This window comes from Crotalus tigris, unplaced genomic scaffold, assembly GCF_016545835.1.
Source record: "Crotalus tigris isolate CLP2741 ecotype Arizona unplaced genomic scaffold, ASM1654583v1 scf7180000018755.946041584:351173, whole genome shotgun sequence".
NCBI lineage: Eukaryota > Metazoa > Chordata > Lepidosauria > Squamata > Viperidae > Crotalus > Crotalus tigris.
In genome coordinates, this window is record NW_024097184.1 from 159027 (window position 1) to 229716 (window position 70690).

Sequence of the window (70690 nt, forward strand, 5' to 3'; positions counted from 1 at the left end):
GGTTGTTCCACTGATTAATTGTTCTCACTGTCAGGAAGTTTCTCCTTAGTTCTAGGTTGCTTCTCTCCTTGATTAGTTTCCACCCGTTGCTTCTGGTCCTGCCTTCAGGTGCTTTGGAGAATAGCTTGACTCCCTCTTCTTTGGGGCAGCCCCTGAGATAGTGGAAGACTGCTATCCTGTCCCCCCTCGTCCTTCTCTTCGTTAAACTAGACCTACCCAATTCCAGCCACCGTTCCTTATATGTTTCAGCCTCCAGTCCCCTAATCATCTTTGTTGCTCTTCTCTGCACCCTTTCTAGAGTCTCAACATCTTTTTTACATCGTGGTGACCACAACTGGATGCAGTATTCCAAGTCCTTACCAAGGCCTTGTAAAGTGGTATTAATACTTCACGTGATCTTGATTCTATCCCTCTGTTAATGCAGCCTAGCACTGTGTTGGCCTTTTTGGCAGCTGCAGCACACGGCTGGCTCATATTTAGGTGATTGTCTGCTAGGACTCCAAGGTCCCTCTCACAGTTACATGATTTGTGACTCCTTCATGCGCTCTGAGCTGGGTGGTTTTCTTGCAGATGTTTCATGACCCAACTAGATAACATCATCAGTGCTAGAAGAGAGTGGGGCACGCTGGCTGAGGAATTCTGGGAGTTGGAAGTCCACAAGTCATAAAAGGGCCATGTTCGAAGACCCCTGGTTCAGGACTACATACCTATATTACATTCTTTATGAGGGGGAAAAAAGCAGAAATCTTACCCTTATTCTACATTTAGTGATAATTACCCTCTCTTCCAGCCGCGGAGCCACAAAGCAGCCCACAAAAATCTGAACTAGGCTTCTATCTACTCTTTTTTTCCAGAACGTTCCTTCAAGATTTCCTCAAAATACTCATACCTGTCTTATATATTCTATAGAACAGGGGTCTTCAAACTTGGCCCTTTTATGACTGGTGGACTTCAACTCCTAGAATTCCTCAGCCAGGCGTGCCTGGCTGAGGAATTCTGGGAATTGAAGTCCATAAATCATAAAAGGGCCAAGGTTGAAGACCCCTGATTTATAGGTTAGAACTGGGGGGGGGGGAGAGGAATAGAATGACATGTATTAAATAGAGATTGCTTGAAATTTCCAACCTTGCATAAACTCTGTGAACTATTAAATGCCTTGACAGGGAAACCTAAGTCCATTTGAATATGCTTATTATAGCATAACAGCTTTAATAAGGCAGCAATGCATTTAAAAGTGCTGGAATTCTTTTTTTGTAATAGCCTAGAACAGCAATTAAAAGTTACTACTATTGTTGTTCTTATCATTCAAAATGGCTTATTAAAATAAGTGGGCGGTGTAAATTAGCCCTGATTGTACAGAAACCATCTGGAGTCTTTCTTTAGATCAGTGTTTTGTTTTGTTTTTTACCTCAGCCATTTTTAAGATGGGTGGACTTCAACTCCCAGAATTCCCCCCACCAGCCTTGCTATTCAGCCGTGATTCAGCCAATTTCTGCCTATCATGAGTCCTGGGTTCAATATGACCCCCTTTTGTGACCGGGGTTTGCTAATTTCACCTGCTGCAGGGATTCCCTTAAGAAATGTGATGAGCAAAGTTGTAAAATGGGACCAAACTCACTTAACAAGTGTCTCACTTAGTGACCTAAATTCTGGACTCAAACTGTGGCCATAAGCCAAGGGCTCACGTTTTTCTAGTAAAGCAAATAAGTTTTGATCTGTTAACTTAGCTGTCTCAAGAAATTCCCCTCCTGCTTCTATCCTTGTTTGAACAGAATAAAAAAACTCGATGGAATTCCTGAGCGAGAAGTCATAAACTTTCAAAGCATCATGGTTAATAAGTGACTGGGATTTAAAACCTGCTTCTTTTGACCTTCATTAAGCCTGTTTGCTCCAAGCTATTCCGGCTTGACTTGCAGGGTGTGGGACCTCGTGCTGAGCAAGCTCTGAGCAACCTTGGTAGTAGAAGTCAGGAGTAAGAAAAATACCTGCAGCTTACTTAGATCCAGCATAATGGAAGGATGGAGCTTCCTTCTGGAGAAGCAGTCTATCCTTGCATTATTGATGTGAGGGAGAAGAATAGAATAGAATAGAATAGAATAGAATAGAATAGAATAGAATAGAATAGAATAGAAGAAGAGAAGAGAAGAGAAGAGAAGAGAAGAGAAGAGAAGAGAAGAGAAGAGAAGAGAAGAGAAGAGAAAATATGGAATGGAAGAAAGAGAAGAGAAGAGAAGAGAAGAGAAGAGAAAATATGAAATAGAATAGAACAGAACAGAATAGAATAGAAATAACAGATGATAGAATAGAATAGAATAGAATAGAATAGAATAGAATAGAATAGAATAGAATAGAATAGAAGCTGGAAGGGACCTTGGAGGTCTTCTAGTCCAGCCCCCTGCTCGAGCAGGAGAATCTACCAGGTGGATGTCCAGTCTCTTCTTAAAAATGTAGCGTCCTTGAGTTATGATCACAGTTAGGCCCAAAATTTACATTGCTAAGTGAAACCTGCATTCAGTGCATTTGCGCCCCATTTTTACAACCTTGCTTGTCATGGTTGTTAAGTGAATCACTGCAGTTCTTAACTTAGTAACATGGTTGCTAAATGACTTTGCTTGTCGGAAGATTGCAAAAGGGGATCGCAGGACCCCCCAGGAGTCAGTTTCCAGGCATTTGAATTTGGATCACATGACCCTGGGGACGCTGCAACGGTCATAAGTGTGAAAAACGATCATAAGTCACTTTTTTCGGTGCCGTTGTTAACTCCGGTTAATGAACCATTGAAAGTCAAGGACTCCCTTGTATCTTTTATAATAAAGGAGTGGGGAAATGTCTATTAATTTTTATTCTCTGATAAATCAATGTCACTAGCCAAACAGCACCTCCGAGATATAATAATAATAATAATAATAATAATAATTCAGAATTCAAACAGACAAGCACCTGCAACATAACACCCCAGACTTAACAATTGTCAATAAGAAAGACAAAAAAGTCTGGATAGTGGGCGTGGCAGTGCCTGGAGACAGCAGAATAGAAGAGAAAGAACTGGAGAAGATAACAAAATACAAAGACCTACAAATAGAAATAGAAAGACTGTGGCAAAGGCAAGCAAGGGTGGTACTAATAGTAATAGGCTCCTTGGGTGCAATCCCAAAACAACTGGAGCACCACTTGAACACCATTGGCATCGCTATTAGTCAATTGCAAAAGGTGGCCTTACTAGGAACTGCTTCCGTCCTGCGATGATATCTGTAATACCATCAAACATCCACATCTGCCTATCCCAGGTCCTGGGTAAAGACTCGATAGGTAGACAAAATGCCAAATCCAGTCTGAACATCTGGCTAACTGTGCGATGATCCATAATAATAATAATAATAATAATAATAATAATAATAGTTGGAAGGGACCTTGGAGATCATCTAGTCCAACCCCTTGCTCAGGCAGGAAACCCTATACCATTTCAGACAAATGGCTGTCCAGTCTATTCTTAAAGACTTCCAGTGTTGGAGCATCCACCACTTCTGGAGGCAGGTAGTTCCACTGGTTAATTGTTCTAACTGTTAGGAAGTTTTGACCAAGGGAGTCCTCGACATATGACATAACTAGGACTAGGGTTTCTGTTGCTAAACAAGGTGGGCTTTAAGTGAGTCACGCCCACTTTTACCACCTTTTCCCCACGGTTGCTAAGTGAATCACTGCAGTCAGTAAGTGAACCATGCAGTCGTTAAGCGGAGCTGGCTCTCCCTCCCCCATTGACCGTGATTATTGGAAGCCAGTCAGGAAGGTTGTTAAATGGGAGTTAGATGACCCCAGGATGCTACAACTGTTGTAAATGCAGGTAGTCCTGTAGTTGACTTACAACAGTTCATTCATTCTCTCCCTCTCTCTCTCTCTCTCTCTTTCTCTCTCTCTTTTTCTCCCCCCTCTCTCTTTCTCTCCCTCCCCTCTCTCCCTCTCTCCAATCTTCTGCTCACCTGGCAAGCTGGCTTCAAGCTGTTCTCCAACAAGCTCAGGAGTAGGCAAGCCTGGCTCTTTTTGACTCATGGACTTCAACTCCCAGAATTCCTGAGCTAGCATAGCTGGGCTAGCTAGCTCTCTCCTGCCCTTCCTGCTTCCTGCAGAGATGCAGCAAAGGGAGGAGCCCTGCCCAGTAAGTTTTTCAGCTCTTGGAGAACACCATGAGTCCACTCTCTTTTTTTTACACACACACACACACACACATACAGAGAGAGAGAGAGAGAGAGAGAGAGAGAGAGAGAGAGAGAGAGAGAGAGAGAGAGAGAGAGAGAAGGGAAGCGCCTCTCTCTGTCTCTGCAAATGGCAGAAGAGGCTGGGAGCCGCAGGGGAAGGCTCAAAGAGCCACATGCAGCTCCAGAGCTGCAGGTTGCCGACCTGTGCCCTAGACCATTTCAGACAAATGACTATCCAGTCTCTTCTTAAAAATGTCCAGTGCTGGAGCATTCACGCTTCTGGAGGCAGGTAGTTCCACTGGTTAATTGCCCTCACTGTCAAGAAGGACTTCGGACTTGACCTGTCCGAAGGTCGCATAAGGGGATCCTGTGATCCCAGGGGGATGCTGCGACCATCATAAACATGAGTCTCTTGCCCATCCTCTGAATTTTGATCACGTGACTCTGGCGATGCTCCAGCGGTTGTGAAGCGTGGGAAAAAAACACGGTCCTACGTCCCTTTTTTCGGCGACTTAGAACAGCCACTACAGAAACTTGTTATAAGTTTTTAAGACTGCAGCGTCAGAGCCTCACAGGGATGTGAGAATTCCAGTGCTGTACGCATACACACACCCACGCTGGTGGTTCTCGGCTAATCCTAAATTACAGGGTGCACCAAACAGGCCACTCTGCCAAGCCAGATGACTCCATCAAGGCAACACTTTCGCTACACACCAGCCCAGCTTGGCTTCGCAAGGAGGAGGGAGCCGAATTAAATTAAAAAGAGAAAAAGAGAAGAAAAAAGGGGGAAAAAACCCCCGACATCTCCGATTCTTTCCCACCGCTTTTGCAAAGTTTAAAAAAAATGACGACTGGCTTGTTCGAAAAATAACAAAACCAAAAGAGAGGGAAGGAGGCAACACACACACACACACACACACACACCCCTCCTATTTCTCCGAGCCAGCCTTTCCCATGAAGTCAAACGGCAGGCACACCTCATCAAAAAATTCTTCAAACTTTTAAACATGGCTCCAGTCATGTTCTCTCTCTCACCCCCCCCCCCACTTTCCCTCCACTTCGGAGGACTTGGCTCCTGTGTTTCAACTTTCTGTTTCAAAAACAAACAAACAAAAAGAAACGCAACCCCCCCCCCCCACAACTTGCTGGCTTCCTGGCAAAGTCGTTTGGCAGATGGTTTGGTTGAAGATTTTGGGATGTCATCAGTTACATAAGGATGAATATTAGAGATGAGGGGACGGGAGGGAAGGGAGAGGAGAGGGGAGAAAAGAAGAGAAGAGATAAAATAAGGAAGGAGGAGAGGAGAGGGAGGAGAGGAGAGATAAAATAAGGAGGGAGAAGAGGAAGGAGAGGAAGGAGGGGAGGGGAGAGAAGAGAAGAGATAAAATAAGGAAGGAGGAGAGGAGAGGAGAGAAGAGATAAAATAAAGAAGGAGAAGAGAAGAGAAAAGAAATGGAGTAGAGTAGAATAGAATAGAAGAGAAGAGAAGAGAAATGGAATAGAATAGAATAGAATAGAATAGAATAGAATAGAATAGAATAGAATAGAATAGAATAGAATAGAATAGAATAGAATATGGAATATGGAATAGAATAGAGAAGAGAAGAGAAGAGAAGAGAAGAGAAGAGAAGAGAAGAGAAGAGAAGAGAAAAAATAAGGGAGGAGAGGAGACGGAATGGACAGGAGAGGAGAAGAAAAGAAAAAAGGACAGAAGAGAGAAAAAAGAGAGAAAAGAAAAAAGGAAAGACAGAAAAAAGACAAAAAAGGAGGAAGAACAGAAGAGCGAAGGATGGAAAAGAGAGAAGACAAGGGGAAAGAGGGGAGAGAGAAAAGAGAAAAAGAAAGGAAAAAAGAAAAGGATGCCCCTTATTGTCACAGCACGGAAAAATCCAGTTAAAAAGAAGGGTGCCGCTTCTTCTGAACCCCCTTTTTTTCTCCAGCCACCCCAGTACTCAAACAATCTGCAAATGTGTTGGCTTCCAAAATGAATGACAGCCTCTCCCGAGCCCCATCCCCAGCCAGTGCCCCTAGCCCCCCCCCCTACCCAAACTTTCAGCTTTGCAAATATTCTTCAAGGTCCTCCTCCCTACCCCCCCTTCCCCCCCCCATTCCCCCCCCACCATTCCCAACAGGATTGCCAAAGATCATCCTTGGGGAATTCCCCCCAGCCCCCCCCCCACGCCCGACATTCCCCTTGCCACGCTCCTAACCAGGAGCAAAAAAAAAAAAAAAAACCTCTGCTGCAAAGGAAGCTGGGGCTCCCTACCAGTTGAATTTCTGCCTGCCTGCCTTGCTGTCAAAAGTCCCATCGCAGGGAACCTAACAAGCTTTACTCAAGTAAAAACTTGAGTAGAGTCATTCCGCGGGGAAAAAAAAAACGGGCAGTCGTTCTGTGGGAAAGTTGCCTACTCTTTAAAAGTTTGAGGTCCAGCAGAAATAGGTTGGGGGGGGGGCTGATCCCAGAAACAGGTGTTGGACCCCAAATCAGAGGGACTCTTTACCTGGTTTGCAAAGAAGCCGAGATCACGGAGGAGGAACCAGGCAGCTGCACCTTCCTTCTTTCCCTGCAATAACCGTTTTGCTCCTGTGCAGGCGGGTATTAAACTTACCAGCTGACCTGAGGCTCAGGTAACCCTGTTGCACAACTTCCTGTTTACCTGGGCAATTCTCTTTCCTGTGCATTTTTTTTTCCCCACACCCCACAGACTCGGGGGTGCAAAGTTGGGTCTCTGAGTTGCCTGCACCCCAGCTCTGCAGCTCTGCCTAAAGAGAGAGGTTGCTTTGCTTGGATTCAGCCTTGGTGCAAATACACACACACACACACACACACACACAAAACATCTGTGATCACACTCACCTGAAACCAGCACAAATCCAGGTGGGTCAGGCAAGTCACAGCGAAGAGATTTGTGGTCTGTCCAGATTCTTGGTGTGACATTCCTACTGGCTAGGTGGTAGTATATATATACTGCTCAAAAAAATAAAGGGAACACAAACATATAAGATCCTATACGTTAATATTAATAATAATAATAATAATAGTAAAGTTGGAAGGGACCTTGGAGGTCATCTAGTCCAACCCCCTGCTCGGGCAGGAAACCCTACACCATTTCGGACAAATGGCTGTCCAGTCTCTTCTTAAAAACTTCCAGTGTTGGAGCATTTACTGCTTCTGGAGGCAAGCTGTTCCACTGATTAATTGTTCTCACTGTCAGGAAGTTTATCCTTAGTTCTAGGTTGCTTCTCTCCTTGATTAGTTTCCACCCGTTGCTTCTTGTCCTGCCTTCAGGTGCTTTGGAGAATAGCTTTATTCCCTCTTCTTTATGGCAGCCCCTGAGATATTGGAACACTGCTATCATGTCCCCCCTTGTCCTTCTCTTCGTTAAACTAGACATACCCAATTCTAGCAACCGTTCCTTATATGTTTTAGCCTCCAGTCCCCTAATCATCTTTGTTGCTCTTCTCTGTACTCTTTCTAGAGTCTCAACATCTTTTTTACATCGTGGTGACCAAAAACATGTTTGTGTTCCCTTTATTTTTTTGAGCAGTATATATATGTATGTGTGTGTTTTAAGAAAAGTGTTGTGGTTGCTGGGAGTCAAAGAGCAAATAAAATTATGCATCCAGTTATTTATTGCTTTAAACAATGCGGTAGGCCAGTGGTTCTCAACCTGTGGGTCGGGACCCCATTTGGGGTTGAACGACCATTTCACGGGAGTCGCCAAACAACGCATTCCGCCATTTTTTTCCCCTTTTCCTTAGCTGTGCTATTCCCTTTTATTCTATTGGCTTTTGAAAGCCAATAGAATAGACTCTCTTGAATAGAGTCTAATTCTATTGGCCTTCAAAAACCAATAGGAATTGTCCAGGCTGTCTCTGCCCTGCTGAGCCCGCCAAAAGTCCCAGTCTGCAAACGGTGCTGCACCAGTTGAGTAGTCCTCGACTTACGACCGGTTGGGGGTCGCGCCATTAAAAAGGCTGAGAACCACTGTGGCAGGCCAAGGATTTTTTTAAAAAAAGAAAAGATTTTTCATTGCTTGTAAGAGGAGAGTAAACAAAACAAAGCACCGAAGATAATGATGATAAAAATACACCGTCAAAGGGGGGAAAAGGCTTTTTTTTTTTTAAGTGAAAAAATGTGTGCTTTTATTTATTTATGATTTATTAAGAGAATGCATCAGGGCGGTCCCTGGACTTACAAGCATTTCTTTAGTTCCAAGTTGCAACGGCATTAAAAAGGTGACTTACGACCGACAGGTCCTACAACGGATGCAGGATCCCTGCGCTCAGGTGATCAAAATTTGGGTGCTTGGCATTTACAACTATTTCAGCCTCCTGGGATCATGTGGTCACTGTTTGTGATCCGCCAAACCAGCAGTAGGCAACCTTGGCTCTTTTATGACTGGTGGACTTCAACTCCCAGAATTCCTGAGCCAGCATGGGGGAACTATGGCCCCTTCATGACTGCTGGACTTCAACTCCCAGAATTCCTGAGCCAGCATGGGGGAACTATGGCCCCTTCATGACTGCTGGACTTCAACTCCCAGAATTCCTGAGCCAGCATGGGGGAACTATGATCCCCTCATGATTGGTGGACTTCAACTCCCAGAATTCCTGAGCCAGCATGGGGGAACTATGGCCCCCTCATGACTCGTGGACTTCAACTCCCAGAATTCCTGAGCCAGCCTGGCTCAGCTTGGAAACCTCTCCCTTTCCCCTCAGCGTGGCTGCCTCAGGAATTCTGGGAGTTGAAGTCCACCAGTCACAAAAGGGCCTGGTTTGAAGACCCCTGGTATATATGAACCCCCCTTTCTGATTTTGGGGTATCTTTAACTTCTGCAGGCCCTGGATTATTGCCACAGTATGGGGATCATGCACAGAGACGTCAAACCTCACAATGTCATGACTGACCACGAGCATCGAAAGGTGAGGAATGGTGGACGATGAGGGTTCACGCTGTTTTCCCTCTCTGTCCTTCAATGGGCTGCTGAGGCTTGCCCCCTTATCTGTGGCCTAGGTCAGGGGTATGCCACCTTGGCTCTTTTGTGACTCGTGGACTTCAACTCCCAGAATTCCTGAGCCAGCATGGGAGAACTATGGCCCCCTTATGACTTGTGGACTTCAACTCCCAAAATTCCTGAGCCAGCATGGGAGAACTATGGCCCCCTTATAACTTGTGGACTTCAACTCCCAAAATTCCTGAGCCAGCATGGGAGAACTATGGCCCCCTTATAACTTGTGGACTTCAACTCCCAGAATTCCTGAGCCAGCATGAGGGAACTATGCCCCCCTCATGACTCGTGGACTTCAACTCCCAGAATTCCTGAGCTAGCATGGGAGAACTATGGCCCCCTTATGACTTGTGGACTTCAACTCCCAGAATTCCTGAGCTAGCATGAGGGAACTATGCCCCCCTCATGACTCGTGGACTTCAACTCCCAGAATTCCTGAGCTAGCATGAGGGAACTATGGCCCCCTCATGACTGGTGGACTTCAACTCCCAGAATTCCTGAGCCGGCATGGCTCAGCTTGGAAACCTCTCCGTTTCCCCTCAGCATGGCTGGCTCAGGAATTCTGGGAGTTGAAGTCCACGAGTCATAAAAGAGCCAAGGTTGCCTCCCCCTGGCCTAGCCAGCTTCCAGCCAGCAAAGTCAATGGGGGAAGCCCATTAGATCAACGATTGCACGCTTTGTTTAACAACGGCCGTGATTTGCTGAACGACTGTGGCAAAAAAGGTTGTAAAATGGGGTGTGACTCATTTAACAACTGCCTTGCTTAACAACAGAAAATTCTGATCTCAGTTATGGACTTAAGTCGAGGACCCGCGTATCTGATGCAAACCCACCCAATGAGGGCAAGGCAGTTAGAACCCCCTTCATAGAGATTGGCAGGCAAGGATGATGGGAACTATAATGCAGGACATCCCGGAGGCCCCTGGCCTTGAGAAGCTGAGGCTGTGTGTGAAGAATAACAGAGATGGAAGGGACCTTGGAGGTTTTCTAGTCCACCCCCCTGCTCCAGCAGGCAATCCTATACCCTTTCAAACAAATACCTGTTCAATCTCTTCTTTAAAACCTCCACTGTTTGAACATCCAACTTGCCTTCGGAAGCGGTGAATGCTCCAACGCTGGAAGTTTTTAAGAAGAGATTGGACAACCATTTGTCTGAAATAGTATAGGGCTTCCTGCCTGGGCAGGGGGTTGGACTAGATGACATCCAAGGTCCCTTCCAACTCTGTTATTCTGTAATTTTGTTATTCTAACCCACAAGTTCTGGAGGCAAGCCATTCCACTATTTGATTGTTCTTACTGTCAGGAAATGTCTCTTTAATTCTACGTTCATTCTCTCCTGGATTAATTTCCATCCGTTACTTCTTGTCCTGCCTTCTGGTGCTTTGGAGAAGAGGTGGCCCCCCCCTCTTCTTTTGTGCCCCCCCCTCAAATATTGGACCACTGCTTTCATGTCACCCCTAGTCCTTCTGTTCACTAGACTAGACTAGACAGACCCAATTCCAGCAACCATTCCTTATATGTTTTAGCTTCCAGTCCCCTGATCATCTTTGCGGCTGTTCTCTGCCCTCTTTCTAGAGTCTCAACATCTTTTTTTAATATCATGGTGATCAAAAATGGATGCAGGATTCCAAGTGTGGCCTTATCAAGGTGTGATTTTAACACTTCTCGTGATCTTGATTCTGTCGCTCTCTTCTTAATCCTTCTCTGTGAAACTGGACATTCCCAGTTTCTGCAGCCCTTCGCCGTACGTTTTTACCTCCAGCCTCCCCCCCCCCCAACCCTCTTTGTTGCTCTTCTCTGCACTCTTTCCAAAATCTCAACATTTTCATTATTTACCCTTCCTGGTGGACTCAAACCAGGATCCAAAGTGTGAGGTTTTGGTCTGGTTTCCCCCCCCCCCTTTGGACGCATCAAAACAACCAGAATGACCTAATTCAATTCTTGCTTGTTTGGATGGAAACTACCTAAAAATTCCTGCTGGATAAAAAATCTCTTTCTTTGGATGAAGGACCCTCAAGTTTTCCCTTCCTTTTGGACTCCCCCTCCCCTCCCCACCCCCACCCCAGTTGCCTCTGGACTCCGTCCTGCCTGCTGGATTCTTTGCACAAAGGCCTGATTTATACCAGTTTGCTAACCAGGGTCCTTGGCAGGGGGTGCCAAGGCAGATCTGGGGCCAGGCCAGGGACACAGAACAAGGAGTTGCTTGCATCCGTTGAAACTCTGCGTGGATTATTGCACCCGGCAGAGAAAGGGGGGGTGTTTTTCTGCAACCGGAGACCCCCCCCCACCCCAAACACTCCCGCCCACGCCCACTAAGGCCAGGTGGATTTTCCTGTTGAAAAGCACCATTCACAGCTCAGCCAAATGCCAGACGAGAAAGGCTGAATCTCAGCAGCTAAACTGAGGCTTAAAATGGCCAGTTTCCCTTCACCCCTCGCCAGCAGCTGTTCTTGGGGACGGGGTTAGGCTTAGGGGATCAAGATATAGACTCTTTTCCTCCTTCTCCTCAATCCATCTTTCCTCCTCCTCTTCCTCCCCCTCCTCCTGTTGCTGCTGTCTTCCTCTCCTGCTCCTCCAGCTCCTGCTCCTGCTCCTTGTCCTCCTCCTTCCTCTTCTTCTCCTTCCATTCCTTCTTTTTCTTTTCCTCCTCCTCCGCCTTCCTCTTCTCCTCTTCCTACTTCTCCCTCTCCTCCTCCTCCTCCTGTCTCCATCTTCTTCTCCTGCTCCTCCAGCTCCTGCTATTTGTCCTCCTCTTTCCTCTTCTTCTCCTTCGGCTCCTTCTTCTTCCTCTTTCTCCTTCTTCTCCTCTCTCCATCTTTCCTCCTCCTCTTCCTCCCCCCCTTCACCTGTTGCTGCTGTCTTCCTCTTCTGCTCCTCCAGCTCCTGGTCCTTGTCCTCCTCCTTCCTCTTCTTCCATTCCTTCTTCTTTCTCTTCTCCGTCTTCTCCTTCTTCTCCTGTCTCCATCTTTCCTCCTCCTCCTTCCTCTTCTTCCTCTCCTCCTCCTCCTGTCTCCATCTTCTTCTCCTGCTCCTCCAGCTCCGGCTCCTTGTCCTCCTCCTTCCTCTTCTTCTCCTTCCGCTCCTTCTCCCTCTTTTCCTCTTTCTCCTTTTTCTCTCTCTCCATCTTTCCTCTTCCTTCTCCCCCCCCTCCTCCTCCTCCTCCTGTTGCTGCTGTCTTCCTCTTCTTCTCCTGCTCCTCCAGCTCCTGCTCCTTGTCCTCCTCCTTCCTCTTCTTTTCCTTCCATTCCTTCTTCTTTCTCTTTTCCTCCTTCTCCTTCTCCTCCTGTCTCCATCTTTCCTCCTCCTCCTCCCCCCTCCCCCTGCCACAGATGAAAGCCAGGCTTATCACAGAGTTTGCAGAAACTCCTTCACTGCTGGGCCCCTGTTTTGTTTGCGTGACTTTCCAAGGTTGGAGGGAAGAAGCAAAAAAAAAAACACGCTTTCATCTCTATTCCAAGGCTGGCTGCCCAAAGGAGACCTTCATCCCCCCCACTCCTTATTGCTGCTGCCTCTTTATCCACCTTATCAGGGTGATAAGACCCAGCCCCTAATGACAGGTGAGCCAGTTTCTATAAACTGGGGCGGAAGATTAGACCTTCCCCACCATTGTTTGGGTTTTTTTTAAAAAAAAAAAACCCGGAGTGGTTTCATTTAATTCTTTTTTTCTTTTTTGGTTTTATTTATAACTTTATAAACCAGTTTAGGGGCGGTTTCTCTAAGTGCCTCTAAAAAGAGCCACTGCAGCAGTGCAATCATTATAGCAACGCCTCCAGAAGCGGTGAATGCTCCAACACTGGAAGTTTTTAAGAAGAGACTGGACAGCCACTTGTCGGAAATGGTATAAGGTTACCTGCCTGAGCAGGGGGTTGGACTAGATGACCTCCAAGGTCCCTTCCAACATTATTATTATTATTAACACCCTGCCTCCAGAAGCGGTGAATGCTCCAACACTGGAGGTTTTTAAGAAGAGACTGGACAACCATTTGTTGGAAATAGTATAAGGTTACCTGCCTGAGCAGGGGGTTGGACTAGATGACCTCCAAGGTCCCTTCCAACATTATTATTATTATTAACACCCTGCCTCCAGAAGCGGTGAATGCTCCAACACCGGAAGTTTTTAAGAATAGACTGGACAGCCATTTCCCCGAAACGGTGTAGAGTTTCCTGCCTGAGCAGGGGGTTGGACTAGATCACCTCCAAGGTCCCTTCCAACATTATTATTATTATTAACAACCTGCCTCCAGAAGCGGTGAATGCTCCAACACTGGAAGTTTTTAAGAAGAGACTGGACAGCCATTTGTCCGAAACAGTGTAGGGCTTCCTGCCTGAGCAGGGGGTTGGACTAGATGACCTCCAAGGTCCCTTCCAACATTATTATTATTATTAACAACCTTCCTCCAGAAGCGGTGAATGCTCCAACACTGGACAGCTTCGCTTAGTGACCGTTCCAAGTGATGACGGCACTGCGGAAAAAAAAGTGATTGGCAACGGTCCTTGCACTTCGACCGTTGCTGCATCCCCCACGCGGTCAGGGGATCCAAATTCAAATGCTTGGCAACGAACTCGTACTTATGACGGTTGCCACATCAACCATCACGGGATCCCCATTTGCGACCGTCTGACGAGCCGAGTCAATGGAGGGGGGGGGAAGATGGATTCATTTAACAACCGTGTCCCTCCCTTCACAACGGCGGCGAGAAAGTTTTCAAAATGGGACAACCTGTGCTTAGCCACTGCCTTGCTGAACAACAGAAATGTGGGCCTCGGTTTGTCGTCGTAAGTCGAGCACTGCCTGCAGAATATGGCTGGCATGGAGAGTTCTGGAACTTTCAGGCCTCGAATAGAAGGCCTGAGAAGAGAGATTTAAAGGGAGGGTGTTGCTTTATTCACTCTGGCTGAAATGAAACCTCAGGTAGTTCCCTGACTTACGACGGTTTCATTTAGTGTCCGTTCAAAGTTATAAAAAGGGATGTGCTGACAACCATCGTAGCATCTCTGTGGTCACCCGATCCAAATTCAGGCGCTTGGCGCATGCGCATGGCAGCTGCCGCTCCTTGGGCCACGCGATCCCCACTGCCATCTTCTCAGCTGCCTTCTGACAAGTCCATAGGAAAAGCTGGATTCGCTTAAGGACCTTGTGACTCGCTTAATGATTGCAGTAATTCACCTCACAACCATGTCAAAAAAATAAGGTGGTAAAACTGGGCACGACTCAATTCCACTGTGACGCAGAGGAAGAGAAAAATCATCCGTGCTGGAAAGGACAGGGGTTTGCAGACTGGAAGAGGAGGAGGAGGAGGAGGAGGAGGAGGAGGAGGAGGAGGAGGAGGAGGAGAGAGGAGAGGAGAGGGAGAGGGAGGAGGAGGAGGAGGAGGAGAGAAGAGAGAAGAGAAGTAGGAGGAGGAAGAGGAGGAGGAGGAGGAGGAGGAGGAGGAGGAGGAGGAGGAGGAGGAAGAGAAGGAGGAGGAGAAGGAGAGAAGGAGAGAGAAGAGAAGTGAAGAAGAGAAGAGAAGTAGGAGGAGGAGGAGAAGGAGAAGGAGAAGGCGAGAAGAGAAGAGATGTAGTAGGAGGAAGAGAAGAGGGAGGAGGAGGACAAGGAGACAAAGGAGGAGAAGGAGAAGAGGAAGAAGAGGAAGGAGGAGGAAGAGAAGAGGGAGGAGGAGAGAAGAGAAATGAAGAGAAGAGAAGTAGGAGGAAGAGAAGAGGGAGGAGGAGGAGAAGAGGAAGGAAGAGGAGAAGAAGAGGAGGAGGAGGAGAAGGAGAGAAGAGAGGTGAAGAGAAGAGAAGTAGGAGGAAGAAGAGAAGAGGGGGAGGAGGAGAGGAAGGAGGAGAAGGAGAGAAAAGAAGAGAGAAGTGAAGTGAAGAAGAGAAGAGAAGTAGGAGGAGAGGAAGAAGAGGAGGAAGAGAAGAGGGAGGAGGAGAAGGAGAAGAGGAAGGAGGAGGAGAAGAAGAAGAGGAGGAGGAGAAGGAGAGAAGAGAGGTGAAGAGAAGAGAAGTAGGAGGAAGAAGAGAAGAGGGAGGAGAAGGAGAAGAGGAAGAAGATGAAGGAGGAGGAGGAGAAGAGGAAGAAGAGGAAGGAGGAGGAGAAGGAGAAGAGGAGAAGACCTCTAAGCTCCCTTCCAAAACAAAGAATTCTAAGTGGGTTGTCGAGATCCTTTTCCATTAAGGATAGAAATGCCATTGGTTGAACTTTCTCCACCCTCCTGGTTTCTGCGACCTCTTGATGTTCTTCAAGACTATCTCTGGTCGTAACAGAATAACAGAGTTGGAAGGGAACCTGGAGGTCTTCTAGTCTAACCCCTTGCTCAGGCACAAAACTCTATGCCTTTCCAGACAACTGGCTGTCCAGTCTCTTCTTAAAAACCTCCAGGGATGGAGCACCCACAACTTCTGAAGTTCCACTGGTTGATTGTCCTCACTGTCAGAAATGTCTCCTTAGTTCCAGGTTGCTTCTCCCCTTGATAAGTTTCCATCCGTTGCTTCTTCTCCTGCCTTCAGGCACTTTTGAGAATAGGTGGACCCCCCCTTCTTTGGGGCAACTCCTCAAATACTGGAATGCTCAAGAATTTCAAAACAGGTCACCTTTGCTCCGGGCAACCTGTTAAGGATATGATGGAAGATGGTATCTAACTTCCAGCAACTACTGCTGGAATTGGGTCTGTCTAGTTTAATGAAGAGAAGGATGAGAGAGGACAGGATAGCAGTCTTCCAGTATCTCAGGGGCTGCCCCAAAGAAGAGGGAGTCAAGCTATTTTCCAAAGCGCCTAAAGGCAGGACAAGAAGCAACGGATGGAAACTGATCAAGGAGAGAAGCAACCTGGAACTAAGGAGAAACTTCCTGACAGTTAGAACAATTAACCAGTGGAACAGCTTGCCACCAGAAGTGGTGAATGCTCCAACCCTGGAAGTTTTTAAGAAGAGACTGGACAGCCATTTGTCTGAAATGGTATAGGGTTTTCTGCCTGAGCAGGGGGTTGGACTAGATGACCTCCAAGATCCCTTTCAACTCTGTTATTCTGTATTCTGTATCAAAGAGAAAGGCAGATATAAGGTAATGATAGATATAAGACAGATAGATAGATAGATAGATAGATAGATAGATAGATAGATAGATGATAGGTAGGTAGGTAGGTAGATAGATAGATAGATAGATAGATGGATGATAGGTAGGTAGGTAGGTAGGTAGGTAGGTAGAGATAGATAGATAGATAGATAGATAGATAGATAGATAGATAGATAGATAGATAGATAGGTAGGTAGATAGATGGATTATAGGTAGGTAGGTAGGTAGGTAGATGATAAGTAGGTAGGTAGGTAGGTAGATAGATAGATAGATAGATAGATAGATAGATAGATAGATAGATAGATAGATAGATGGATGGATGATAGGTAGGTAGGTGGATAGATAGATAGATGATAGGTAGGTAAGTAGGTAGGTAGGTAGACAGATAGATAGATAGATAGATAGATAGATAGATAGATAGATAGATAGATAGATAGATAGATGATAGGTAGGTAAGTAGGTAGGTAGGTAGACAGACAGACAGACAGACAGATAGATGATAGGTAGGTAAGTAGGTAGGTAGACAGACAGACAGACAGACAGACAGACAGACAGACAGATAGATAGATAGATAGATAGATAGATAGATAGATAGATAGATGATAGGTAGGTAAGTAGGTAGGTAGGTAGACAGATAGATAGAGATAGATAGATAGATAGATAGATAGATAGATAGATAGATAGATAGATAGATAGATAGATGATAGGTAGGTAAGTAGGTAGGTAGGTAGACAGATAGATAGATAGATAGATAGATAGATAGATAGATAGATAGATAGATAGATGATAGGTAGGTAAGTAGGTAGGTAGGTAGACAGATAGATAGAGATAGATAGATAGAGATAGATAGATAGATAGATAGATAGATAGATAAATAGATAGATAGACGGATAGATAGATGATAGGTAGGTAAGTAGGTAGGTAGACCGATAGATAGATAGATGAGATATATAGGGTTATAGGGCAGGGTTTCCTGCCTGAGCAGGGGGTTGGGCTAGGTCTCTTCCAATATTATTATTATTATTATCATCATCATCATCAACAACATCATCATCATCATCCCCTGCTTATTGCCAATGAAGCAATTTGGGGTTTTTTTCAGAAAAAAAAGGTAGCCTGCCCATATAAACCTTGAAGCCTAAAGCACCTTTTGACGCGAATCAACACAGCAGTCACTTCATGCGCTGGAGATACCTGAGGCCAGGTGTGTTCCTTGCTTCCTGCTTGTCTGGGTATGCCTTTCTATTTGTTTGTTTTTGAGCTATGCCTGTAGACTTCCGGGAAGAAGGGAGGGACTTCTGAGCATGCGCAAAATGACAGGCCCATGTTAGATTCTCGGGCGTCTGCTGAATGAGTCACGTCAAGACAGGGAAATCCCTTAGACACCTGGACAAAAAAATAAAGGTTAGGACTTGTTTAGACTTGGAAGCAAAGCCTGGGGCTTTCAGAACTAGGCACAGAGTCAAAGACAGAAGCTACCTTTGAGGTTTTGTTCATTTGTATACAGATAGTCCTCGAATTACGACCTCCAACTCACTCCAAAATTGACGTCGTTCAGTGAGGCAGGGGTTAAGTGAGTTTTGTCCCCCCTTTAGGACTTTTCTGGCCACAGTTATTTGGTGAATCACTGCAGTTGTTAAGTTGTTAACACGGTTTGGCTTGTCAGGAGGCCGGAAAAGGGGATCACGTGAGCCCTGGGGGACCCTGCAACAGTCATAAGTACAAGCCAGTTGCCGAGCGTCTGAATTTGCATCACGTGACCACGAGGGATGCTGCAATGGTCGTAAGTGTTGAAAAACGGTCATAAGTTCCTTTTTTCACCGCTGCCATAACTTTGAATGGTACAGTCCTCGATTTACAGTGGTTCATTTAGTGACTGCTCCAAATTACGACGGTGGTGAAAAAAAGGGAATTAGGACCGTTTGTTCACACTTACGACCATTGGCAGCATCGCTCGTGGTCACGTGGTTAGAATTCAGACGCTCGGCAATTGACTCATATGTATGACGGTCGCAGTGTTCCCCCAGGGTCACGTGATCCCCTTTGCCGACTTCCTGACCGGCAAAGTCAATGGGGGAAGGCAGATTCGCTTAGCGACCGGGTGACTAACTTAAGCACTGCAGGGATTCACTTAACAACGGCGGCCAGAAAATGAAGCAAAACTCACTTAAGAAATGTCTTGCTTAGCAACATGAATTTGGGGCCCCTATTTTGTGGTCATAATACCTATCAGTGATGTCTTTTCCCACGTGTTTTTTTCCTGGTCTGGGCCTGGATACCACCCTTCTAGTGGTGGGATTCAAATACCTGAACAATTGGTTCTTTTATTGGATGCAGGCCTGGGCCTCCGAGGCCTAGAACGGACTTCCAGAAGTGGCATCCATGCACTTCCCCCGGGCTGCTCTAGGCCTGGGAGGCCTCCAGGCCTCCCAGGCCTAGAAGGGACTTCCAGAAGTGGCATCTACACACTTCCCTTGGGCTGCTCTAGGCTAGAGAGGCCTCCAGGCCTCCGAGGCCTAGAACGGACTTCCAGAAGTGGCATCCATGCACTTCCGGCGGGCTGTTCTAGTAAGGTGACCAACTTTTTTACAATGAGAAGGAAGACAGAAATAAATTGAAGAAAAAAATATCGTAAATAAAACATTTTATTCATGGCAACAATACAGAATACACTATAATATGATAAATGAATAATCAAAAACATTTGTAACAATATTTTATATTGTAATTATGCTTACATGCCTATTAATTATTATTTAAATTACAAAAGAAGGACTGTCCTCCCTAAAGGAGGATGATTGGTCACCTTAGTTCTAGGCCTGGGAGGCCTCCAGGCCTCCTAGGCCTAGGACGGATTTCCAGAAGTGGCATCCATGCACTTCCTGTGGGCTGTTCTAGGTCTGGGAGGTTTCCAGGCCTCTGAGGCCTAGAACGGATTTCCAGAAGTGGCATCCATGCACTTCCTGTGGGCTGTTCTAGGTCTGGGAGGTTTCCAAGCCTCTGAGGCCTAGAACGGATTTCCAGAAGTGGCATTCACGCACTTCCGGCAGGCTGTTCTAGGTCTGGGAGGTCTCCAGGCCTCCGAGGCCTAGAACGGACTTCCAGAAGTGGCATCCACGCACTTCCGGTGAGCTGTTTTAGGCTGGAGAGGCCTCCTCCAGGCCTCCGAGGCCTAGAATGGACTTCCGGAAACAGTGTGTATTCACCCCGTTCTCTGAACTCAGCAAAATTTAGCTGCCGGTTTCTGCTGAATCAGTACGAACCGGCTGAATCCCACCAACTACACCCTTCCCTTGGCCCCCGCCACACGTACCACTGTTGCTCAGAAAATTAATTTGCAACCTGCGATCGCTGCCGGCTGACAGCCGGTGCGGTCCGTGGCTGTGCCGTGTGGGAATACCATTTGCATCTGACTTCAAGGCCAAGGCAGCGGGTCAAGTTGAATGGTGAAAGGCCGATGGCCTCTGGGGTGAGAGGCTTTTGGCCCGCCAGGTTGGAAGAGGACAAAGGAAGCCCCGTCCTCAGGGGGCTGTCCTGTCCCCACCCCGCCGAGCGAGCGGCCCCTCGCTTCCAAAGCAGCTCCTTCCCAGCTTTCACTGCCAGCCATCTGGAGTGTGTGTGTGTGTGTGTGTGTGTGTGTGTGTGTGTGTGTGTGTGTGTGAAAATGGCTTGGGGAGGGGAGGAGGGAGAGAGAGAGAGAAGGGCACACGGAAATGAGCAAAGTCAGCCCAACTGTCCTCGTTTAGGGACAAAAGGAGGAAGCCTTGCCTCCAGGAATCGTGGGCGCTCCATCACTGAAGATTTTTAAGAAGAGTCCAGACAGCCATTTGTCTGAAATGGTAATGGGTCTCCTGCTTGACTAGGGGGCCAGACTAGAAGACCTCCAAGGTCTCTTCCAGATTCTATTCTATTCTATTCTATTCTATTCTATTCTATTCTATTCTATTCTATTCTATTCTATTCTATTCTACAATTTGTCTATTCTATTCTATTCTATTCTATTCTATTCTATTCTATTCTATTCTATTCTATTCTATTCTACAATTTGTCTATTCTATTCTATTCTATTCTATTCTATTCTATTCTATTCTATTCTACAATTTGTCTATTCTATTCTATTCTATTCTATATTTAATATTCTATTCTATTCTATATTTAATATACTATTCTATTCTATTCTATATTCTATTCTATATTTAATATTCTATTCTATTCTATATTTAATATACTATTCTATTCTATTCTATATTCTATTCTATATTTAATATTCTATTCTATTCTAGTCTAGTCTAGTCTAGTCTAGTCTAGTCTAGTCTAGTCTAGTCTAGTCTAGTCTAGTCTAGTCTAGTCTAGTCTACCATCCAAGGGGAAACCTCCATCTGTAGTCCGGACAGTCAATTGCAAAGTTTTGTTCTGCTAAACAACTCATTCCCACCACACTGTCACACTACTAGTTAAAGCTGCATTACTATTATTCTTCTCATCTTTCCTATGACCTATCTCCTTTTCTTCTCATGACTGTAATTTTGTTGCTTCCATCTTATGATTTAAATTAACTGTTTTGTTTAGTATCCTAGTATGACTTGTGTTGTTTGCTTATTTAGTATGCTGTGACTATCACTGAGGGTTGTATCTTATGATTTATGATGAATGTATTTTAATGAGGGTTGTGATCACTTGTTGCTGGTATGTACATGGAGAACTTATGCACCGGAGACAAGTTGCTTGTGTGTCCCAATCACGCTTGGCCAATAAAGAATTCTATTCTGTTCTGTTCTCTATCTCATCTCACTCTACTCTACTCTACTCTACTCTACCTTACCCTACCCTTCCCTACTCTACTCTACCTTACCCTACCCTACCTTACCCTACCCTACCTTATCCTACCCTACCCTACCTTACCCTACCCTACCCTACTCTACTGTACTCTACCCTACCCTACCCTACCCTACCCTACCCTACCCTACTCTACTCTATTCTTCATTGCAATATTCTTCTATCCTATCCTGTCCTGTCCTGTCCTGTCCTATCCTATCCTATCCTATCCTATCCTATCCTATCCTATCCTATCCTTCATTGCAATATCCTATCCTATCCTATCCTTCATTGCAATATTCTCTTATCCTATCCTATCCTATCCTATCCTATCCTATTCTTAATTTCAATATTCTCTTATCCTATCCTATCCTATTCTGTTCTATTCTCTTCTTCATTCCAATATTCTCCTATCCTATCCTATCCTATCCTATCCTATCCTTCATTGCAATATTCTCTAATCCTATCCTATCCTATCCTATCTTATCCTATCCTAAATACACACCTCGATTTTCCTACCCCCTTTTGTGAAGCTAGCTTGGAAGTCCACTCAGCTGCTCCTGCAGATCCCCTATTCAGCTGACGCAGATATTTGACCAGGCCGGGAGTGTGGGAATTGTGTACTTTTGTCTTAAGATAACAATCTGCTGCTCGTAATTCAGAATGAGAGTGACGAGGCTGCTTTCCTGCAGAGTGTGTGGTTGTGTCTTTTGGCAGATGATTCAGCAAGACATGTATGCAAATGGGGAATTCACCCAAATTGCACAATTGGAACCAGAAGCCCCCCCCCCACCTCCTAGACTCCAGCTTTAGAAAAATTATATATATATTTAGAGAGGACATAGCTGTGTGTGTTTGTGTAAAGGTAAAGATGTACAACAGGTCATTTAGCCCAGGGGTCTTCAAAGTGGGCCCTTTGATGACTGGTGGACCAACTCCCAGAATTCCTCAGCCAGGCACGCCTGGCTGAGGAATTCTGGGAGTTGAAGTCCACCAGTCATCAAAGGGCCAAGTTTGAAGTCCCCTGGTTTAGGACTACATACCTGCATTACATTCTTTATAAGGAGAAAAAAAGCAGAAATCTTACCCTTATTCTACATTTAGTGATAATTACCTCTCTTCCAGCCGCGGAGCCACAAAGCAGCCAACAAAAATCTGAACTAGGCCTCTATCTCCTCTTTTTTTCCAGAATATTCCTTCAAGATTTCCTCAAAATACTCATACCTGCCTTATATATTCTATAGCAGGGGACTTCAAACTGGGCCCTTTCATGACCAGTGGATTTCAACTCCCAGAATTCCTCAGCCAGCATGCCTGGCTGAGGAATTCTGGGAGTTGAAGTCCACCAGTCATCAAAGGGCCAAGTTTGAAGTCCCCTGGTTTAGGACTACATACCTGCATTACATTCTTTATAAGGAGAAAAAAAGCAGAAATCTTACCCTTATTCTACATTTAGTGATAATTACCTCTCTTCCAGCCGCGGAGCCACAAAGCAGCCAACAAAAATCTGAACTAGGCCTCTATCTCCTCTTTTTTTCCAGAATATTCCTTCAAGATTTCCTCAAAATACTCATACCTGCCTTATATATTCTATAGCAGGGGACTTCAAACTGGGCCCTTTCATGACCAGTGGATTTCAACTCCCAGAATTCCTCAGCCAGCATGCCTGGCTGAGGAATTCTGGGAGTTGAAGTCCACAAGTCGTAAAAGGGCCAAGTTTGAAGACCCCTGATTTAGTGATTGTCTGAAGTTACAACAGCATTGAAGAACGTGACTTTTATGACCCTTTTTCACACTTGCAACCAACCATTGCAATGTTCCTCGGGTCACATGATCCTAAGTCGACCGCTTCCTATTTATGACAGTTGCAGTGTCCTGGTGTCAGGGGTTTCCTTTTTGGTCCCAGGGCAAAAAAAGTATGTGTGTGTGTGTGTGTGTGTGTGTGTGTGTTTGTGTGTGTGTATGTATGTATGTATATATATATATGTGTGTGTGTGTGTATATATATGTATGCATGTATGTATGTAGGTAGGTAGGTAAGTCTTTGGTTATTCGGGTTTTCTCCCGCGTAAAATTGGAAGTGTCTTGGCGACGTTTCGACAAAGTCTCATTCGTCATCTTCAGGCTGGTGTTTTCGGCTTCGTGCTTCTAGGAATGCATGCGTGGCGCTCCCGGGCAGGGAAAGTCCTCGACTTATGACCGGTTGGGTAGTCCTCGACTTACGACCGGTTGGGTAGTCCTTGACTTACGACCGGTTGGGGGTCGCGGCATTAAAAAGGTTGAGAACCACTGGTGTAGGGTCTCCTGCTTGAGCAGGGGGGCTGGACTAGAAGACCTCCGAGGTCCCTTCCAAAACTGTCCAAGGATTACACAGAAACCTTCTCCTCCAGCCGACAGAGCTCAAACCAGTGAAATTTCTCCCCGTCTTGCTTTTTTATGGTCCAACTTTCACAACCGCATGCTTGATCATTGCGACTTCTAAATAAATAAACATTTCCATAACAGGGAAGTCAGGACGATCAAGGTTAACCTTGGACTTTCCTGCTCAGTACAGGAAACGTTCTGGAGAAAGAGACGACGGGGTGTATGAAATCCTCTGATCTCTTTACGACAGTCGATAACAGCTTTCCTTGTCTGGATATTTTCAAGGAGAGCTCGAAGCAGGTGCATTTTGATTCCTACCTTTTGCAGCTTTGGGTGAAGAGGAACCTCAAGAAGAAGAACAGAATAGCAGAGTGGGAAGGGGCCTCGGTGGTCTTCTAGTCCAATCATCTGGCTGTCCAGTCTCGTCTTAAAAGCCTCCACTGATGGAGCACCCACAACGTCTGGAGGGAAGCAGTTCCACTGGTTAATTGTTCTCACTGTCAGGAAATTTCTCCTTAGTTCCAGGTTGCTTCTCGCCTTGATTAGTTTCCATCCGTTGCTTCTTGTCCTGCCTTCAGGCGCTTTGGAGAATAGCTTGACTCCCTCTTCTTTGGGGCAGCCCCTGAGATACTGGAAGACTGCTATCATGTCCCCCCCTCGTCCTTCTCTTCGTTAAATGAGACATACCTAATTCCAGCAACCGTTCCTTATATGTTTTAGCCTCCAGTCCCCTGATCATCTTTGCTGCTCTTCTCTGCACTCTTTCTAGAGCAGTGGTTCTCCACCTGTGGGTCGGGACCCCATTTGGGGTCGAATGACCATTTCACGGGGGTCGCCAAACAACACAGTCCGCCATTTCCCCCCCCCCCTTTTCCTTAGCTGTGCTACTCCCTTTTATTCTATTGGCTTTTGAAAGCCAATAGAATAGACTCTCTTGAATAGAGTCTAATTCTATTGGCTTTCAACAGCCAATAGGAACTGTCCAGGCTGTCTCTGCCCTGCTGAGCTCGCCAAAAGTCCCACTCTGCAAACGGTGCTGCACCAGTTGAGTAGTCCTCGACTTACGACCGGTTGGGTAGTCCTCGACTTACGACCGGTTGGGGGTCGCAGCATTAAAAAGGTTGAGAACCACTGTTCTAGAGTCTCAACATCTTTCTTATATTGCAGAAACCAAAACTGGATGCAGGATTCCAAGTGTGGTCTTCCCAAGGCATTGTAAAGTGGTACTAACACTTAACTCGAATTTGATTCTATCCCACTGTTAATGCAACCTAGGACTGTGTTCGCTTTTTTGGCACACTGGAAAATGCTACCGTGTCACTTCCTAGTTCTTCTTTTCCCTGGAATAGATAAACCCAATTCCTGCAACCGTTCTTGATACGTTTTAGTCTCCAGCCCTCTAATCATCTTTGTTGCTCTTCTTTGCACCCTTTGTAGAATGGATAGGATAGGATAGGGTAGGGTAGGGTAGGGTAGGGTAGGGTAGGATAGGATAGGATAGGATAGAACAGATCAGAAATAATAGAACAGAACAGAATAGAAATAGAAATAGAGACTAACTAGACTAGACTAGACTAGACTAGACTAGACTAGACTAGAATAGAATAGAAAATATGAAAGGGAAGAGAAGAGAAGAGAAGAGAAGAGAAGAGAAGAGAAGAGAAGAGAAGAGAAGAGAAGAGAATAGGAATATAGAATAGAATAGAATAGAATAGAATAGAATAGAATAGAATAGAATAGAATAGAATAGAATAGAATAGAATAGAATAATGGTGGGATGGGATGGGATGAAATAGGATAGGATATAGAATGGAATGGAATGGAATAGAATAGAATAGAATAGAATAGAATAGAATAGAATAGAATAGAATAGAATAGAATAGAATAGAAATACAGAGTAGAGTAGAGTAGAGTAGAGTATAGAGTAGAGCTGGAAGGGACCATGGAGGTCTTCTAGTCCAGCCACCCCACCCTGCTCAAGCAGAACCTGTTCTATATCATCTCAGTCAAGTGAATGTGGTCGGTCGGCTCAGCTGAGTCCATGCTGCATTCACACATTTTTTTTCCCCTGTTTTTCTGCATTCACAGAATCCCATTGATCTTGCTCACTGAAGGCCTCCACTTTCAAGGTTTCTGCAATTTACGGCATGGCCTGGTGGATTTGCATAATTTCGCCCCAAGGGATCCAAGGTGAACATTAACAAAGCCCAGGATTCAAAGAGAATGGGCGAATCTTTAACTCTGGAGATGAAAGGTGAATTGTACAGAGTGCGGCTCATGAATTAAAATGGCTTGCGTTGCCCTGGGGTGGCCTACGCAATTGCGTGCTCTGCAGGACACAAAGAAGTACTGCTATGGTAGTCCTCAACTTATGACTAAAATTGAGCCCAACATTTCTGTCTCTAAGTGAGACACTTGTTAAGGGAATTCTGGGAGTTGAAGTTCACAAGTCTTAAAGGGGCCAGGTTTGAAGACCCCTGCTTTAGCTGGTGTGGACCTCCCTACACGCTGAGTTTTTCCCAAGAAATTAGGATGTCATTCTATATTGGTGTATTATTTGTGTGTATCCAAGCAGTGTGGCTTTTGGCAATGAAACAGATGGAAATTTTGTCAAAATGCAAACTTTCTAAGCGCTGTCCAAGATTTTGGGGTACGGTATCAAATATTCCATTAACCACTGGGGCCACCACAACCGGTTTATGCTATAATCATTCGACTTCAATTTTCAGTTCTTTATACTTTGTCATCTTCCCCAATTCTTTGTCTTCTATTCTTCTGTCTCCTGGCATTGCCACGTCAATTACCAACACCTCAACCACTTCAATTGGGTGTGTTACACAACAAGACCTTATCAGTTCTACATGGAAATGGCACCCAACCTCATACAAATCTAGATTTGCCACAGATTGTGGGCAACTCAGCTTCTCTCCACACTCATAAAGATTTAGAGCAGGGATGTCCAAGTTTGGCCACTTTAAGACCTATGGACTTCAACTCCCAGAATTCCCCAGCCAACCTGTGGACTTCAACTCCCAGAATTCCCCAGCCAGCCTATGGACTTCATCTCCCAGAATTCCCCAGCCAGCCTGTGGACTTCATCTCCCAGAATTCCCCAGCCAGCATATAAACTTCAACTCCCAGAATTCCCTAGCCAGCCTATAAACTTCAACGCCCAGAATTCCCCAGCCAGCCTGTGGACTTCAACTCCCAGAATTCCACAGCCAGCATATAAACTTCAATTCCCAGAATTCCCCAACCAGCCTGTGGACTTCAACTCCCAGAATTCCTCAGCCAGCCTATGAACCTCAACTTCCAACCAGCCTGTGGACTTGGCTGGCTGGGGAATTCTGGGAGTTGAAGTCCACAGGTCTTAAAGTGGCCAAAGTTGGACATCCCTGGCTAAGACTTTCAGGCTGGGGGACAGAGACATGTCTTCAGTTGGGGATTTTGCCCTCAAAAATGGAACCAATGATAGAACGGGAGGGGAGGGGTGAAAAAGAAAAGAAAATGGGTTGGGCTAGAGAGCATGTGAAGAGGACAAAGGTGACTTATGGGGAAAGATATAGGGAAGAGGAGGGGGTTGGAGTAGGGAAGGAGAAGCAAAGAGCCCTTTGCACGGAACAAAGGATGCAGCACCTAACCAGGTAGGACATGGATATTTTTTTAAAAAGCTTTCGGGTTAAATGAGAGAATGGGATTCTACTGATATACTGTAGAATCTGCACTGGATCGATCCATTAGGTTGGGGGAGGGAGGGAAATGACTTAGTCCAAGATCTAGTCTTACATCTAGTGTTGATAGCCACAATATATATATATAAGTTGAGACTCTAGAAAGAGTACAGAGAAGAGCAACAAAGATGATTAGGGGCCTGGAGGCTGAAACATATAAGGAACGGTGGCTGGAATTGGGAATGTCTAGTTTAACGAAGAGAAGGACGAGGGGGGACAGGATAGCAGTGATCCAGTATCTCAGGGGCTGCCCCAAAGAAGAGGGAGTCAAGCTCTTCTCCAAAGCACCTGAAGGCAGGACAAGAAGCAACAGATGGAAACTAATCAAGGAGAGAAGCAACCTAGAACTAAGGAGAAACTTCCTAACAGTGAGAACAATTAACCAGTGGAACGACCTGCCTCCAGAAGCGGTGGGTGCTCCAACACTGGAAGTTTTTAAGAAGAGACTGGACAGCCATTTGTCTGGAATGGTATCCTGTTCAAGAGAGACTAGATTACAATAGATTAGATAACCTTTATGATCATTTTTTTCCTGTGGGCACAATGGCACACATCAAAAATGAAATTGAGTTGCTTGCTCTCAGAGTGTACACACACATAACACACATTTAAACATTATGTATAGACCTACACCCTTACATATAAGTAAGATATAAATATTAACCTCTGTCCATCTTGAATACATAACGGAAGGAGGAAGCTTGAGAGTTCACAAGGTTAATGCTGTATGGAACAAAGCTGTGACTGAATCTGGATGTTCTGCTTTGGGTACCACGGAGACCCCTCCGCTCCCAAAAGGTTACAAGGAAAACAGGTTATGAAGAGGATGTGTGGTGTCCCAGATAACCTTATGGATCCTGCTCGAGCAACACTTACGTGCCCCCTCCTGGATGGGAGGGAGGGAGCTGCCAATAATCTTTTCTGCCGTCCTCACCACTCTCGGCACCGCCTTCCTATCTGAAGCTAGGATGCGTCCAAACCAGATTGTGATGCCGTATGCCAGGATGCTCTCGATCGTCCCCCTGCAGAAAGTGGTCAGGACAGGGGAAGGAAAATGTGCTTTTCTCATGCGACGCATGCCCACTTCACCTGGGTCTCACTGTTGAGCGACCAAGCCAGCTACTCGTTAGCTGCACACCCAGGAATTTGATGCTGGTAACCATCTCCACAGGTGAATCATTAATGCACAGAGATGTGTCGCTGTGCCTGCCTTTTCTGAAATCGACAACGATCTCTTTGTTTTTGTTTTTTCCCAGTATTTAAAACTAGGCCAGGTCACCAAACCCTCAACCTCCTTGCGGTAAGCACCCTCGCTGTCGTCATGAATAAGGCCCACTGCTGTTGTGTCATCTGCGAACTTCACAATGTGGTCGGTGGCAAACCTAGCACAACAGTCATGGGTCAACAGGGTGAACAGTGGCGGATTTAGGACGTAGCCCTGAGGAGAACCTGCGCTCAGGAAAATGACTAGAAGACCTACAAGGTCTTTCCCAACTCTTGTTATTCTATATTTGGTATCTAGTAAAATCTTGGTGACTAAGGTATCTTTGGCAGAAATAGGCTTATTGGCTGAATTCATATAAGCCACTGACTGGGACGACTGTAAAACACCCTGCTTTGGGGTTTGCACATAAACACAAACACACACACACACACACACACACACAATCAACAAACCAGACAGATTGCATTTGCATAGTAATAATAATAATAATAGTAGTAAAGTTGGAAGGGACCTTGGAGGTCATCTAGTCCAACCCCCTGCTCAGGCAGGAAACCCTACACCATTTCGGACAAATGGCTGTCCAGTCTCTTCTTAAAAACTTCCAGTGTTGGAGCATTTACTGCTTCTGGAGGCAGGTTGTTCCACTGATTAATTGTTCTCACTGTCAGGAAGTTTCTCCTTAGTTCCAGGTTGCTTCTCTCCTTGATGAGTTTCCACCCGTTGCTTCTTGTCCTGCCTTCAGGTGCTTTGGAGAAGAGCTTGACTCCCTCTTCTTTATGGCAGCCCCTGAGATATTGGAATACTGCTATCCTGTCCCCCCTTGTACTTCTCTTCGTTAAACTAGACATACTCAATTCTAGCAACTGTTCCTTATATGTTTTAGCCTCCAGTCCCCTAATCATCTTTGTTGCTCTTCTCTGTACTCTTTCTAGAGTCTCAACATCTTTTTTACATCGTGGTGACCAAAACTGGATGCAGTATTCCAAGTGTGGCCTTACCAAGGCATTGTAGAGTGGTGTTAATACTTCACGTGATCTTGATTCTATCCCTCTGTTAATGCAGCCTAGCACTGTGTTGGCCTTTTTGGCAGCTGCAGCACACTGCTGGCTCCTATTTAGGTGATTGTCTACTAGGACTCCGAGGTCCCTCTCACAGTTACTACTATTGAGCATGGTGCCACCTATGCTGTACTTGTGCATTTGGTTTTTCTTGCCTAAATGTAGAACCTTGCTTTTTTTCACCACTGAATTTCATTTTGTTAGTTAGTGCCCAGTATTCAAGTCTGTCCAGATCCTTCTGTATCTTAAGCCTGTCTTTTGGAGTGTTGGCTATTCCTGCCAGCTTGGTGTCGTCTGCAAATTTGATGAGTTCCCCATCTATCCCTTCATCCAAATCGTTGATGAAGATGTTGAAGAGCAGTGGGCCAAGAACAGAGCCCTGAGGCACTCCACTACACACTTCCCTCCATATAGATGCAGTTCCATTGAGTACAGCCGGTCAGCCAGCTACGGATCCATCTGGTGGTGATTCTGTCTACCCCACATTTTTCTATCTTATCAAGTAAATTAGGGCCATAAAGGTGTTGTGCAAACCAACACAGTGAACGAGTCTTGAACTGATCTGGTTATAAGGTTAACCCAGACACAGCAATAAACAGATCCATTAAGTTCAACAATAAAATTAGGAGGCTTGGTTGAGTATATAAAAATGTGTATAAATTTAGGCAGAACCAGCCTGGTGTAGTCGTGAAGGCACCAGGTGGGAAAGCAGGTGATGGTGAGTTCTAGTCCCGCCGTCAGCATGAAAGCTGGCTGGATGACTTTGGGCCAATCACCAGGAGATGGTGAGTTCTAGTCCTGCCTTAAGCATGAAAGGCAGCTGGGTGACTTTGGGCCAATCACTAGGTGGTGAGTTCTAGTCCTGCCTTAAGCTGGGTGACTTTGGGCCAATACTAGGAGAAGGTGTTCTAGTCCCGCCTTAAGCATGAAAGCCAGCTGGGTGACTTTGGGCCAATCACCAGGAGACGGTGAGTTCTAGTCCCGCCTTAAGCATGAAAGCCAGCTGGGTGACTTTGGGCCAGTCACTAGGAGATGGTGAATTCTAGTCCCGCCTTAAGCATGAAAGCCAGCTGGGTGACTTTGGGCCAATCACCAGGAGACGGTGAGTTCTAGTCCCGCCTTAAGCATGAAAGCCAGCTGGGTGACTTTGGGCCAATCACCAGGAGACGGTGAGTTCTAGTCCCGCCTTAAGCATGAAAGCCAGCTGGGTGACTTTGGGCCAATCACCAGGAGACGGTGAATTCTAGTCCCGCCTTAAGCATGAAAGCCAGCTGGGTGACTTTGGGCCAATCACCAGGAGACGGTGAGTTCTAGTCCCGCCTTAGCATGAAAGCCTGCTGGGTGACTTTGGGCCAATCACCAGGAGACGGTGAGTTCTAGTCCCGCCTTAAGCATGAAAGCCAGCTGGGTGACTTTGGGCCAGTCACTAGGAGACGGTGAATTCTAGTCCCGCCTTAAGCATGAAAGCCAGCTGGGTGACTTTGGGCCAATCACCAGGAGGCAGTGAGTTCTAGTCCCGCTTTAGGCATGAAAGCCAGCTGGGTGACTTTGGGCCAATCACCGGGAGACGGTGAGTTCTAGTCCTGCTGCTTTAGCATGAAAGCCAGCTGGGTGACTTTCTGTCAGTCCTCAGAAAGAGGCAATGGCAAAATGCTTTTGAAAAAACCTTACCCAAAAAAGGTCAGGGACTCGTCCAAGCAGTCCTCAAGAATCAAGATACGATTTAAAAGCTCAGTGGTTAGAATGCAGCATTGCAGGCTGACTCTGCCCTACAGTCTGGAGTTCGATCCTGACCGGCTCAAGGTTGACTCCGCCTTCTATTCTTTCGAAATCGGTAAAATGAGGACCCGGTTTGTTGCGGGGGGGGGGGCTGTAAAGACCTGCGAAGTGGTATATAAGTTTAAAGGCCGTTGCTACGGCTGTGATTGAAATAGGGAAAATAATGCAATTCAGCCCCTGTTTGCATCCACAAGGACAGAGATTCAAGCCTTGCTGTCCTCAGTCTACTGAAACTGCTGGGAAGGATTAGGTGAGAATGTTTTTGACAGGAGCCCAATCAAGGAAACCAGCCAGAATACTCCCAACAGGACAGTGACAGCACAAGCCCCTTCCTTCCAACCCTGATGATGTTACCCAGGAGGGTCATGAAACGTCTGCAAGAAAAGAACCAAACTCAAAAGAACACCAAGGACTGCACAGTCCTCGTCCTCCTCCTCCTCCTCCCCCTCTCCTCCTCCCCCTCCTCCTCCTCCTCCTCCTCCCCCTCCTCCTCCTCTCCACAGCACCTCTCCCTTCTAGCCCTGATGTTGCTACCCAGGTGGGTCATGAAACGTCTGCAAGAAAACAACCAAACTCACAAGAGCACCAAGGACTACACAGTCCTCCTTCTCCCCCTCCTCCTGCCCCTCTCCCTCCTCCTCCTCCTCCTCCTCCTCCTCCTCCCTTCTAGCACTGATGATGTTATCTAACTGGGTCATAAAATGTCTGCAAGAAGACAATCAAACTCAGAGAGCACCAAGGATCCCACATTATTCCTCTTCCTCCTCCTCCTCCTCTCTGCAAACCCCACTCCCTCCTAGCACTGATGATGTTACCTAATTGGGTCATGAAATGTCTGCAAGAAAAAAAGCAGAGCAAGTACAAATCAGCCTACAGTCATCTCCTCCTCCACCTCCTCCTCCCTTCTAGCCCTGATGTTGTCACCCAGGGGGGTCATGAAACGTCGGCAAGAAAACAACCAAACTCAAAGAGCACCAAGGATTTCCCCCCCCCCCCAGTTCAACCCTTCTCTGAGTAATCTGAAGGTGCAAAGACCCCCAGAGATTGGGGTCTACGCAGGGACTGGGGGGGGGGGAAGCAAGGGGACAGATGCTCAGTCTGACTCAGTCTGGAGATGAATTTCAAGGTCCGGAGGAGCACAAAAGGCCAGTCCCAGGGCTGGCTGGGGGGTCCCCGGCCGTTTCTCTCCCCCCCCCCGTGGCTCCGGAGGGAGGGCGAGAGGGGTCGTCAGAAAGCAGACAAAAGGGGCCATAAATCCACATGGAAAGGCCTCGCACCCGGCGCTGGACCTTCCCCCTTCCCCCCCCCCACACGTGCCGCCCTCCGCCCTGTCTGTCCGGATCTGAGTGACGCCCCCCCCCCTTCTTTTGTCTGGCCCTCCCGAAGAAGCCAAAGCCCTGCAGCAGCTGAGAGGCTGGCCGGCCCACCAGAGCTGGGCTGGGAGGGGGAGCCTCCGACTCCCCATGGGCTGGACCGGACCCCGAGCAGATGTGAGCCCAGCACGGCCCCCCCCCACCCCCACCCGGAGGATGCACACGCGACATTTGGCAGCTCAGGATGGGAAGGAGAGTGACCCACATCACCCCCTCCCTTCTCCTCCCCTTCCTTCCTTCCTTCCTTCCTTCCTTCCTCCTCTTCCTCCTCCCTTCTCTTCCTCCTCCTCCTCCTCTTCTCCTCCTCTTCCTCCTCCCCTTTGCCTCCTCCCCTTCATTCCTGCCTTCCTCCCTCTTCCTCCTCTTCTCCTCTTCCTCCTCCCCTTCGCCTCCTCCCCTTCATTCCTTCCTTCCTCCCTCTTCCTCCTCCTCCTTCTCTTCCTCCTCCTCCTTTTTCTTTTTCCTCCTGCCCTTCGCTTCCTCCCCTTCCTTCCTTCCTTCCTTCCTCCCTCCTCCTCCTCCTCCTTTTCCTCCTCCCCTTTGCCTCCTCCCCTTCCTTCCTCCCTCTTCCTCCTCCTCCTTCTCCTCTTCCTCCTCCTCCTCTTCCTCTTTTTCCTCCTCCCCTTCACTTCCTCTCCTTCCTTCCTTTCTTCCTCCCTCCCTCCTCTTCCTTTTCCTCCTCTTCTCTTCTCCCTCCTCCTCTTCCTCCTCCCTTCTCTTCCTTTTCCTCTTCTCCTTCCTTCCTTCCTTCCTTCCTTCCTTCCTTCCTTCCTTCTTCCTCCTCCTCCTCCTCCACCAACACGGACCGTTCTAGCACCGATGATGTTACCTAGCTGGGTCATGAGACGTCTGCAAGGAACCCACCCAGCTGGGAGACATTCAAGGACTGTTTAACCCCAGACAAACCATCGAGCAGAAAACGGTACCCTAATCAAGGAACTATCAAGGGGGGGGACAAAAACCCACACTCGCACCAACACTGCCAGGGCACGCAACTGTATATAAAAAAGGGAGCAAACTCTACACTCCTTCACACACGGCTGCTCTTTTTTCCAACCCAGACAGACACACCTTGCCGATCATCCCAACGGAATGTGTCTTTGGAGCCAGATTTAAACTCTGGAAGTGGAAGGGAGGTTTTGACCTTTGTCTGAGAGAACAGAACAGAACAGAATAGAATAGAAATAACAGATTGTAGAAATAGAATAGAATAGAATAGAATAGAATAGAATAGAATAGAATAGAATAGAATAGAATAGAATAGAATAGAATAGAATAGAATAGAGTCATGGAATGGAATGGAATGGAATGGAATGGAGTGGAGTGGAGGAGTGGAGTGGAGTGGAGTAGAGTAGAGTAGAGTAGAGTAGAGTAGAGTAGAGTAGAATAGAATAGAATAGAATAGAATAGAATAGAATAGAATAGAATAGAATAGAATAGAATAGAGTCATGGAATGGAATGGAATGGAGTGGAGTGGAGTGGAGTGGAGTGGAGTGGAGTGGAGTAGAATAGAATAGAATAGAATAGAATAGAATAGAATAGAATAGAAAACAGGAGGAGAAGAGAAGAGAAAAGAGAAGAATAGAGAAGAGAGGAGAGGAATAGAATAGAGTAGAGTAGAGTAAAGTAGAATAGAATAGAATAGAATAGAATAGAATAGAATAGAATAGAATAGAATAGAATAGAATAGAAGCTGGAAGGGACCTTGGTGGTCTTCTAGTCCAGCCCCCTGCTCAAGCAGGAGACCCTATACCCTATACAGGCATCAAATGACTGGACTCTTCTTAAACCCTCTGGTGATGGAGCACCCACAACTTCTGGTGGCAAGCTGTTCCACTGGTTAATTGTCCTCACTGTCAGGAAGTTTCTCCTTAATTCCAGGTTGCTTCTCCCTTTGGTCAGTTTCCATCCGCTGCTTCTTGTCCTGCTCTCTCACATCCCTTTGTCTTCTGAGGATTTAATGCCACAGACCCCTTGTTCTTCTTTAGGGGGACTGGAGGGTGGCGCCTGGCGTTCCGTCTTCCCACCCAGGACACTATCAGGCTGTGAGGTCACAATGGACTCTCCCACAGACACAGATACTAGGCCCACAGATGGAAGGCATCGGTGGGAACTGCACTTTGGATGAATGTAAAAAGAAACTTGGTCACTGGAGATTTTAAAGAAGAGACTGGACAGTCACCTGTCTGAGATGGTCTAGGTTCTCCTGCTTGAGCGGGGGGCTGGATTAGAGGACCTCCAAGGTCCCTTCCAACTCTATTCTGATTGATTGGTTGAATGGTTGAATGATTGATTGATTGAATGATTGATTGATTGAAATGGTTTAGAGTTTCCTGCTTGAGCAGAGGGCTGGACTAGAGGACCTCCAAGGTCCCTTCCAGCTCTTTGCTGATTGATTGATTGATTGATTGATTGATTGATTGATTGATTGATTGAAATGGTTTAGGGTCTCCTGCTTGAGCAGGGGGCTGGACTAGAAGACCTCCAAGGTCCCTTCCAGCTCTTTTCTGATTGATTGGTTGAATGACTGAATGATTGAATGATTGATTGATTGAAATGGTTTAGGGTCTCCTGCTTGAGCAGGGGGCTGGACTAGAGGACCTCCAAAGCCCCTCCCAGCTCTTTTCTGATTGATTGACTTTTCTTTCCAGGAATATCTCCGCCAGAGGAGACCCTGGGTCTGGCTCTCTCCGGAGGTCTGGAGAAAGGAGAGGGCTGGAAAGCAGGAGAAAAGATTTTGGTTTTCTGGCGAGGTAGGTGATTGTGGGTTCTAGTCCTCCTTGAGGCACAGAAGCTGGCTGCGTAATTCTTTACTGTCAGTCCTTTACTCTATCCTACCTCACAGGTAAGTGGGGGGGGCGTGCTGGGCTCACATCTGCTCGGGGTCCGGTCCAGCCCAGGGGGAGTCGGAGGCTCCCCCTCCCAACCCAGCTCTGGTGGGCCGGCCAGCCTCTCAGCTGCTGCAGGGCTTTGGCTCCTTCGGGAGGGCCAGACAAAAGAAGGGTGGGGGGGGCGTCACTCAGATCCGGACAGACAGGGCGGAGGGCGGCACGTGTTGGGGGGAGGGAAAGGGGGAAGGTCCAGCGCCGGGTGCGAGGCCTTTCCATGTGGATTTATGGCCCCTTTTGTCTGCTTTCTGACGACCCCTCTCGCCCTCCCTCCGGAGCCAAGGGGGGGGGAGAGGGGGGGAGAGAAACGGCCTGGGACCCCCCCAGCCAGCCCTGGGACTGGCCTTTTGTGCTCCTCCGGACCTTGAAATTCATCTCCAGACTGAGTCAGACTGAGCATCTGTCCCCTTGCTTCCCCCCCCCCAGTCCCTGCGTAGACCCCAATCTCTGGGGGTCTTTGCACCTTCAGATTACTCAGAGAAGGGTTGAACTGGGGGGGGGGGGGTAATCCTTGGTGCTCTTTGAGTTTGGTTGTTTTCTTGCTGACGTTTCATGACCTCCCTGGGTGACAACATCAGGGCTAGAAAGAAGGAAGGAAGGAAGGAAGGAAGGAAGGAAGGAAGGAAGGAAGGAAGGAAGGAAGGAAGGGGAGGAGGAGGAGGAGGAGGTGGAGGAGGTGGAGGAGGAGATGACTGTAGGGTGATTTGTACTTTCTGTGCTTGATTTTTTTCTTGCAGACATTTCATGATCCAATTAGGTAACTTTTTTTAAAAAAAGCCTCTTTTCTATCACTGATGATGTTCCCTAGTTGGGTCATGAAATGTCTGCAAGAAAAGAACCCAGCTCAGAGAGCACCAAGGACCCCACAGTCATCCTCCTCCTCCTCCTCCTCCTCCTCCTCCTCCTCCTCCTCCTCCTCCTCTCCACACACCCCACTCCCTTCTAACACTGATGATGTTCCCTAGTTTGGATGATGAAATGTCTGCAAGAAAACATCCAAGTTCAGAGAGCACCAGGGACCCCACAGTAGTCGTCCTCCTCCTCCTCCTCCTCCTCTTCCTCCTCCTCCTCCTCCTCCTCCCTGCAATTCCCATTCCCTTCTAACACTGATGATGTTACCTAGTTGGGTCATGAAACGTCTGCAAGAAAACAACCAAGTCCAGAGGGCTCCAAGGACCCTATAATATTCCTCCTTCTTCTCCTCCGTCTCCTCTTGCTCCTCTTCCTCCTCCTCCTCTTCCTCCTCCTCCTCCTCCTTCTCCTCCTCTCCATAAACCTCCCTCCCTTCTAGCACTGATGATGTTCCCTAGCTGGGTCATGAAACGTCTGCAAGAGAACAACCAAGCTCAGGCAGCACCAAGGACCCCACAGTCCTTCCTCCTCCTCCTCCTCCTCCTCCTCCTGTCATTTGTAACCTTCCCAGCTGGCTTCTGACAACCAAAGTCCATAGGGACATCTTGACCCCCTTTATGTCTGCGGAGGTTCTCCGTTCTCCTGATCCTGGTTGGCTCAAAGCTGCTTTTTTTCTTCAAAAGGCAACTGGACTGTTTTGTTTGTTTCTTTGTTGTTGTTTTTTCTCTTAGCCTCTTTAAAATGGGTAGACTTCAGGGCTTGCTGGCTGGGGAATTCTGGGAGTTGAAGTCCCATCCATCGTAAAGAGACCAAGATGGAAAAACGCTGCTTAGATGATCAAAATAGGAGGAGGTTTCAGCCCAGAAGTCTCTTTAGAACAGTGTTTCTCAACTTGACAATTTTAAGGCATGTGGACTTCAACTCCCAGAATTCCACAGCCAGCTAGTCTAGTCTAGTCTAGTCTACAATCTGTCTTTTCTATTCTACAATCTGTCTATTCTATTCTATTCTATTCTATTCTATTCTATTCTATTTAGGGGAAATCTTGGTTTAATGAATCTCTACTTAAGATTTTTTTCTGCAGCCAGCATTACTTGAGGTAGTCACTAGGTGGCAGCATGACACAGGTTTATAAATTTACTATTTGATTATCCGGAATGGGAACGAATTCGAATCTTAATCCTTTTTATTCAGACCAGGACTGGAAACCTCAGCTATTCAGATTTAAATGTTTACTATTCGTACAGGTGGTCCTCAACTTACCACTTAGTTTTGCCTAAGAAAAAACTGTAGCAAAAATGGTGATAAAATGGGGCAAAACTCACTTAGCCACTGCTTGGTGATAAAATGGGGCAAAACTCACTTAGCCACTGCTTGGCTTAGCAACATAAATTCGTGTGTGTGTGTGTGTGTGTGTGTGTGTGTGTGTGTGTGTGTGTGGTGTGTTGTGTTGTGTGTGTGTGTGTGTGTGTGTGTAGAGATGTATGTATATGCGTGAAAGAAAAAGGAATCTGTGGAGATTCTCAGTCATCCAGATCATGGCTGTCCCAAAGGTGTTTTTTCATGAGGCAACTGGACTTTCTTGTTTTTCTTTGAAGATGTTTTGATTCTCATCCAGGAAGCTTCTTCAGTTCTGACTGGATGGTGGGGGAAGGGAAGAATTTATACTACCACTACTACTACTACTACTACTAATAATAATAATAATAATAAAGTTGGAAGGGACCTTGGAGATCCTCTAGTCCAACCCTCTGCTCAGGAAACCCTACACCATTTCAGACAAATGGCTGTCCAGTCTCTTCTTAAAAACTTCCAGTGTTGGAGTATTCACCGCTTCTGGAAGCAGGTTGTTCCACTGGTTAATTGTTCTCACTGTCAGGAAGTTTCTCCTTAGTTCTAGGTTGCTTCTCTCCTTGGTTAGTTTCCCTCAGTTGCTTCTTGTCCTGCCTTCAGGCGCCTTGGAAAATAGCTTGACTCCTTCTTTGGGGCAGCCCCTGAGATATTGGAACACTGCTATCCTGTCCCCCCTCATCCTTCTCTTCATTAAACTAGACAGACCCAATTCCAGCAGCCGTTCCTTGTATGTTTTAGCCTCCAGTCCCCTAATCATCTTTGTTGCTCTGTACCCTTTCTAGAGTCTCAGCATCTTTTCTACATTGTGGTGACCAAAACTGGATGCAGTATTCCAAGTGTGGCCTTACCAAGGCATTGTAGAGTGGTATTAATACTTCGCATGATCTTGATTCTAGCCCTGTTAATGCAGCCTAGCACTGTGTTGGCTTTTTGGGCAGCTGCAGCACACGGCTGGCTCCTATTTAAGTGATTGTCCACTAGGACTCCGAGGTCCCTCTCACAGTTACTACTATTGAGCAATGTACCCCCTATACTATACCTGTACATTTGGTTTTTCTTGCCTAAATGTAGAACCTTACTTTTTTCACCATTGAATTTCATGTTGTTAGATAGTGCCCAGTGTTCAAATCTGTCCAGATCCTCCTGTATCCTAAGCCTGTCTTCTGCAGTGTTGGCTATTCTGGTTGCTGTCGTCTGCAGATTTGATGATTTCCCCATCTATCCCCTCGTCCAAATCATTGATGAAGATGTTGAAGAGCACTGGGCCCAGAACAGAGCCCTGGGGCACCCCACTACATACTTCCCTCCATGTAGATGTGGTTCCATTGAGGACCATACTCTGAGTACAGCAGGTCAGCCAGCTACGGATGGTGGTGATGCTGGCTAACCCATATTTTTCTATCTTCTTAAGTAGTAGGTTGTGATCTACTTTATCAAATGCCTCACTGAAGTCCAAGTAAATTATATCCACAGGGTCCACTTACTTTCCACTTTCTATTGTCATTTTTATCTTTCAATTGATCAGAGTGTTCTTTATGCAGCCATGCTGGTTTCTTTTGAGAGCTGTTATTTTTCCTCTTTGTTGGTATTGTGCTGGACTGGGCTTTTATTATCTCACTTTTCTAAATGTCCCAAGCTTCTTGAGTTGTTTTCCCCTTGAGGATTCTCATCCATGGAATCCTTCCCAAGCCCTCTCTAAGTTTATTGAAATTAGCTCTCTTGAAGTCCAAGACTCTAGTTTGACTGTGTTCTATTGCTTGTGCTTCCATAATGTTGAATTTCAATATTACATGATCACTTCCTCCCAGGGTTCCTATGGCTTCAACACCTTCTATCATTTCATCTCTGTTAGTGAGAATTAGGTCCAAAATGGCTAATCCCCTAGTTCCCTTCTCTACTTTTTGGGAGACAAAGTTGTCTGTTAGGTTTGTAAGGAACCTATTTGATCTTCCACTTGGTGCAGAGTTTGTCTCCCAGTTGATGCCAGGGTAGTTAAAGTCCCCCATTACTATTGTGATGTGCTTCCTACATACTTCAGTTAGCTGACTAGCAAAAAGTTCATCTATTTCCTCTGTTTGGCTGGGTGGCCTGTAGTATACACCTATGGCAATGTCATTTTTCCCCCTTTTATATTGACCCAAATGCATTCAAGACAGTTTTTATCATTGTTGTGCTCTCTTTCTGTAGAGATGTAGTTATTTCTTATATAGAGAGCAACTCCGCCTCCTCTTTTATTTGGTCTGTTTCTTTTAAAAAATTTAAATCCCTCTAGCTGTGTGTTCCATGTGTGGGTTTCATCCCACCATGTTTCCGTAATGGCAACGATATCATATCTGCCCTCATTAACCTGAATTTCTAGTTCACCCTGTTTGCTGTTCATAACTCTGTGCATTGGTGTATAGACATTTGAGTCCTTTATGACCGACCCTGTGTTTACTTCCTACATAACCTGTGTGGTGCCTGAGTTTCCCTATTATCTTACCACCTATTTGGTTAGTGCACTTTGTGTGACACTCGCTATTAGAAGCTTGATTTTGCTTGACAGCAAGGTTGATATTCTCGTCTATGTTACATGCACTGGTAGCCCTATAGTTTTTAGATTGCCAGGGACAGGGATGTTCTGTATCAATTAACTCACTGTCTCCTTGCAGACAGCTGGTTCTTTGCCTTCTTTTAGAGCAGGGGTCTTCAAACTTGGCCCTTTTATGACTGGTGGACTTCAACTCCCAGAATTCCTGAGCCAGGCACGCCTAGCTGAGGAATTCTGGGACTGGAAGTCCACGAGTCATAAGAGAGCCAAGGTTGCCTACCCCTGCCCAAATGCCTGAATTTTGATCATGTGACCGTGAGGAAAAAATATTTAAATATTTAAACCAGGGGTCTTCAAACTTGGCCCTTTCATGACTCGTGGACTTCAACTCCCAGAATTCTTGAGCCAGGCACGCCTAGCTGAGGAATTCTGGGAGTTGAAGTCCACCAGTCATCAAAGGGCCAAGTTTGAAAACTCCTGCTATAGAATATGTAAGGCAGGTATGAGAAATATTTTGAGGAAATCTTGAAGGAACATTCTGGAAAAAAAGAGTGGATAGAGGCCTAGTTCAGATTTTTGTTGGCTGCTTTGTGGCTCCGCGACTGGAAGAGAGGTAATTATCACTAAACGTAGAACAAGGGTAGGATTTCTGCTTTTTTCCCCCTCATAAAGAATGTAATACAGGTATGTAGTCCTAAACCAGGCGTCTTCAAATGTGGCCCTTTGGTGACTGGTGGACTTCAATTCCCAGAATTCCTCAGCCAGCGTGCCTTACTGAGGAATTCTGGGAATTGAAGTCCATAAGTCATAAAAGGGTCATAGTTCCCTCACGCTGGCTGAGGAATTCTGGGAGTTGAAGTCCACAAGTCATAAAAGGGCCAAGTTTGAAGACCCTTGTTTTAGCGAGTCATTGAGGCCACCTGGAGGTTGACCTGTGTCCTCAGGGTCACCTGAGTGGTGCAAATGGGTGTGGAGCCTTCTTGGAACTGCTGAAAGAATTGGAAATTAAGCTCCTTGGCTAAGTGTAGAATGAAAGAATCGTGATGTGTGAATTGGAAGGAACTTCTGAGGTCATCTAGACCAGCCCCTCGTTCTTTGCAGAAATCCAGATTAGATTATTCCTGACAGGTAGCCAGGCATCCTCCACTGGCTAAGCTTCAGTGGGAGAATGGGCCTCTCTCCCTCTTCCAGGGAGGTCATAGTTCCATCCTGCAATTCTTAGGGACTAGGAAGTTTGTGTTTGAGAAAGAGAGGCAGAGTTCAGATGATTAGAAGGCCAAAGTAAAGGAACGGTTCCTTTGGGGCTGTTGCATTATCTTTGTTTATTCTATTCACTTTACTTGACCTTTAATTATGGGGGTCAAATTACAACACTCTGATCTTTCCTGCAGTGTTAGCAAACAAGATTTGCTGATTCAAAAAGAAACAGGAAATGATGGAATGTTAAGTGGAAAGGGAGGCTTATGTTGCAGTTGGGGAAGGAAGGAAGGAAGGAAGGGAGGGAGGGAGGGAGGAAGGAAGGAGGGAGGGAGGGAGAAGGGGAATGGAAAGGAAGGAAGGAAGGGAAGGAGGGAGGAAGGGAATGGAAGGAAGGAAGGAAGGAAGGAGGGAGGGAGGCAGAAAGGGAATGGAAGGAAGGGAGGGAGGGAGAAAGGGAATGGAAAGGAAGGAAGGAAGGAAGGGAAGGAGGGAGGGAGGGAGGGAGGGAATGGAAGGAAGGGGGAGGGAGGGAGGGAAGAAGGGGGTGGGAGGGAGGGAGGGAAGGAAAGGAAGAAAGAGAGAGAGGAAGGAAAGGAAAGGGAAAGAGGTAAAGAAAGTAAAGAGGGAGGGAGGGAGGAAGGAAGGAAGGAAGGAAGGAAGGAAGGAAGGAAGGAAGGAAGGAAGGAAGGAAGGAAGGAAAGAGAAGGGGGAGGAAGGGAGCAGGGAAGAAGAGAAGGAAGAAGGAAGGAAGGGGAAGGAAGGAAGGGAGGAAGGAAGGAAGAAAGGAAGAAAGGAAAGAGAAGGAGGAGGAAGGGAGCAGGGAAAAAGGAAGGAAGGAACAGGAAGGAAGGGGGAGGGAGGAAGGAAGGAAGGAAAGAGAAGGGGAGGAAGGGAGCAGGGAGGAAGAGAGGGAAGAAGGAAGGGAGGAACAGGAAGGAAGGGGGAGGGAGGAAGAAAGGAAGAAAGGAGAAGGGAGAGGAAGGGAGCAGGGAAAAAGAGAGGGAAGAAGGAAGGAAGGAACAAAGGAAGGAAAGAGGGAGGGAGGGAAAGAAAAGGGTGGGTGGGAAATAAGAGGGAGGGAGGGAAGGAAGTAGGGGTGCTCTTCCAGAGACTGCAGACCACGGGGGGGTTCCTGCCCCATAGATCTCCACTCATAAAACCCCTCGGCCGGCTGAACAGAGAAAAATTCCAGGTTTGAAAGATTTAGCAAGCCAGCCCCTTCTTGACCTTAACAAGCCACGAATATTCAAATCGAAGGAGCGTGCACGCATTCCAACCCAACAGTCAAGGCCAGACCAAGCCGGAAGGAGCGAAAACAATGGTGCGGCCTGCTGCCCGGAGAAGATCAAAGAGTATTGGGGTGGATCAAAGCAGGGGAAAAATTCAGAAGTGGGCAGGACACCTTAAAAAACTCACTTTCTGAACGCTGCGAATATTATTGCAGGAGTCGGCCGATAAACCGCCACCTGATCAGAGTCCAACACATGCTAGCTACATAATCAGAGGCAAAGCGAAGACGTCGGGAGACAAAGTTGGACGCGCGGGTGTTGAACGTCGAAAATCGATTAATTTGTCGTTGTTTTTTCCTCGCTAATGCCGGGAACTCTTCCTGGAGCCAAGGAAAAATCAGGCAACCGGGGGTAATTATGTGATTATTAGATCATCTATATCTCTGTGTGTGTGTGTGTGTCTGGGTGTTTGTTTGTGTTGTTCGGGAAGGTTGTGTTGGTCCAGCAATGTGTCCCTCAAATCAATTGGGCTGAAGTTTTTAAGAAGAGACTGGATAGCCATTTGTCTGAAATGGTATAGGGGTTCCTGCCTGAGCAGGGGGTTGGACTAGATGACCTCCAAGGTCCCTTCCAACTTTTATTATTATTATTATTATTATTATTATTATTAGTAGTAGTAGTAGTAGTAGTAATATTATTAGTATTACTATTATTAATAATGGGATTTAATATTTCTATACAAGCAGTCCTCAACTTACAACCATTCAGTTAGGGACCATTGGAAAGTCACAACGGCACTGAAAAACGGGACTTACGGCCATTTTTCACACTTATGACCTTTGAAGCACGCTCGCGTGATCAAAAGTCAGACGCTGGGCAACTGACTCGTATTTATGACGGTTACGGTCTTCCAGGGCTCCCCTTTGGCGACCTTCCGACAAGCAAAGTGAACAACTGCACTTCACATCCCAGGAGAGAAAGAGCGTGAAGCGTGGCAAAATTCACTTAAAAAATTTTTCAGTTAACGACAGAAACCTTAGACTCGGTTGTGGTCGTAAATTGAGGACTGCCTGTATTGCTGCTTTTTGGGGGGGGGTGATTGTGTTCGTTGGAGACCACCAAGGTCCAGAGAAGGAAAGAAAGGAGCTTTGATTGCCAAACACACTTGTGTAACAGCACTATTTTGTGAGGTGCACTGGAGGCTTCCAGTACCGCTTTAAGCACGGTTATCTCTAGAGGACTAAAAACTGTCGTGGTTGTGACTTTAATTGGGTGAAACGGTGCATCGTAGGGGAACAATATTTGAACCCAGGTACCTCAAGTGGGCTAACTTACCGAATGTGTCCAAAATTGGGGACCCATGATTCCTGAGGGAATGAAATTTAGGGAAGCTTTGGCTCCTTTGGTGCTATTCGCTGCTGCTGTTGCTGGGCGGCGGCTGCTGTCACATGAACGGCATTTTCAACGTTTTCTGACAGTTTCCAAGCCAGTCACGCAGTCCCTTGCTCTGTCCTCCCATTCAGAAACAGCACTTACCTTCCTGGGCAGAGGAAGGGAGAGAAGGTGAGAAAGGGAAAGGGGAGAGGGGAAGGGAAGGGAAGGAAAGGAAAGGAAAGGAGAGGAAAAGAGAGGAAAGGAAAGGAAAGGAAAGGAAAGGAAAGGAAAGGAAAGGAAAGGAAGAAAAGTAGGAGGGAAGGAAAGGAAAGGAAGGGAAAAGAAAGAAAAGGAAAGAAAAAAAGAGGAAAGGAAAGTAAAAGAAAAGAAAGGAAAAGAGGAAAGGAAGGGAAAAGAAAGAAAAGGAAAGAAAAAAGAGGAAAGGAAAAGAAAGGAAAGGAAGAAAAGTGGGAAGGAAGGAAAGGAAAGAAAGAAAAGTGGGAGGGAAGGAAGGAAAGGAAAAAGGAAAGGAAAGGGAAGGGAAGAAAAAGAGAAAGGAAAGGAAAGGGAAGGGAAGGAAGAAAAGTGGGAGGGAAGGAAAGGAAAGGAAAGGAAAGGAAAGGAAAGGAAAGGAAAGGAAGAAAAGTAGGAGGGAAGGAAAGGAAAGGAAGGGAAAAGAAAGAAAAGGAAAGAAAAAAAGAGGAAAGGAAAGTAAAAGAAAAGAAAGGAAAAGAGGAAAGGAAGGGAAAAGAAAGAAAAGGAAAGAAAAAAGAGGAAAGGAAAAGAAAGGAAAGGAAGAAAAGTGGGAAGGAAGGAAAGGAAAGAAAGAAAAGTGGGAGGGAAGGAAGGAAAGGAAAAAGGAAAGGAAAGGGAAGGGAAGAAAAAGAGAAAGGAAAGGAAAGGAAAGGGAAGGAAGAAAAGTGGGAGGGAAGGAAAGGAAAGGAAAGGAAGGGAAAAGAAAGAAAAGAAAAAGAAAGGGAAGGAAAAGAAAGGAAAGGAAGACAAATAGGAGGAGAGGAAAGGAAAGGAAAAGGAAGGGAAGGAAAGGAAAAAGGAAAGGAAAAGGAAGGGAAGAAAAAGAGAAAGGAAAGGAAAGGGAAGGAAGAAAAGTGGGAGGGAAGGAAAGGAAAGGAAAGGAAGGGAAAAGAAAGAAAAGAAAAAGAAAGGGAAGGAAAAGAAAGGAAAGGAAGACAAATAGGAGGAGAGGAAAGGAAAGGAAAAGGAAAGGGAAGGGAAGGAAGAAAAGTGGGAGGGAAGGAAAGGAAAGGAAGGGAAAAGAAAGAAAAGAAAAAGAAAGGAAAGGAAAAGAAAGGAAAGGAAGACAAATAGGAGGAGAGGAAAGGAAAGGAAAAGGAAGGGAAGGAAAGGAAAAAGGAAAGGAAAAGGAAGGGAAGGAAAAGAGAAAGGAAAGGAAAGGGAAGGAAGAAAAGTGGGAGGGAAGGAAAGGAAAGGAAAGGAAGGGAAAAGAAAGAAAAGAAAAAGAAAGGGAAGGAAAAGAAAGGAAAGGAAGACAAATAGGAGGAGAGGAAAGGAAAGGAAAAGGAAAGGGAAGGGAAGGAAGAAAAGTGGGAGGGAAGGAAAGGAAAGGAAGGGAAAAGAAAGAAAAGAAAAAGAAAGGAAAGGAAAAGAAAGGAAAGGAAGACAAATAGGAGGACAGGTAAGGAAAAAGAAAAGGGAAAAGAAAGAAAAGGGAAAGGAAAAAGGAAAGGAAAGGCATCCAATCTAACAACTCCCCCTTCCCTTTCTCACAATATGCTGGCCAAGCTGTTCCCTGCCAGGCCTTGAAGTTGCAACAGTCCCAGGGCAGGGACGCCATCTCGCTCTCCACACCGCCCAGCCACTAACCACAATCAGTGCCTTAAAAATCCCGACCAGCCAGTTTGCTCCCCTTCTGCCTACGGCCTGTCTTTCCTTTTTTTTTTTTTTTTTAAACCAACGGTGGATCTCCGGCTCTAACTTGAAGGCGGTGCCAGCTATAGATAGGCGCCCAGGTAAAGGAAAAGCTGGCTAGATTCCAGCTAAAACAAAGCCAGTCGGCTTGGAGACTTGACTGCAGGAAGCCGTGGAAAGCCCAACCGCAGCCTGCTTGGCTAGGAAAGGCACAAAGGGACAGTTGCTCACCTGGGCAAAGGTGCTTGCAAAACTGAAGGTATGTTTCACGAGTCCTCGCTTTCTGCCCAGGCCGGTTTTCGACGCTAAACGGAACTCGCCCACCTGCTTGGGCAGAAAGAGGCCTTCCAGTTTTGGTGCACCTGGGACAGTTGTGCACATTTGTCCTTCGATCTGTCCACTGGGACGGGGTGCAGGGACTTGGGAGGGGCTGCTTAACCTGGCTCCCACCCCCACCCCACCCTTACCAAGCCCTATCAGGTAGAAAAGGTACCCAGGTGGACAGGGATGGAATCCCTGCATTCTTTCATTATTTACCGCTAGGCTAGAGAGGAGCAGACGGGGCAGTCCTCTTAAAGGGACAGCGCAGAGTTTTTCAAACTGTATTTGATAGCGGTGTTCCAGTATATGAGAGGCTGCCGCAAAGAAGAGGGTGTGAGTGCCATGTTATTCTCCAAAGCACCAGAGGGTAGGACGAGAAACAATGGTTGGAAACGGATCAAGGAGAGAAGCAACCTGGAATTAAGGAGAAACGTCCCGACGGTGAGGACAATTAACCAGTGGAACAGCTTGCCACCAGAAATCGTGGGTGCTCCATCACTGGAGGATTTTAAGAAGAGACTAGACAGTCACTTGTCTGAGATGGTATAGGTTCTCCTGCTTGAAGACCTCCAAGGTCCAGTTCTATTCTATTCTATTCTATTCTATTCTATTCTATTCTATTCTATTCTATTCTATTCTATTCTATTCCATTCCATTCCATTCCATTCCATATATTCTATTCTATTCTATTCTATTCTATTCTATTCTATTCTATTCTATTCTATTCTATTCTATTCTATTCTATTCTATTATTATTCCATTCTATTCTATTCCTATATCCTATATCCATTCTTTCTATTCCATATTTTCTATTCTATTCTATTCTATTCTATTCTATTCTATTCTATTCTATTCTATTCTATTCTATTCCATTCCATTCCATTCCATATTTTCTATTCTGTTCTGTTCTGTTCTATTCCATTCCATTCCATTCCATTCTATTCTATTTCATTCCCATTCTTCTATTCTATTCTATTCTATTCTATTCTATTCTATTTTTTTTGTAAAAAAATTTTATTTTCAATTTTACAATACATTACATTCTGAAAAATGCTTCAGATAAAAAATAAAACAAATTAATACACACCATTTTCGGTATTGCTCACCCATTTCCCCCCAAACCGCATCCACCCTCTGACCAACTTGCCTCTTTCCTTCTTCTTTCTCTTTCTCACTCACCCTCTCTCCTTCACCTTCCTACTTACTTCTCACCTTCTTCTATTATTCTATTCTATTCTATTCTATTCTATTCTATAGGAGAACCTATACCATTTCAGACAAGTGACTGTCTAGTCTCTTCTTGAAAATCTCCAGTGATGGAACACCCACGATTTCTGGTGAAAAGCTGTTCCACTGGTTAATTGTCCTCACTGTCAGGAAGTTTCTCCTTAATTCCAGGTTGCTTCTTTCCTTGAACAGTTTCCAACCATTGTTTCTCATCCTTCCCTCTGGTGCTTTGGAGAATAACGTGACCCCCTCTTCCTTGTGGCAGCCCTCAGATGCTGGACCTCTGCTATCATGTCTCCCCTATTTCTTCTTTTCTTTAGACCAGGGGTGTCAAACTCAATTTCATTGAGGGCCGCATCAGCATTGTGGTTGTCCTCAGGGGACTGGGTAGGTGTGGCCAAAGTGGGCATGGCCTACTGGGTGGGCATGGCTGGAGAGGGTGTGGCCTACTGGGTGGGCGTGTCCAGCTCTACATCGTTCGCGTCAAGGGTGCCCGTGGGTGCCTGGGCAAGAGTGGGACAGATCTGAGGGTCTCTGGCACAAGGGGGTGGGACCAGGGCAAGCGCCAAGGCATGGTCCACTGGAAGAGCCTGCTGAAACCCCTCCACCGGAGCCCATCAAGCCGGATAGGTGAAGTAGGAGAGGGCCATTTGCTGGCCACTTCCAGGCGATGGTGCATTTCTTCATTCCCCACAAAGGGTGACCCCTCCCCAGCATGCACCCAGGGGGTGGGCCGACGCAACAGGGGCTGGTTCCTCGCTGTTTCCAGACGGCCTTGTGGAGCTAAGACCGAATGCGTTTCAGCATAGATGGCCACCACAAAATTGTACATTGGCTCCCGGCCAGCCTGGACCAGGGCCAAGGCAGCGGGGGCTGTTCCCTCACTGTTTCCAGGATGGCTTCGCGGGCCACATGAAACTATGTCGCGGGCCGCATCCAGCCCCCTGGCCTTGTGTTTGACATGTCTGCTTTAGACCAACCAAACCCAAGTCCCGCAGCTGTTCTTCCTATGTTTTGATCTCCAGGCCTTGGATCCTCTTAGTTCAGTGTTTCTCAACCTTGGCAATTTTAAGGCATGTGGATTTCAACTCCCAGAATTCCACAGCCAGCAATGCTGGCTGTGGAATTCTGGGAGTTGAAGTCCACATGCCTTAAAATTGTCAAGGTTGAGAAACACTGTCTTAGTTGCTCTTCTCTGAACTTTTTCCAAACTCTCAACGTCTTTTTTGTAGTATGGTGACCAAAATTGGCTGCAGTATTCCAGGGGTGGTTTCACTAGGGTTTTATAAAGCGGTCCTAATACTTCGCGTGATCGTGATTCCCATGCCCAGGACTGTATTAGCTTCAGGCAAGTCCTGGCTGGCTGAGGAATTCTGGGAGTTGAAGTCCAAGCCTCTTAAAGTGGCGGAGGTTGAAAAGCACAGCTCGAGTCTTCTTGCTTGCTGTTAAGCCCCCGCTCTTCTCCCACAGGTCTTCTGCTCCAGAAGCAAGATGGCCTGGCTCACTCACCTCCTGGCTTGTGTCTTTGGCACCGGTTCCTGGATGGCCATCAACGGAGTTTGGGTCGAGCTTCCCCTGCTGGTGACCGAATTGCCGGAAGGCTGGTACCTGCCTTCCTACCTCACCATCATCATCCAACTGGCCAACGTTGGACCTCTCTTCGTGACTGTCATGCACAAACTGAAACCTGGCCTCCTGAAGGAAGTCCCAGTCATCTGCGTGGTGGTTTCCACGGGCATCTTAGCTTGCTTCCTCCTGGCCTTCCTTTGGCATTACACCACGCCCGTCGCTGGAGAACCGCACAGCGTGTCTTTCTTCGTCCTTACCTTCTTCCTCTCCCTGGTGGACTGCACCTCATCCGTCACCTTCCTGCCCTTTATGGCTCACTTCCACCCTCGGTACATCCCCACCCTCTTCATCGGGGAAGGACTCAGTGGCTTCATCCCCGCTATCTTCGCCTTGGCCCAAGGAGCTGGCATTGCGAGTTGCGTCCAGGTCCCGGCGCCAACCATCAACGCCAGTGTGGGCAACTCTTCCTGGGGCAACGTATCAGGGCCGGGCGACTCTCCCACAATGGAGACACGCTACTCCCCAGCCAACTTCTCCAGCTTGGTCTTCTTCCTTCTCCTGTCCGCCATGATGTTCTTCTGCCTGGTGGCCTTCCTCCTCCTCAACCGACAGCCCAAGTCGTGGGACCTTTCCACGCAGGATTTGTGTTCCAGCGAGATCACCCTGCACTCCATCCAGGAGGTCCCCGCGGGCAAGGAGGGGCCGGCCAACTGGAAGGGAAGCCCAAGCTACTCTACGGAGAGAAAGCTGGAGGGCGCCAGTGAAGAGGACAAAGGGGCGGAGAAGGTCACGTACACCTGCTCCAAATTGGTCTTCATCTACTTCCTGGTCACTTGGGTCAACGCGCTGACCAACGGCATCCTTCCCTCCGTGCAAAGCTACTCCTCCTTGCCTTACGGCAACCTGGCCTACCACTTGGTGGCCACCTTGAGCTCCATGGCCAACCCCCTGGCCTGCACCGTGGCCACCTTCCTACCCAACAGGTCTGGGCTCCCGGTCAAGCCGATTGTACCCAGGGACGTCTGTAGCTCAGGGTTCAACTGTGGGGTCCTTGTTGCTCTCTGAGCTGGGTGGTTTTCTTGCCGGCATTTCAGGACCAGTTTAGATAACATCATCAGTGCTAGAAGGGAGTGGTGCTTGCGAAGAGGAAGAGGAGAAAAAGAAGAAGAGGAGGAGGAGGAGGAGGAGGAGGAGGAGGAGGAGGAGGAGGAGGAGGGGGAAGATTGTAGGGTCCTTGGAGACCTCTTGCCTTGCTTGTTTTCTTTCAGACGTTTCATGACCTGACTAGGTAACATCATCAGTGTTAGAAGGGAATGGGAATTGCAGAGAGGGGGAGGAGGAGGAGGAGGAGGAGGAGGAGGAGGAGGAGGAGGAGGAGGAGGAGAAGTGAAGTTATGGGGTCCTTGGTGCTCTCTGAGCTTGGATGTTTTCTTCCAGACGTTTCATGATCCAACTAGGGAACATCATCAGTGCTAGAAGGGAATGCGAATTGCAGGGAGGAGGAAGAGGAGGAGTAGGGAGGAGCACAGCTAAGGAAAAGGGGAAAAAAATGGCGGACGGCGTTGTTTGGCGACCCCCGTGAAATGGTCGTTCGACCCCAAATGGGGTCCTGACCCACAGGTGGAGAACCACTGACCTAGTGGGGTCATGAAACGTCTGCAAGAAAAACAATCCAGCTCCGAGAGCCCCGAGGACCCCATCATAATATCAACATTCCAGGGTTGTTGTTTTTTCTCAAACTCCTTAACGGTTCACAAGCAGCCCAATCGTCCTGTCCCAAATCCTGGCTTAGCAGGGCATGTAAACCCAGGTTACCTCTTCCGCCTGCTCCCTGGCTAATTCTTGGCTTGCTCTGGGCTACCTCGGAGTCGGACTCCAGTAGAAGCCACCCACGCCCTCCTCCGTTCCCTCCTCCAGGTCTCTTCTGTTCTTGGGGATCCTGACCGTTGCAGGAACCGCCTTTGGGGTCTACAACCTGGCGATGGCCGTGCTCAGCCCCTGCCCGCTCTTGCAGCACTCCTACTGGGGAGATGCCCTGATTGTAAGTAGGCAGCTCCCTCGTGTTGGAAGGTGTTAAGAAGAGACTGGACAGCCCTTTGTCTGAAACGATACAGGGTTTCCTGCTGGGGGCAGGGGGTTGGGCTAGATGATCTCCAAGGTCCCTTTCAACAGTTATTCTATTCTATTCTATTCTATTCTATTCTATTCTATAATTCTATTCTATTTCTATTCTATATTCTATTCTATTCTATTTTATTTTGCAATTCTATTCTATTCTATTCTATAATCTGCTATTTCTATTCTATTCTATTCTATTTTGTAATTCTATTCTACAATCTGCTATTTCTATTCTATTCTATAATTCTATTCTATTCTATTTCTATTCTATTCTATAATTCTATTCTATTCTATAATTCTATTCTACTTCTTTTCTATTCTATACTTCTATACTATTTCTATTCTATTCTATTCTATTCTATTTCATTCTATTCTATTCCATTCTATTCTATTCTATAATTCTATTCTATTTTGTAATTCTATTCTATTCTATTCTACAATCTGCTGTTTCTATTCTATTCTATTTTGTAATTCTATTCTATAATTCTATTCTATTCTATTCTATTCTATTCTATTCTATAGAACAGATTGTAGATTAGGTTAGACTAGACTAGACTAGAATGTAGAATAGAATAGAATAAAATAGAATAGAATAGAATAGAATAGAACAGAACAGAACAGGAACAGAACAGAATAGAATAACAGAGTTGGAAGGGACCATGGAGGTCTTCTAGTCCAACCCCCTGCTCAAGCAACGTTGGCAACTTTAAGACTTGTCGACTTCAGATCCCAGGATGCAACTTTTCCAGCATGCAACATTCGAACTCAAGGACGTATATTCAAGGACCGTGGCTGGCTGAGGAACTCTGGGTGCTGAAGTCCAGAAGTCCTAAAGTGGTCAAGGTTGGAACCCCCTGCCCTATACCCCTCTGGAGAAATGGCTGTCCAATCTCTTCTTAAAAGTCTCCAGTGATGGAGCACCCACAACTTCTGGAGATCTTCCAAGATCTCAAATTGGTGCCTTCTGACCTGCCTCTTCTCTCCTTCTATCAACAGGTGATCACCTGGGTGTCCTTCACCGGAGCCCTCACCTACGTCAAGGTGATGCTGGGGATGGTCCTTCGCAGCTGCAGCCACAACGCCCTTGTTTGGTACGGAGCGGTGGAGCAGCTGGGCTCTCTGCTCGGAGCTGTGTTGATGTTTCCCTTGGTGAACGTCTACCACTTCTTCCAGTCTGCTGACTTCTGCAGCTACCAGTGCCCGGCGTGACGTGCCGAGATTGAAGCAGAGGCTTTTGTCACACCTGCCAGCCACGTGCATTCTGGGAACTGTCTCCCAGAAGTAGTCCCCCCCCAAAAAACCCACCCCTCTCTTTTTAGACAGAAAGAAGGCAAGGTGTTGGAGAAGATAAGATGTCTGCGAAAGACATCTTCATAGTCAACAGGAGTCCAGGTAGCAAAGGGAACGCCCTCTTGAGTTTTTGCTCTACACATCATTAACGTTTGGGGGGTCCTAAAGTAGGGTGGATGCAGCTTGGTGGAGAAAAACCTGGGTGAGTCCCAGGTGACTGTGGAAATTACAACTTTGCTGCCATCTTGACTTTGCTTGGACCTTGGCAACCCGGAGGAGGCAGCCGTGCGTAAGAATAAACGGCCCGTGAATCTACATCCTGGAGTTTGAATATCTTCGTAATGAAGTACTGTGTTTCCCCGAAATTAAGACCCAGTCTTATTTATTTTTTTTTTTGCCTCCAAAAGAAGCACTAGGTCTTAATTTCGGAGAATGTCTTCTCCGCAGCCAGGCCTTCCAGCCCCCAACACCTGTTTTGCCACTGCTTGACTTCTTCTACGGACGCTTGCTGCCACTTGCGGCCGGTTGCCATGTGGCGCATTGCGTCGTTGCTGCTTCTCCTGGCAGAACGCTGTGTGCTCTTTGGGACCTTTCTGCAGCGGAGATGGCCCAAAGTGCCATGAGGTCTCCTGTCCCGGGCAACAGAAGCAGCCCGAAGAGCTGTGCAAGCAGTTCTATTTTATTTTTTCTATTCTATTTTCTATTCTATTCTATTCTAGTCTAATCTAGTCTAGTCTAGTCTGTTCGGTTCCATTCCATTCCGTTCTATCTTCTATTCTATTCTGTTCTGTTCTATTTATATATTGTTCTATTTTCTATTTCTATTTCTCTGTTCTGTTCCTTTCCATTCCCTCTTCTATTCTGTTCTGTTCTGTTCTATATATTGTTCTATTTTCTATTTCTATTTCTAGTCCTAGTCTAGTCTAGTCTGTTCCATTCCATTCCATCATCTGTTCTGTTCTGTTCTGTTCTGTTCAATTCTATATATTATTCTATTTTCTATTTCTATTCTGTTCTCTTCTCTTCTGTTCCCTTCCCTTTCATTGCATATTCTATTCTATTCTATTCCATTCCATTCCATTCCATTCCATTCCATATTTTCTATTCAATTCTATTCTATTCTATTCTATTCCAGTCCAGTGCAGTCCATTCCATATTTTCTATTCTATTCTATTCTATTCTATTCTATTCTATTCTATTCCATTCCATTCTATTCTATTCTATTCTATTCTATTCTATTCTATTCTATTCTATTCTATTCTATTCTATTCCATTCCATATTTTCCATTCTATTCTATTCTATTCTATTCTATTCTATTCTATTCTATTCTATTCCAGTCCAGTCCAGTCCATTCCATATTTTCTATTCTATTCCATTCCATTCCATTCCGTATTTTCTATTCTATTCTATTCTATTCTATTCTATTCTATTCTATTCTATTCTATTCTATTCTATTCTATTCTATTCTATTCTATTCCAATCTAGTCTATCTAGTCGAGTCTAGTCTATTTCTATTGCATTCCACTCCATATTCTATTCTATTCTATTCTATTCTATTCTATTCTATTCTATTCTATTCTATTCTATTCTATTCTATTCTATTCTATTCCATTCCATTCCATTCCATTCCATTCCATATTTTCTATTCCATTCCATTCCATTCCATTCCATTCTACTCCCAGAGTTCTGGGAATTTGAAGTTGCCAAGGTTGAGAAACATTGCTTTGAGAGTTGTCAATGTTTTTCTTCTCACCTCCCCTTTTTTACACAACAACCCGGCTGGGTTGGGCCAAAGGAGTTTCTGTGACTGAGGGACTTGGGTTTCCAGCTCATACGCCTTCTTGGGTATTTTCTGGATGTCTCCTTGCATCTTGATCTCTTAGCCCAGCACCCATATCCTTATTGCATGCTGACTGTTTAAAATAATCTATGGACGTGATCCAAAGACGGATCACGTCCATAGATTTGAAATGGATCCATTTCCACATGGGGGGGGGAGAATCAATCCAGGATCTTCTTTCCAGACAGACCTTCAGAACAACATCTTCAGAGATGGGGCAGTTCCACGGTGAAGTGTGCCAAGAGAAACTGGACGCTTTTGTGTGGACTGCAGCATCAACACCTTAAAAATGAGGGGTTTTTTTTTTTCTCTCTGTGATGGTCTGTAACACCTGGCTGGTCTTCATTGCAAATGAATCAGTTGCCCTAATGCAGTGATGGCGAACCTTTTAGAGACCGAGTGCCCCAAAAACTGGCCCCGCCCCACTCCATCCCCTGCCCCCCCCCCACTCTGCTGTCCCATCCCCTGCCCCACCTGCCCACAGGACCACTCACCGCCTCCAAGGCCCACTGCAGATCACCCAGGCAGCCCAGCAGCGCTATGGCGGCCACACCCTCTGCCCGCGCCCCGCAGCATCAACTGTGCACGATGGGGCGTGAGGGCAGAGTCTTGTCTACGCTGCCTGGCTGCCATGTCCTTGGCTGCGCTGCTCCATGTGGACCACGCTCAGGGGCGACTCTCCTTCATGGGGGCTGCTGGAGAGGAGGGGGTCGCGGGGGGAGGCAAGGCTGGGGCAACGGCACGTGTGCCCACAGAGAGGGCTCCGAGTGCCGCCTCTGGCACCCGTGCCATAGGTTCGCCACCACTGCCCTAATGCATGACCTGGGGAGATGTATCCTCCAAAGCGCCTGAAGGCAGGACAAGAAGCAACGGATGGAAACTCATCAAGGAGAGAAGCAACCTGGAACTAAGGAGAAACTGACAGTGAGAACCATTAACCAGTGGAACTACTTGCCTTCAGAAATTGTGGGTGCTCCATCACTGGAGGTTTCTAAGAAGAGACTGGAAGGCCATTTGTCCAGAATGGGATAGGGTCTCCAGGTTGAGCAGAGGTTGGACTAGAAGACCTCCACGGTCCCTTCCTAGTTTGTTCGGTTCTGTTCTTCAAAGCACCAGAAGGCAGGACAAGAAGCAACGGGTGGAAATCAATCCAGGAGAGAAGCAACCTGGAGAAACTTCCTGACAGTGAGAACAATTAACCAGTGGAACAACCTGCCTCCAGAAGCAGTGAATGCTCCAACACTGGAAGTTTTTAAGAAGAGACTGGACAGCCATTTGTCCGAAATGGTATAGGGTTTCCTGCCTGAGCAGGGGGGGTTGGACTAGATGACCTCCAAGGTCCCTTCCAGCCCTATGATGGTACGTTCTATGTTCTGCAAACCGTGTACAGAAGCATGCAGGGAGTATGTTTCATATAGCCTGGAACTGCCTGGTCCTTAATTCCAATCTAAACTGTTCCTTTGAACGGTCGTTTCCAGTCTTTAAAATTTCCCAACAGGAAATAATAAGATTTTTACCTACCTCAACATTTCAAATGGATGGCGTTGCCGTCAAAAGGACTCTGACACACAAATGTCTTCCTTTTTCACGGCGGGACAGTGTGTGAAAAACAGCCGTCTCTGCTTCCATCCTCCCGGTTCTTGATTCCTCCTTTGCTAAAGGATGTGTTTTTTTTTTATTTATTTTCTGACTTGGGTTTTCAAGCCATCCCTTTCCACAAGGGACTGGGGGAGGGCGGCGAACAATAAACAGAATAAAGTCAGTTATATCGCGGATGAAAAAAATTAAAATCTGGAGCAGCCGAGAAAGACAACACTTGTCAATAGCTCCAATGCAGCTTTCACAGAGCTGGAGTCCCAGGGCTGGCACAGAAGCAGCTCTCTAGGGCCCTAGGAAGGGCCAGCGTGGGAGGGGGGGTCTTCTTGGTCTCTGGAGGGACACGACCCCCAAAACAAGCTCTCTGGTAGAGTTCTGGAAAGCAGTCATTTCAGCTAGCCAGTTTCTACGTTATTCTGTGACCGCAATGGCACGTCGCTCCAGTCAACCTCAGTTTTCCATTTGAAAAATGGAACTTTTTTACTTATGTAAGTCTACTTTGCTGGATAACTAATGGATCCTTTCCTTTTCTTTCCTTTCCCTTCCTCCCCTCTCCTCCCCTTCCCTCTGTTCCTCCCCCCTCCCTCCTCAGCCCTTCTTCTCCCCTCTTCTCCCCCTCCCCTCCCTCCTTCCCTCCGTCTCCCCCTCCCTTCCCTTCCTCCCTCCCTCCCTTCCTTTCTTCTGTTTCTACTGATATACACCTATCTCTTTCCTTCCTTCCATCCTTCATTCCTTTCTTCTTTCTTTCTTTTTTTTCTTTCTTTTTCTTTCTTCTTTCTTTCTTTCCTTCCTTCTATCCATCTTCCTTCAATGTTCCTTCCTTCCTTCCTTCCTTCCTTCCTTCCTTCCATGCTTCCTTCCTTCCATCCATGTTCCTTCAATCTTTCTTTCCTTTCTTTCTTCTTTCTTTCTTTCCTTCTATCCATCTTCCTTCAATGTTTCTTCCTTCCTTCCATGCTTCCTTCCTTCCATCCATGTTCCTTCTTTCTTTTTCTTTCTTTTCTTCCTTCCTTCCTTCCTTCCTTCCACCTTCAATGTTTTTCTTTCCTTCCTTCCATCCATGTTCCTTCAATCTTTCTTTCTTTCTTTCTTTCTTTCTTTCTTTCTATCCATCTTCCTTCAATGTTCCTTCCTTCCATCCGTTTTCTTTTTCTTTCTTTCTCTTTCTTTCTTTCTCTCTGTCTCTTTCTTTCTTTCTATCCAATGTTCCTTCCTTCCTTCCATCCATGTTCCCTCAATCTTTCTTTCTTTCTTTCTTTCTTTCTTTCTTTCTTTCTTTCTTTCTTTCTTTCCTTCTATTCATCTTCCTTCAATGTTCCTTCCTTCCTTTCTTCCATCCATGTTCCTTCAATCTTCCTTCCTTCCTTCTTTCTTTTCTTTTCTTTTCTTTTCTTTTCTTTTCTTTCTCTCTTCCTCTCATTCATGCCCCCTCTTGGTAACCCAGACATGCGCTATCTTAACTTGCAAACTCTAGCTGCCTGGAGTCCCCAAGAGGCTGACTTTATGCCTCTGGGAACAGAAGCCCGAATTCTATCGTCCTAGTTTTAGCAGAGCCCTGACAATAGAGAGCACGAATTGTTCCCGAGATTATTCTCAGCCACTGCGTTCCCCCACCCACCCCCTCCCTCACTTCATTTCCCTCCATTGTTTTTCCCTCTCTCCCTGGACCAGCGTCTTCTTTCGGCCTCTTCCGCACAGGCCTGGGAGCCTCGCCTCTTTCCCCATCCATTTTGCAAAGGCCAGCCCTCCCCCCCCCAGAAAAGTTATTAATAAGGAGACTCGGAGTGACACAAACGGGTCTTGATGGGCAGCCCCCTTGGGCTCTGCAGCACTAAATCCTGCGCTGACAGCCGGTGTCACCTCCATTCCCTGAACATCCATCAGGCTGGGGTAGCCAGTGACCGCGAAGGCGCTTGCAACAGACGGGGCCGCGGGGTGACCCACTTAACGTCCAGCCTGCTAGAGAGCTGCCAATGCCCCCAGGAAAAGAGAGACCGGCCTCCCTTTCATTAAAAATGGAAAAGGAATGGCTGCGCGGAGCTCAGGACAAACGGCAAGAGGCAAAACGTCGGGCGCTTGACCTGCTCCTTAAAGCCAGGAATGAAAATCTGGAATGTCAGCTTGTTCCAAGCTGGATCAGTCAGTCGATCCAGATAGCCACCGCGTTCACACATGCCTGAAAAAAAAAAAAATACAGCGCCTTTCCACGGTCGCCTGGTGCCCTCAAGAAGATGTCCTCGACTTAACAGCACTTCATTTAGCGACCGTTCGACGTTACAAGGCACTGGGGGGAAAAAAGTGACAGGATCGTTTTTCACACTTAATGACCATTGCAGCCTTCCCAGGGTCACGTGATCAAAATTTGGAAGCTTGGCAACTTCCATGTACATAGGGTTTCCTGCCTGAGCAGGGGGTTGGACTAGATGACCTCCAAGGTCCCTTCCAACTTTATTATTACTATTATTATTATTATGGATCATCGCACAGTCAGCCAGATGTTCAGACTGGATTTGGCATTTTGTCTACCTATCGAGTCCTTACCCAGGACCTAGGATAGGCAGATGTGGATGTTTGATGGTATTACAGATATCGTCGCAGGATGGAAGCAGTTTCTAGTAAGGCCGCCTTTTGCAATTGACTAATAGCGAATTTGTCAATGCCAATGGTGTTCAAGTGGTGCTCCAGTTGTTTTGGGATTGCACCCAAGGAGCCTATGACTATTGGTACTACCCTTGCTTGCTTTTGCCACAGTCTTTGTATTTCTATTTGTAGGTCTTTGTATTTTGTTATCTTCTCCAGTTCTTTCTCTTCTATTCTGCTATCTCCAGGCACTGCCACGTCCACTATCCAGACTTTTTTGTCTTTCTTATAGACAATTGTTAAGTCTGAGGTGTTATGTTGTAGGTGCTTGTCTGTTTGAATTCTGAAGTCCCAGAGCAGTTTAATTTTATCATTTTCTATGACTTTCTCTAATTTATGATCCCACCAGTTTTTGCTTACAGGCAAATGATATTTTTTGCAGATCTTCCAATGCACCATTGTTGCTACTTTGTCATGCCGCTGCTTGTAATCAGTTTGTGCAATCTTCTTGCAACAGCTTACCAAGTGGTCCACTGTTATTATTATTATTATTATTATTATTATTATTATTATTATTATTATTATTATCTTTTATTCATTAAACATGAACCTCAGTCAACTGAGCATTCAAATTGTCTGATGGTTGACACGGGTTGCTACCAGCATCCTAGTTGTCAACCAGGCACCTCCTTAAAATATAAGATGTTCCGAGTAGCACAGTTTTTTGTAACATTGCTGGAGTTACTGCAGGAAGCTGCAGTTTCTTGATGTATTTTGCAAAGTTTTTGGACATAGTTCACAGTGCCCCGATGACAATGGGTATCACTGTTACACGTTTCATCCATAATCATGCAGTTTCGCTGTCCAGGTTGTGATATTTCGTAGTTTTTTCCAGTTCTTTTTCTTCGACTTTGGCATCTCCTGGTGCAGCGATATCAATCAGCTGTACGCTTCGGTTCTCTACCACTGCGATATCCGGCGTCTTGTGTTCCAAATGGCGATCTGTCTGCATTATTATTATTATTATTATTATTATTCAAAGGGGAAGCCAGATTCACTTAACAACCATGTAACTAGCTTAACAACTGCTGTGATTCGTTTAACACCTGTGGCAACAAAGGTCGTAAAATGGGGCAATGCCAAGAGTCCAAATTTGGGTCATACGACTATGGGGGGATGCTGCAATGGCCATAAGAGTGAAAACCAGTCATAAGTCATTTTGTCCAGTTACTGTTGTAACTTTGAACGTCCATTAAGCGGACCGTTGTAAGCTGAGGACTTGCATGTATGATGACCTGGGCTCCAATTATTTGTCCTATATGCACACATCTGCTGTTAGGAAGTGGGGGTGGGTGGGATGTAGAATTGTTTTTTAGAGGTGGTAGGGTTTTATGATTTCCTATTTAAAAAAAAACGCTTGCTGAAAATAGAATAGAATAATAGAGCTGGAAGGGACCTTGTAGGTCATCTAGTCCAACCCTGTGGCCAACCAGGAGACCCTACACTGTTTCTGACAGATGGCAGTCCAGTCTCTTCTTGAAAACCTCCAGAGATGAAGCTCCCACAACTTCTGGAGTAATAATAATAATAATAATAATAATGATGATGATGATGATGATGTTGGAAGGGAGCTTGGAGGTCATCTAGTCCAACCCCCTACTCAGGCAGGAAACCTTATACCATTTCAGACAAATGGCTGTCCAGTCTCTTCTTAAAAACTTCCAGTGTTGGAGCATTCACCGCTTCTGGAGGCAGGTGGTTCCACTGGTTAATTGTCCTCAATTGTCAGGAAGCTTTTCCTTAGATCTAGGTTGCTTCTCTCCTTGATCAGTTTCCATCCCTTACTTCTTGTCCTTTCTTCAGGTGCTTTGGAGAATAGCTTGACTCCCCCTTCTTTGGGGCAGCCCCTGAGATACTGGAAGACTGCTATCATGTCCCCCCTCGTCCTTCCCTTCATTAAACTAGACATCCCCAATTCCAGCAACCGTTCCTTGTATGTTTTAGCCTCCAGTCCCCTGATCATCTTTATTGCTCTTCTCTGCACTCTTTCCAGAGTCTCAGCATCCTTTTTTATAGTGTGGTGACCAGAACTGGATAATTCCAAATGTGTCCTCAGCAATACAGTCCTAACACTTCACGTGATCTTGATTCTATCTAAACTTGAAGGGACCTTGGAGGTCTTCTACTCCAACCCCCTGCTTCTTGCCTGCCTTCAGGTTCTTTGAAGAATAGCTTGACTCCCTCTTCTTTTTAGCAGCCCTTCAAATATTGGAACGCTGCTCTCGTGTCACCCCTCATCCTTCTCTTTATTAAACTAGACATACCCAGTTCCAGCAAGCGTTCTTCGTATGTTTTAGCCCCAATCATCTTTGTTGCTCTTCTCTGCACTCTTTCTACAGCAGGGGTCTTCAAACTTGGCCCTATTATGACTGGTGGGCTTCAACTCCCAGAATTCCTCAACCTGGCTGAGGAATTCTGGGAGTCCACAAGTCATAAAAGGGCCAAGTTTGAAGACCCCTGGTTTAGGACTACATACCTGTATTACATTCTTTATGAGGGGGGAAAAAAAGCAGAAATCTTACCTTTGTTCTACATTGAGTGATAATTACCTCTCTTCCAGCTGCGGAGCCACAAAACAGCCAACAAAAATCTGAATTACGCCTCTATCTCCTCTTTTTTTCCAGAATGTTCCTTCAAGATTGCCTCAAAATACTCATACCTGTCTTATATATTCTATAGAACAGGGGTCTTCAAACTGAGCCCTTTGATGACTGGTGGACTTCAACTCCCAGAATTCCTGAGCCAGCCTGGCTCAGCTTGGAAACCTCTCCCTTTCCCCTCAGCATGGCTGGCTCAGGAATTCTGGGAGTTGAAGTCCATGAGTCATCAAAGGGCCAAGTTTGAAGACCCCTGGTTTAGGACTACATACCTGTATTACATACTTTATGAGGGGAAAAAAAGCAGAAATCTTACTCTTGTTCTACATTTAGTGAAAATTACCTCTCTTCCAGCCGCGGAGCCACAAAGCAACCCACAAAAATCTGAACTAGGCCTCTATCTCCTCTTTTTTTCCAGAATGTTCTTTCAAGATTTCCTCAAAATACTCATACCTGCCTTATATATTCTATAGAACAGGGGTCTTCAAACTGAGCCCTTTGATGACTAGTGGACTTCAACTCCCAGCATTCCTCAGCCAGGGAGCCTAAATCCACAATTCTGGGAGTTGAAGTCCACAAGTCATAAAAGGGCCAAGTTTGAAGAGCCCTGTCCTACAGAGTCAACATCTTTTTTGCAATGTGGTGACCGAAACTGGTTGCCCTATTCTGACGTCCATTTTACCCACATGAGGGGTTTTTCTTACAGCCTTTTTTCATTTCGCCTCTTGCTTTCTTTAAATGTAATAATAATAATAGTAATAATAATAATAATAATAATAATAAAGTTGGAAGGGAACTTGGAGGTCATCTAGTCCAACCCCCTGCTCAGGCACGAAACCCTATACCATTTCAGATAAATGGCTGTCCAGTCTCTTCTTGAAAACTTCCAATGTTAGCTTCTGGAGGCAGGTTGTTCCACTTTAAGCGCGGGCATTCAGATGGGTGTATTCAGAGTGGGTTTTTTAGGGCACTTCAGACTTTCTCCAGCTGCACAATTAGGCCTATCAGTTTGTTGCACATGCCAAAATCTCTCTCTCTCTCTCTCTCTTTGAGCAAGGGATTTTGAAATTCCAGGAATTCTGTCTGAGGTTGGAATAAAAGGCTCGTCAAGAGAAAACACTAAAGCAGGAGGGAAGGGAATTTGGGTGGGTCTGCTTCACATTCGAAAAACGCATTGATGTCCTTGCAGATATTTTTTTTTAATCATACCTGGACAATTATAATCCCCCCATGAAATCTGGCTGTTTGGAAAGGAAACTGGCTATGCAGCTGCCGTTCAAAAGAAAAAAGAAAACAGGAAGCAGCAGCAAATTTCACACTTGGCATTATTAGAATTGCAAATAAATGTGTGGATGCACTATAGTCAGTCCTTGACTCACGACCACAGCTGGGCCCAATATTTATGTTGCTAAGTGAGACATTCTTTGGGTGAGGTACCCCCCCCATTTTACGATCTTCCTTGATAGGTTGTTAATGGAATCCCTGCGAAAGAAAGAAAGAAAGAAAGAAAGAAAGAAAGAAAGAAAGAAAGAAAGAAAGAAAGAAAGAAAGAAAGAAAGAAAGAAAGAGGAAAGAAAAAAAGAAAAAGAAAGAAACAGAAAAAGAAAGAAAAGAAAGAAAGAAAGAAAGAAAAAGAAAGGAAAGAAAAAAGAAAGGAAGGAAGAAAGGAAGGGAGGGAGGGAGGAAGGGAGGAAGAAAGAAAGAAAGAAAGAAAGAAACAGAAAAAGAAGGGAAAGAAAAGAAAGAAAGAAAGAGAGAGAAAGAAAAGAAAGAAAAAGAAAGGAAAGAATAAAGAAAGGAGGAAAGAAATAAAAAGAAGGGAAAGAAAGAAAGGAAGGAAGAAAGGAAGGGAGGGAGGGAGGAAGGGACGAAGGAAGGAAGGAAGGAAGGAAGGAAGGAAGAAAGAAAGAAAGAAAGAAAGAAAGAAAGAAAGAAAGAAAGAAAGAAAAAGATTGAAGGAACATGGATGGATGGATGGATGGATGATGGATGGATGGATGGGTGGGTGGATGAGTGGGAGGATGGAAGGAAGGAACATTGAAGGAAGATGAATAGAAGAAAAGAAAGGAAGGAAGGAAGGAAGGAAGGAAGGAAGGAAGGAAGGAAGGAAGGAAGGAACAATCCAGCAAGATAGATTTACATAGCTGTAAAAAGTTCCATTTTCCAAATGGAAAATTGAGACTGATGATTGTAGTAGCTACGTGCCATTATGGCCATGGTATAATGTAAAACCACCATTCCACAGCCAAGGCCGGCATCCTGACTTTTCTGACTGTACTCTGAGGTCAAAAGTCCCCCCCCCCCTTTCCTACTCCCCATTTCCCAGTCTTTATCTTCCTGGACTCCAAGACCACCGCAGATGGGGACTGCAGCCAAGAGATTAAAAGACGCTTGCTCCTGGGGAGGAAAGCTATGGCAAATCTAGACAGCATACTAAAAAGCAGAGACGTCACCCTGCCAACAAAAGTGCATATAGTCAAGGCCATGGTTTTCCCAGTTGCAATGTATGGCTGTGAAAGTTGGACCATAAGAAAGGCTGAGCGCCAAAGAATGGAGGCCTTTGAACTCTGGTGCTGGAGAAGACTCCTGCGAGTCCCCTGGACTGCAAGGCGATCCAACCGGTCAGTCCTAGAGGAGATCAACCCCGACTGTTCTTTAGAAGGCCAGATCCTGAAGTGGAAACTCAAGGACTTTGGCCACCTAAGGAGAAGGAAGGACTCACTGGAGAAGAGCCTGATGCTGGGAAAGATGGAGGGCAAGAGAAGAAGGGGACGACAGAGAAGGAGGGGGCTAGATGGAATCCCTGTAGTAGTAGGCCTGAGCTTCAATGGACTCCAGAAGATGGCAGAGGACAGGAAGGCCTGGAGGAGCGTGGTCCATGGGGTCGCGATGGATCGGACACAACTTTGCAACTAACAACAACAACATCCCCCCCGGTCCTTGCACCTTTTCCAGCCGAGTTGCGGGTGCTATTCTACCTCTGGCCACCAGGGGTCGCCTGAAGAGGGAAGGCAGGCGCCTCGGATGTCTTTTGATGCACAAAGCCGAGGAGATAATTAACTCGGAGCTAATAAAACGCCAATTTGGCTGCCTTTTGTCTGGCAGCAGAAGGCTCCATTGAGATGCAAAGCGGATCCGGCTTTCGCTCCGGGGCAGCCGGCTTCTCCCCGGCTGCAGCTGGCCGGGGACGAGCCAAGCTGTGCCAGGTTTGGCAAAGGAGGTTTTTGCAAGCGAGGAGAAGGACTGCAAATGGCCTCCTGGCTCCTTGATTGCGCTTGCAAGCTTCTCCGGACATGTGTAGAGGCCCGGGGCTGGGCCAAGGGAGGCGCAGAAGGGCCCAGAAAGTTCCAGAGATTAGAGACAAGTCTTGGTTTTCACGCGTGGCCTGGCACGGGATCTCGAGGCTAGCTACCCGGCGATTCTCCGGCTTGCTTTTGTGGCCTGGGGTCCTCTGTCTTCTGGCTGAGCTTGTGGTTTTCTTGCAGACGTTTGATGTAGAGCAGTGTTTCCCAAACTTGACAATTTTAAGGCATGTGGACTTCAACTCCCAGAATTCCACAGCCAGCAACGCTGGCTGTGGAATTCTGGGAGTTGAAGTCCACATGCCTTAAAATTGTCAAGTTTGGGAAACACTGATGTAGAGGGGCCGTTTTATCGGAGGTGGTGGAGTTACTGCATATTTTAGCCCCGATGACGCACAGCCCGGATGAGGTTAGCTAGTTGGGTAATGAAACGTCGGCGAGAGAAGGATCTAGTTCAGAGAGCAGGAAGGACCCCCTCCCACAAGACTGAGCTCCCCAAAAGTTACAGCTTCCTCCTCTTTCTCCTCCTCCCCCCTTCGTCCCCTCCTCCTCTCCCTCCCACAATCCCTTCGAGCACTGATGAGGTTACCTAGTTGGGTTGTGAAACGTCTGCAAGAAAGCAACCAAGATCAGAGAGCACCAAGGACCCCACAGTCGTCCTCCTCCTCCTCCTCCTCCCTCCTTTCCACAAACCTCATTCCATTCTAGCACTGATGATGTTATCTAGTTAGGTTGTGAAACGTCTCCCAGAAAGCAACCAAGATCAGAGAGCCCCAAGGACCCCACAATCCTAGTCCTCCTCCTCCTCCTCCTCCTTTCCTCCTCCTTCTCCCCCCCCTCCCTCTCCTTTCCACAAACCTCACTCCCTTCTAGCACTGCTGATGTTATCTAGTTAGGTCGTGAAATGTCTGCAAGAAAGCCACCAAGATCAAAGAACACCAAGGACCCCACAGTCCTCCTCCTCCTCTTCTTCCTCCTTCTCCTCCTCTTCCTCCTCTTCCCCTCCTTTCCACAAACTGTGGGGGAATTTGCACGCGCAGCAAACTGCCATGCATTGCCCCCCACAAACCTCATAACCTTTTGATACCCTTTGTCCCAAGGAAGCAGCCAAAAGATCACCCCCTTTTGACTTAATACCTTACCTACCTAAATAAATAATATGCTTTAAGTTCCCCCTTATCTCTTCCTGTCTTTATCTCTTCTTGTCTTTATCAGTTCTTTCTCCTTTTCTAATTTACCTGTATTTGTTTTTACCTGCTCTCAACAGGTAATGTGTTACTAGAAAATAATTGCTTATATGAAGGAATTTTTCAATTACTTTATGTCAACAGCCAAAGGTTAAACTTCTAAATGTAAAATGTCAGCAGTTAATGGCAAAACCTATGTATGTAAAAAGTATATAAGAAGGAATAAACTCAGCGTTTGTCAAGCTGTGTCCTGCAGCTTCAAACCTCTGCTCAAGACATGCCTGTGTCTTTTTCTTAGCATCCTACAACAAACCTCACTCCTTTCTAGCACTGATGATGTTATCTAGTTAGATCATGAAACGTCTCCCAGAAAGCAACCAAGATCAGAGAGCACCAAGGACCCCACAGTCCTCTTCCTCCTCCTCCTCCTCCCCCTCCCCCTCCTTTCCACAAACCTCACTCCCTTCTAGCACTGATGATGTTATCTAGTTAGGTCGTGAAATGTCTGCAAGAAAGCCACCAAGATCACAGAGCCCCAAGGACCCCACAGTTCAACTTTGAGCTTCAAATATTCTCTTCCATCACTCTCCTTTTGTGCCGCACGCACAAACGTAGGCACACACGCACACGGCCACAGCTACGCCTGTGTTGCCCAGATCTTTAGGCTGCGGTGACTTAGGACCGATCTTCACACTTAGGACCGTTGCAGCCTCCTCACTATTAAGGAGTCAAAATTTGAGTGCATGGCAACTACCATGCATTCAAGAGACTTGCAGCGTTTGGGTGGAATCCTGTGATTCCCATTCACGACCTTCCCAATTGGCTTCTGACAATAAAGTCAGGGGGAGAAACCGGATTCACTTAATGACCGTGTGATTCACTTAACAACTGTAGCAATTAATAGCCATGGCAAAAAAAAGATCATAAAATAAATCAAACCAACCTAAGGAGCCGTGGTGGCGCAGGGGTCAGAATGCAGCATTGCAGGCTAACTAACTGCCAACTGACAGCAGTTCGATCCTCAATGGCTCAAGGTTGACTCAGCCTTCCATCCTTCCGAGGTTGGTAAAATGAGGACCCAGATTGTTGGGGGCAAGAGGCTGACTCTGTAAACCATTTAGAGAAAGCTATAAATCCCTGTGAAGTGGTATACATACTCTTCATATTCTATTCTATTCTATTCTATTCTATTCTATTCTATTCTATTCTATTCTATTCTATTCTATTCCTATTCTATTCTATTCCTATTCTATTCCATTTCTCTTCTCTTCTCTTATTCTATTCTATTCTATTCTATTCTATTCTATTCCTATTCTATTCCATTTCTCTTCTCTTTTCCTATTCTATTCTATTCTATTCTATTCTATTCTATTCTATTCTATTCTATTCTATTCTATTCTATTCTATTCTATTCTATTCTATTCTATTCTATCCAGACGTTGTGGGTGCCCCATCACTGGAAGTTTTTAAGAAGAGACTGGACAGCTATTTGTCTGCAATGGTCTTAGGGGGTCTACTGCATTCTTTGACCAAGTGACAAAATTAGTGGATCAGAGGAATGCTGTGGACATAATTTACTTGGACTTCAGTAAGGCATTTGATAAAGTAGATCACCACCTACTACTTGACAAGATAGAAAAATGTGGGGTAGACAGAACCACCACCAGATGGATCCGTAGCTGGCTGACCGGCCGTACTCAGCGAGTGGTCCTCAATGGAACTGCCTCTATATGGAGGGAAGTGTGTAGTGGGGTGCCCCAGGGCTCTGTTCGGGGCCCAGTACTCTTCAACATCTTCATCAACGATTTGGATGAAGGGATAGATGGGGAACTCATCAAATTTGCAGACGACACCAAGCTGGCAGGAATAGCCAACACTCCAGAAGACAGCTTAAGATACAGAAGGATCTGGACAGACTTGAACACTGGGCACTAACTAACAAAATGAAATTCAATGGTGAAAAAAGCAAGGTTCTACATTTAGGCAAGAAAAACCAAATGCACAAGTACAGCATAGGTGGCACCATGCTCAATATTAGTAACTGTGAGAGGGACCTCGGAGTCCTAGTAGACAATCACTTAAATATGAGCCAGCAGTGTGCTGCAGCTGCCAAAAAGGCCAACACAGTGCTAGGCTGCATTAACAGAGGGATAGAATCAAGATCACGTGAAGTTTTAATACCACTCTTCAATGCCTTGGTAAGGCCACACTTGGAATACTGCATCCAGTTTTGGTCACCACGATGTAAAAAAGATGTTGAGACTCTAGAAAGAGTACAGAGAAGAGCAACAAAGATGATTAGGGGACTGGAGGCTAAAACATATAAGGAACGGTTTCGAGAATTGGGTATGTCTAGTTTAACGAAGAGAAGGACAAGGGGGGACATGATAGCAGTATTCCAATATCTCAGGGGCTGCCATAAAGAAGAGGGAATTAAGCTATTTTCCAAAGCACCTGAAGGCAGGACAAGAAGCAACAGGTGGAAACTAATCAAGGAGAGAAGCAACCTAGAACTAGGAGAAACTTCCTGACAGTGAGAACAATTAATCAGTGGAACAGCTTGCCTCCAGAAGCAGTAAATGCTCCAACACTGGAAGTTTTTAAGAAGAGACTGGACAGCCATTTGTCCGAAATGGTGTAGGGTTTCCTGCCCGAGCAGGGGGTTGGACTAGATGACCTCCAAGGTCCCTTCCAACTTTACTACTATTACTATTACCTTCAAGGTCCCTCCCAACTCGCTTCTTCCTGTAAGGCGGGGGAACAGACGCAGCTGCAGCTTGGACCGCCCCACCGGTCAACTTCATGGACAACGTCCCGGGTGCAAGACGTAAGAAGAAAAGAAACAGACACCCACCCCCCCTAAAAAAAAAAGTGATGGATGGATTTGAGGATTTATCGACTGCCTTCCGAAACAGAAGCCCCCAGTCCCCCCTGTCCCCACCCCGTCCCGCGCTCCTTTGTCAAAGTCAGGTGTGAAACCAACACCAGGCAAATGGGGGGGGGCGCATCTTCCCCCCCCACACACACCCCTTCAGACCCTATCAAATCTCCATCTCCATTCCTACGAGTGGAAGGAACCCTTTTCAAACGGGGGGAAGAAAAATCAAATCAAATCAAAAGCCGGGGTTTTTCCACGCGAGGCCCCCCCCTCTCCTTTTTGACAAGCGCCGCCTCGGAGTCCAAATTAACTTTTGCACACTTCATTAGGCCGCCCCCCTTCCCCTCCCCCACCCCCGTCCCCGTAGCACCCCCCCCCCCAAGAGCAGCACGCCCGGCAGCTGGATCTCACACACACACACACACACGGATCCCTTCTCCGGGCAATTAATCTTCGCACCTCCGGCAAGCTATTGTGGGGGTCCCCGGGTCTGTGCGTGGCGATAAGGGGGGGGGGAGAGACAAACTGCCCGTGGGGAGGGGCGAGATAAGCCTGTTCTTTGTTGGGGGGGGGTGTTCCGAGGACTAGGCGGGCTTCCCTCCCCCCGTCCCGTCCTGCCCCCCCCCCCTCCGCCCGCTTTTGCCTTCCTTCCATTCCATCTGTTGGCGCAGGCAACTCCCCCGGGGCTGGAGAGCCGGGGAAAGCCAGGAAGAAAAGGGCTCGGTGGCTTTTGCTGGCTGTTTGGAAATATTTCTCAATCCCTCCCTCATCCCTCCATCCATCCCACCGCTCATCCATCCGGCTTCCTTCTATCTTCTTTCCTGCTTTCCATTTTTTTTTTTTTGCTCCTTCCTTCCTTCCTTCGTTCCTTCCATCCATCTTCCTTAAAGCGTCCTTCCTTCCCTCCATCTTCCTTCCATCTATCCATCCATCCATCTTCCTTCAATCTTTCTTCCCTCATTCCTTCCATCCATCTTCCTTCAGTCTTCCTTCCTTCTTACCTTCCATCCATCAATCCATCTTCCTTCAATCCATCCATCCATCCATCCATCCATCTTCCAATATTTCTTTCCTCAGTCCTTCCTTCCTCCTTACCTTCCATCCATCCATCCTTCTTCAATCTTCCTTCCTTCCTTCTTCCTTCAATCTTTCTTTCTTTCTTTCTTCCTTCCTTCCTTCCTCCTTACCTTCCATCCATCTTCCTTCAATCTTCCTTCCTTCCTTCCATCCATCCATCCATCTTCCTTCATCTTCCTTCCTTCCTTCCATCCATCCATCCATCTTCCTTCAATCTTCCTTCTTTCCTTCCTTCCTTCTTTCCCTCCTTCCTTCTTTTCTTCCTTCCTTCCTTCGTTCCTTCTTTTCTTCCTTCCTTCCTTCCTTCCTATCTTCCATCCATCCATCCATCCATCTTCCTTCAATCTTCCTTCTTTCCTTCCTTCCTTCTTTCCTTCTTTCCTTCCTTCTTACCTTCCATCCATCCATCTTCCTTCAATCTTCCTTCCTTCCATCCATCCATCTGAAGGCAAAACCAGAAGCAACGGATAGATCGATCTATCTATCTATCTATCTATCTATCTATCTATCTATCTATCTATCTATCTATCTATCTATCTACCTTTCTCTCTTATCTATCATTCTTCTATCTATCTATCTATCTATCTATCTATCTATCTATCTATCTATCTAAGGAGAAATTTCCTGGCAGTGAGAACAATTAACCAGTGGAACAACCTGCCTCCAGAAGCAGTGAATGCTCCATCATTGGAGGCTTTTAAGAAGAGACTGGACAGCCATTTGTCTGAAATGGTATAGGGTTTCCTGCCTGAGCAGGGGGTTGGACTAGAAGACCTCCAAGGTCCCTTTCAACTCTGTTATTCTGTATGCTGCATGTACCATCATTGGGGGGGGTCCCAGAAGGCATACCTTCTCTGTCGTGGCACCTGCCTTATGGAACACCCTTTCTCCCAAAGGTAATTAGCTCCTTGGCCCTGAAGTCTTGGTGGTCCTCAACTTAACACCACAACGGAGCCCAACATTTATGTTGTTAAGTGAGAAACTTGTTGAGTGAGTTTTGCCCCATTTTACGACTTTTCTTGCCACGTTGCATCCCTGCAGTTGTTAAATTAGTAGCATGTTTGTTAAGCGAGTCTTGTCTCCCAAGAGAAGAATCTGAACTCACAACTGGATCAAG

General features: G+C 46.3%; 1 protein-coding gene across 4 annotated transcripts; it reads left to right on the forward strand.

Annotated features, from left to right (window-relative positions):
• The first annotated feature begins 27056 nt into the window (after positions 1 to 27056).
• Positions 27057 to 52770, forward strand: SLC52A3 (solute carrier family 52 member 3). Of its 4 annotated transcripts, none has more exons than XM_039355747.1 (5): positions 27057 to 27091; positions 35266 to 35367; positions 48949 to 50030; positions 50965 to 51088; positions 52162 to 52770. In XM_039355747.1, the coding sequence occupies exons 3-5, from the start codon at positions 48970 to 48972 to the stop codon at positions 52372 to 52374; spliced, it is 1398 nt and encodes a 465-aa protein (XP_039211681.1). In that variant the 5' UTR covers positions 27057 to 27091; positions 35266 to 35367; positions 48949 to 48969; the 3' UTR covers positions 52375 to 52770. The 4 variants fall into 4 exon arrangements, with proteins under 4 accessions (XP_039211681.1, XP_039211679.1, XP_039211678.1 ...); XM_039355745.1 differs by lacking the exons at positions 27057 to 27091; positions 35266 to 35367 and adding exons at positions 42526 to 42758; positions 42882 to 43077; XM_039355744.1 differs by lacking the exons at positions 27057 to 27091; positions 35266 to 35367 and adding an exon at positions 42526 to 43077.
• Positions 52771 to 70690: the final 17920 nt, after the last annotated feature.

Excerpts from the sequence above, each read along its gene's own strand:
- SLC52A3 (XM_039355747.1), top strand. The coding sequence starts at position 48,970 with ATGGCCTGGCTCACTCACCTCCTGGCTTGTGTCTTTGGCACCGGTTCC. Across the intron at positions 50,031-50,964 it reads GCCACCTTCCTACCCAACAG|GTCTCTTCTGTTCTTGGGGA; the intron begins GTCTGGGCTCCC and ends TCCCTCCTCCAG. Across the intron at positions 51,089-52,161 it reads ACTGGGGAGATGCCCTGATT|GTGATCACCTGGGTGTCCTT; the intron begins GTAAGTAGGCAG and ends TTCTATCAACAG.